At 36.3% G+C, this 72,089-nt stretch overlaps 3 protein-coding genes across 3 annotated transcripts; 1 reads left to right on the top strand and 2 right to left on the bottom strand.

The window, feature by feature from the left end:
* Positions 1-11,604: 11,604 nt before the first annotated feature.
* Positions 11,605-12,672, bottom strand: LOC130962793 (uncharacterized). Its single transcript, XM_057888959.1, has 4 exons — positions 12,413-12,672; positions 11,979-12,304; positions 11,837-11,892; positions 11,605-11,778 (listed from the first exon to the last, which is right to left on the bottom strand). Exons 1-4 carry the CDS (start codon positions 12,670-12,672, stop codon positions 11,605-11,607), a joined length of 816 nt encoding a protein of 271 aa, XP_057744942.1.
* Positions 12,673-52,339: 39,667 nt separating this feature from the next.
* On the top strand, positions 52,340-57,542 carry LOC130960357 (uncharacterized). The gene is made up of 3 exons (XM_057885738.1): positions 52,340-52,658; positions 54,091-54,303; positions 54,747-57,542. The coding sequence occupies exons 2-3, from the start codon at positions 54,192-54,194 to the stop codon at positions 57,185-57,187; spliced, it is 2,553 nt and encodes an 850-aa protein (XP_057741721.1). The 5' UTR covers positions 52,340-52,658; positions 54,091-54,191; the 3' UTR covers positions 57,188-57,542.
* Positions 57,543-57,617: 75 nt separating this feature from the next.
* LOC130961485 (uncharacterized) lies at positions 57,618-65,443 on the bottom strand. Its single transcript, XM_057887416.1, has 5 exons — positions 65,061-65,443; positions 59,327-59,551; positions 59,065-59,140; positions 58,299-58,425; positions 57,618-58,130 (listed from the first exon to the last, which is right to left on the bottom strand). Exons 2-5 carry the CDS (start codon positions 59,438-59,440, stop codon positions 57,899-57,901), a joined length of 549 nt encoding a protein of 182 aa, XP_057743399.1. The 5' UTR covers positions 59,441-59,551; positions 65,061-65,443; the 3' UTR covers positions 57,618-57,898.
* Between the last annotated feature and the right edge of the window lie 6,646 nt (positions 65,444-72,089).

Genomic DNA, 72,089 nt, shown 5'->3' with positions numbered 1-72,089 from the left:
AAAGCAGAGAGACGGAAGGGACAAAGCATCTCCATACGCTTATCTGAAATTCTTACCAATGAATTACATAAGTATCTCTATCCTTATTTTATGTTTTATTCATAAATCATCTATAACCATTTGAATCCGCCTGACTGAGATTTACAAGATGACCATAGCTTGCTTCATACCAACAATCTCCGTGGGATCGACCCTTACTCGCGTAAGGTTTATTACTTGGACGACCCAGTGCACTTGCTGGTTAGTTGTGCGAAGTTGTGATAAAGAGTTGAGATTGTAATTGAGCGTACTATGTTGATGGCGCCATTGATGATCACAATTTCGTGCACCAATGCATAAACATTAATGCATGATAATAAGGCCCAGGCTTCATGGTCATGGGCCACGCTTTTAAAAGCGTGGTCTAAAGCTCCAAAGTGTGCTCAATCTTCAAAGTGTGCCCAAAATTCCTCTTTTCTTCTTTTTAGCTTATTTTGTGCTATTTTGCTTCTTTTTCTACTTATTTCCTACAAAATTTATAAAATCAAAAGATCAAGAAAATATACAATTTAAGCATAAAAGAATGCAATATTTAAGCACTAATTTTCAATTACTTGTATGAAAAAGCATAGAAAAATATGACATGGTGACATGTCATCACAACACCAAACTTAAACCTTGCTTGTCCCCAAGCAAGAAAAGAATCATGCAATAAAGATTGACAAACCAAGGTGAGAAGAATAGCAACTCAATGTTCATGGTAAGCTAGTTTTCTAAGCAAGCTACAATCACAAAAGAAATGTAAATGATTGATGCTTCAATCTAGCTCAATTTATGAAATCTTTTTCTTATATTTCTTCCTTGAAGCAAGCTTTTAATTTTCTTATTAGCTTCTCCTTTTGGGTGCTTTGCCCCATGAGTTGATAACAAAGCTACGATTCTAAATGCTTTGTTTTCAAGTATTACCACTTGATACATAAGCACCACAAGCATTTGAATTAGAGGACTTCATTAAGCTCATTTTTTCTTTTCTTGACTCTCTAATCATTGATGCTCAGAACCTTGAGCTTTGAGGGAGTGCTTTTGCACTTGAGGCCTAGCCTTGACTTCTAGGTGTTTTGTTTTCAAGCATTTGGCTTGATACGTAAACACCACAAGTACTTAACAATAGAATTATCATTGGTACTCAGAGCCTTCAGCTTTCTCATTCTTTCCCTTTTTCTTTTCTTGCCCTTTTTTGCTTTTTTTCAAGGTTTTCATGATTTCAAAAGATTTCACAAAATGTCCTAGATGAAAACTTCAATTAAATAAAATCTAATGCAATTGAGCAATAATCAATCATACTAGCTTTCCAATACTTGTATGCACATGCTAAATCCTTCTTAAATTCCTTGTTTGTTTATGATCATGATAATTTACTGCTTTGAACTTTACAAAATTCAAGTTGGTAGTCATAATGTCACAGCAACATGTTGCAAATCAAAATTTAGACTATGCTTATTCATACTACACATGCATACAAAGAAGATAATAAGACAATCATACAATTTAAAGTGCTAGAAACAAATGAGAGGAAAATGAACTTTACAACCTTGTAGTTCATCTTCTCTATTGTTGTCATTTTCCTCCCATTCCTCTCCTTCCCATACCAACTCAGAATGCTTGCTTATCCTCAAGCAACTATTAGAACCGTGGTTATGGGGCTAAGATGGATCATGAATGTCTTACACAATAAAATGTTAGTGATACATGTGTTCTAAGCAAGCAAAATTAAAGATATGAAGGCACAGAGAAACAGAGACATTGTGATTGCAAATATAAGTTAGTGTGCATGATACATTGCATAAAAATATAAGTGGCATACCAAACTTAGTGTGACACTTTCTCTTAGAATTGATGCAAGTATCCAGTAAAGATTGGAAGCAAATTTTTGTTGCATAGCAACACCAAACTTAGAATGCAATCATATGTCAATTTATTTGAACTAGAACTAGATGAAACTGTTATATGTTAAATACAATCGCCAAGCAAAAAATCTGTCATGAATAAGGATCTCTTGGTGATGTATTAAAAATAATAGTTAATAAAAGAAAGCATTAAAAACAAGAAAATGACATCAAACAAAAAGAAAACTAAAATTGTCTAACTAAATGAAAGATAACACTGCAAGGCATTATGATTATACAGACAAGTGGTGTTGCTGGATGAATTGCATAGAAAAATAAGTGGCACACCAAACTTAGAATCTTAGTGTGTCACTTCCATGTAAAATTGATGCAATCATCTAAAGGGATTGAATACAAATTGTTGCAGGGCAACACCAAACTTAGAATGTAACCATATGCCAATTTATTAAAATTTAAACAAAGCAGTTAGAGAAAATAAACAGCAAAGGAATGAAATGTTACCTAAGGTTGGGTTGCCTCCTAACAAGCGATCTTTTAGTGTCATTAGCTTGACATGTTGTTATTCACTTTCTTCCTCTTCTTCCAGTTTGTTAAGAGGAATGACCTCAAGGGGGGAGAAGATTCAGCTACTGTCCCTTGTCTTAGCCTTTCCTCAGCAAGCTTCCTTTTGCAAATGGCTTGATTGTTCTTGCTTGCTGGATCAGGGACAGGATTGGTGCTCTTGTTAGTTACCTTCACTTCTTTGGATTCAAGACTTGGTTGCTGTGTGATTATTGGAGTTTTGTCTTAATCAAGAATTCCTTGCAATGGTGGTTCAATAGGCTCTTCCTTCATGTGCTTCTCTGCTTCACTTGAGTGTGGATTCTCTTGATTGTCCTCCTCACTTTCTTGCTCTTCCACTTCCTCCTCTGTACTCAACATTTGACTTAATAATACTTTCATGGAGGATGTTTGTTGTTCTTCCCAATATTTCTTCATCTCTTCTTCATATTTTTCGATCACAGATTCAAGGAAAGTTTATGAGGGTTGTGAATATTCATGTTCCTTTGTCTCCTCAAGTGCAGTTTCATTTTCAAATACCTTCACCACCTCATTCTCCATTGGAGTTTCACTTGATACAATAGCCTCCTCATCTTGCTCTTCCACTTTCTCCTTCACATCCACTAAGTGATCTTCATTCTTCTTGCTTAGTGGTTCTGAGTATTTCCTTCTGTTCTCCAAATCCTCATCCATCTTCTAAAGAAGGATTTCTTTTTCTCTCCAGGATTTTTGTTGTTCCTCCATGAGTTGTTCTTGTCTTTCTAACAATTCTTTGGATTTTTGAAGGGGATCCTCAGCTACTAGCTCAAAAGATGAAGGTGGAGAGAAATTTTATGGATATGGATGTGTTGTGGTGAGGTTGTTTAGAGTGGCCTGGAATGAATTGTGTGGATTATGAAATAAGTTTTGTGGTTGGTGGAATGAATTGTATGGATCTTGGAGGAGACTTTTTGTTGAGGCATAATCAAGTGATGAACAATCTTCAAATGAGGAACTGGGAGGTGAGGTTGGGCAATTTTGTATGAGTGAATTGAAGGTTTGCTAAAGTGATGATGGCTCTTGATAAGTGGGGTATGAACTATCAAATGCTTTCTGGTTTTGATCCTCCCATCCACAATGTGAATCATTGTAGAATTCGTCACAGTATGGTTCATTTTGTGGCATTGGGGAACGATTTTGCATGAACTTATCGAAAGCATACTCCAATGATTATTTCTCTTGATGAACAAAGTATGGATCATCAAGATCTCTTTGATTTTGACCCTCCCAGTCACAATCTGAGTGGTTGTTATAGCAGTTTAAATTATCTTGTGGCTCTAGGAGGTGCTCATACTTGTTTATTCCTTGTTGATACTCCCATCCACCATTAACATAATAACAAGAATTATTTTGTGGTGTTGGGTAGTATTCCATGGAATTATCTTGATTAGCATATCCCCACTGATTGGATTGCTCAAAATCTGTAGTTTCTTGGTGATATTCCCAACCACCATTAGAATAATAACTTGAATCATTTTGTGGTGGAGGGAAATATCCCATATGATTCTCTTGCTCATCTTGTGTCTCTGAAGCAAATCTCCATGGATTGGAGTACTCAGAATCTGTATTTTCTTGGTGATATTCCCAACCATCACTAGAGATTGGTGATGGTGGGTAATATCCCATAAAATTTGTTTGATCATAAGATGAGTTGAACTCTATTTTGATTTTGTAAAACACAACACCAAGGAAAATTGAAATTCATGTCACAGAGAGAGAATTTCTTAGTGAGGCAAAAACACAAACACCTTAGTTTCAACATAGAACAGAGAATAAAAACAAAAAATGCTTGATCTAGACTTCTCACCCACTTAATCATTGTTGATCTAATCAATCCCCGGAAACGGCGCCAAAAACTTGATGGGTGTTTTTGTGGAAAAACGAATTTCCAACACACAAATCTAACCGGCAAGTATACCGGGTCGCAGCAAGTAGTAATAACTCACTTAGAGTGAGGTCGATCTCACAGGGATTGATGGATCAAGCAACTTTAGTGGGTGATTGGTGCACGAAATTGTGATCATCAATGGCGCCACCAACATGGTACGCTCAATTGCAATCTCAACTCTTTATCACAACTTCGTACAACTAACCAGCAAGTGCACTGGGTCGTCCAAGTAATAAACCTTACGCGAGTAAGGGTCGATCCCATGGAGATTGTTGGTATGAAGCAAGCTATGGTCACCTTGTAAATCTCAGTCAGGCGGATTCAAATGGTTATGGATGATTTATGAATAAAACATAAAATAAGGATAGAGATACTTATGTAATTCATTGGTGAGAATTTCAGATAACCGTATGGAGATGCTTTGTCCCTTCCGTCTCTCTGCTTTCCTACTGTCTTCATCCAATCCTTCTTACTCCTTTCCATGGCAAGCTGTATGTTGGGCATCACCGTTGTCAGTGGCTACAATCCCGTTCTCTCAGTGAAAATGTTCAACGCACCCTGTCACGGCACGGCTAATCATCTGTCGGTTCTCAATCAGGTTGGAATAGAATCCATTGATTCTTTTGCGTCTGTCACTAACGCCCAGCCTTCAGGAGTTTGAAGCTCGTCACAGTCATTCAATCCTTGAATCCTACTCAGAATACCACAGACAAGGTTTAGACCTTCCGGATTCTCTTGAATGCCGCCATCAATTCTAGCTTATACCACGAAGATTCCGATTAAGGGATCCAAGAGATATCCACTCAATCTAAGGTAGAACGGAGGTGGTTGTCAGGCACACGTTCATAGGTGAGAATGGTGATGAGTGTCACGGATCATCACATTCATCAAGTTGAGGAACAAGTGATATCTTAGAACAAGAATAAGCTGAATTGAATAGAAGAACAATAGTAATTGCATTAATACTCGAGGTACAGCAGAGCTCCACACCTTAATCTATGGTGTGTAGAAACTCCACCATTTAAAATACATAAGTGATAATGGTGATCATTGGCTTCGGCCACAGAGAGGGAACCAGAAGAACCAAGATGAAAATACAATAGTAAAAGGTCCTATTTGTAGAGAACTAGTAGCCTAGGGTTTACAGAAATGAGTAAATGACATAAAAATCCACTTCCGGGCCCACTTGGTGTGTGCTTGGGTTGAGCATTGAAGCTTTCATGTGTAGAGACTTTTCTTGGAGTTAAACGCCAGCTTTTGTGCCAGTTTGGGCGTTTAACTCCCATTCTTGTGCCAGTTCCGGCGTTTAACGCCGGGCAGTTTTGAGCTGATTTGGAACGCCGGTTTGGGCCATCAAATCTTGGGCAAAGTATGGACTATTATACATTGCTGGAAAGCCCAGGATGTCTACTTTCCAACGCAGTTAAGAGCTTGCCGATTGGGCTTCTGTAGCTGCAGAAAATCCACTTCGAGTGTAGGAAGGTCAGAATCTAACAGCATCTGCAGTCCTTTTCAGCCTCTGAATCAGATTTTTGCTCAGGTCCCTCAATTTCAGCCAGAAAATATCTGAAATCACAGAAAAACACACAAACTCATAGTAAAGTCCAGAAAAGTGAATTTTAACTAAAAACTAATAAAAATATAATAAAAACTAACTAAAACATACTAAAAACAATGCCAAAAAGCGTATAAATTATCTGCTCATCAGTGATTAGTTTAGTCAAGCTAGCATTGAGTGATTTGTGTGAAGTGGAGCAACAGAAATAAAAAATTGCAGGGAAATTAAAGTTGCAGAATGTAAATGGGCAGAAACTTAAAGAGCAAGAAATGTAAATTACAGAAACTTAAATAGCAAGAGATGTAAATTGCAGTGAATGTAAAGGGACTGGGTGCTGAAAAGTTAAATGAAAGCAGTAAATTAGAACTCAGATCAATTGCAGAAAATTAAACTTGCAGGAAAGTAAATTTAGAGCAGATGGAACAGAAGATCAAAATTCAAGCTCAATGTAAACTGGAGTGTATAATTGCAAAAAGAAAATTGTAACAGAAGAAGAAATTGTAGCAGAAGAGGAATGTATAAAACTGAATTGATTTTTTTTGAAATGTAAAAGTGCAGAAAAATTAAAAGTGCTTCAAAGAAGGCTTTCTATTCCACCCTACTCCTAATGCTCTAGCAGAGCCAGCCTTCTTAGTGAAATGAAACCAATGCCTTAATATAGGCTTTTACAAAATGAAAATGAAAAATCAAAACAATATTTACAAAATGAAATTCCTAATCTAGCTTCTCTGTGTGCCTTTGAGTCATGTGGGCTTTGCTTGCTTTGGAGTGAAATTGGGTTGAAGATGGATCCGGATGGGTTTGGTCTTGAGAAGAAATCCGCTTACAATTTGGACTCTGGAGCATTCACGTTTGAGTCAACGTTTGAGGCAAACGTTGACTCAAACATCTTCGTGTGTGGCATTATGCAGAAGGCCATTTTCTGTCACTCACGTTTGGGTTCACGTTTGAGGTCAAATGTGAGCTCAAACGTGATCTCCTCCAAGGCATTCTTTGGCCAACGTTTGACCTCACGTTTGAGACAAACGTTGGCGCAAACGTTGAGTCCTCCAGGCATCAATTCATCAGCCAACGTTTGACCTCACGTTTGAGGCAAACGTTGGCACAAATGCTAGCTCTCTCTCCAGGGTGTTCCTCTGCCAACGTTTGACCTCATGTTTGAGACAAACGTTGGCGCAAACGTGAGGCTCCTCCAGCTTCAATCCTGGCTCAATGTACCGCTGATGCCAATTGCATGCTTTAATAATGCCAATGCATTCATTCATTCTTTTACTTGGCCTTGGCATTAATTAAATGATTATGCATGCAAGCTTTATTAATTAATTAATAATGTCGTTTTCAATCATAATTGGCATTTGATTAATTAACGTTTCATGCATGTATAAGCATTAATAATCATATGCATGCATGCTTTAGCTATTGATTCATGATAATGCATGCATAAACATTAATGCATGATAATAAGGCCCAGGCTTCATGGTCATGGGCCACACTTTTAAAAGCGTGGTCTAAAGCTCCAAAGTGTGCCCAATCTTCAAAGTGTTCCCAAAATTCTTCTTTTCTTCTTTTTAGTTTATTTTGTGCTATTTTACTTCTTTTTCCACTTATTTCCTACAAAATTTATAAAATCAAAAGATCAAGGAAATATACAATTTAAGCATAAAAGAATGCAATATTTAAGCACTAATTATCAATTACTTGTATGAAAAAACATAGAAAAACATGACATGGTGACATGTCATCAATAGTATGGAATGAGAACCGGAGGTTCTCAGTATGGTAAAGGTGCCACACACATAATATATAAGGTATTGGGAATGTCAGAGGCAATCCTAGAATGCCGATACTCAAATTATAAGGCTTAAAGTATTAAATAGAAGCCATAAAAGGTGGTTTTCTAAGAGTATCTAAAATTGACTTAACTTAACCTTAAATCCAATGAAATTAAAATCAAATTATCGTATCCTTACCATACCCAAGCTTCACATAAGCAAGAGTGAATGTTTTTCTCAAGCTAATTGGATCCTAAAACATCAGAAATCAAAGAAATTCAACCTTCCCATTAAAAATTCGAAAATTAGGGGAAAAGAGGTCTGAGAGTGATTAAACAAGTTACCAGTGAAATTATTCCGATAAAAATATAGAGCTCGACACAGTGAATGCGTAGCCACAAACGGTGCGGCGATTGGAGTTCAGACGGAGAAGTTACGGGGATCGAAAATTTACTGTAAGTTACGGAAGCTTTCTCCCCTCCTTGGAAGTGTTTCACGCTGCTGCAGCAAAATGAGGGAGAAGGCACTGTTGGGTTCACTTAAAAGGGCTGATCCGGTTGGACCGATAGCCCGATTCGGGTCTAGTTCAATCGGTTCGGTCTATTCGGTCTAATTTTGGACCGTTTTCTTCGAAATTAGTGTAAAAATTCTCGTTTTGATGAGCTCTATCCTAATTTGATATAATATTCACATTTCTAATCCTCCTTATTAAAAACTAATTTATTGACTAATTATTTACTAATCTAATCGATGTTTACATTCTACCCACCTAACAAAGAATTTTGCCCTCGAAATTCAAATCTAGTTACCTGAAAAGAGATGTGGATAGTCCTTTCACATATCTGATTCGAGCTCCTATGAAACACGTCGTGCAAATTCGAAAGATATGGCGGTAAGGCAATTTTATAAGCCACTGGCCCAATCCTCTTCAGAATATCAAAGGGTCCAATATAACGGGGATTCAGTTTCTTAGTCTTAATAACTCTTCCTACCCCAGTGGTTGGTGTAACTTTCAGAAAGACATGTTCTCCTTCTTCGAATTCCAAAGGCTTTCGCCTCTGGTCAGCGTAGCTCTTTTGGCGGCTTTGGGCTATAAGCATTCGACTACAAATCTTCTTTATCTACTCAGTCATTTCAACTATCATCTCAGGCCCTAATAAACTCCTTTCTCCAGTTTCATACCAACACAACGGAGATTAACATTTCCTGCCATACAGAGCTTCATATGGAGCCATTCCAATGCTCGCATGATAGCTATTATTGTAAGCAAATTCTATTAATGGCATATACCGATCCCAGCTCGCTGGCTGGTCTAATACACAAGCCCTTAGCATATCTTCCAAGGTCTGAATAGTTCTCTTTGACTGACTATCTGTCTGAGGGTGATACGCAGTACTCAAGCTTAACTGAGTCCCAAATGCACGCTAAAAAGCTCCTCAGAACCTTGATATAAAATGGGGATCTCTGTCAGATATAATAGTAGAAGGCACGCCATGTAACCTAACAACCTCTTTGATATACATTCGAGCAAATTCCTCCACTGTGAAACTTATTCGGATAGGAAGAAAATTAGCTGATTTCGTCAATCGGTCCACAACTACCCAAATAGTGTCACAACCTGATCGGGTTCTAGGCAAACCTATCACAAAATCCATTGCGATACTCTCCCATTTCCATTGTGGAATCTCCAAAGGCTGAAGGGTCCCTGATGGTCTCTGATGCTCAATCTTAACCTTCTGACACGTTAAACATTTAGATACATGCAATGCCACATCATTCTTCATATCTGGCCACCAGAATATCGCTTTCAGATCCTAATACATTTTAGTACTCTCCGGGTGAATTGAGAATCAACTCTTATGAGCTTCCTTCAAAATACTCTATCGCAGGTCTCCGATATTTGGCACAATAATCCGGTTCTTGAACCTCCATAAACCATCTTGTCCTTCTGACACTCTCCACTGTTTTCCTTGTTCAACTGCTGGTAATACTTTACGTAATGTTTCACTGTCTCGATGAGCCTTCAGAAGTTCTGATTTAAAATCACTTGAAATCTACAACTGACTCAAACACAAAATTCCAGATTCTTCTCTAATTCCCAGATTCAAACCTTGAAATGCGCTTAGTAATTCTTCTTCCTGTAGCATCATCCAAGCTGCATATAAAGATTTCTGACTCAAGGCGTCCGCCACAACGTTCGCTTTTCCTGGATGATAATTCAATTCAAAATCATAATCTTTCAGAAGCTCCATCCACCTCATCTGACGCATATTCAACTCTTTCTGCTAAAAAAGATACTTCAAACTCTTATGATCTGAGAAAACATGAAACCTAACGCCATAGAGGTAGTGCCTCCAAATCTTTAAAGCAAACACAACAGCAGCAAGTTCTAAATCATGTGTCGGGTAGTTCATATCATGCGGCCTTAACTACCGTGAGGCGTATGCTACAACATTCTGGTGCTGCATCAGAACGCACCCTAAACCCTTCAAAGATGCATCACAGTACACTTCAAACGGTTCACTTGGTTCATGTAATACCAATACAGGTGTAGTAGTCAACTTGTGCTTCAATGCTTGGAAACTCTCTTCACACTTTGGAGTCTAGACAAAAAAGGGTATCCTTCCTAATCAATTTAGTTAAAGGTAAGGCGAGTTGTGAAAATCCCTTAATGAATCTACGATAATACCCCGCCAAACCTAGGAAACTCCTTATCTCTGTCACTGAAGTTGGTCGCTCCCAATTCATCACTACTTCCACCTTAGCAGGATCCACAGCTATTCCTTGTTTACTCACCACGTGACCGAGAAACTTTACCTCACTCTTCCAGAATTCGCATTTAGATAACTTAGCATATAACTTCCTGTCTCTCAAAATTTGCAGCACAATTCGCAAGTGATCAGCATGCTCTTCTTTAGTCTTAGAATAAACAAGAATGTCATCAATGAAGACAATAACAAACTTGTCCAAATATGGTCGAAAAATCCTGTTCATATAATCCATAAATACTACTGGGGCATTAGTTAACCCGAAAGACATCACTGTATACTCATAATGACCATAACGGGTTCTGAAAGCAATTTTCGGAATATTCTCGTCTCTAACCCTTATCTGATGATATCCAGATCACAGGTCAATCTTAGAAAACACACCGGCACCCTGTAACTGATCCATTAGATCATCGATTCTAGGCAACGGATATTTATTCTTTACAGTGATCTTATTCAATTGCCGATAATCGACACACAGCTGTATACTCCCATCCTTCTTCTTTACAAGTAATACTAGCGCTCCCCATGGAGAAACACTTGGTCGGATAAAATGCTTACCCAACAGATCTTCCAGCTGAGCCTTCAGTTCAGCCATTTCTAAAGGTGACATCTTATAAGGAGTAATTGAAATTGGACCGAATCCAGGTACCAACTCAATTGCAAATTCAACCTCTCGGTTAGGTGGGAATTCATTAATATCATCCGGAAACACATCTGGAAATTCACATACAACCAGAATCTGCTCTAAACTCTGATAATCACCTGATACTCCCGTAGTTAATAACATAATACCCTGACATTCAGTTCCTGAATAGTTTACTATCATAGAATTCAAATAGTAACTATTCACCACAACCGGTGCTTCTGACCCTTCCGGCATAAACTTTACTGACTTCTCAGAACAATCAAGCAAAACATGATTCTTGGATAACCAATCCAATTCCAAAATGAGATCAAGACCAGTCATAGGCAAACAAATCAAATCATGCTCAAATTCACGCTGTTGTACTCGAAAGGGAACTTATGGAAATCCTATCCTAGTCACCATAGCTTCATGAGTAGCATTATATACTTTCAAATCATAACCTAAAACAACCATTCTCAATCCTAATTCATGGGCCTTTTCAAATGCAATAAATGAATGACTTGCTCATGAATCAAATAAAGCATTTAAGATTTTACCAGCCATTTCACAATTACCTCTAATCAGTGTCTTAGATCCATCAGCACCTATGGTAGAAGTGATGTATACTCTCCCTGGCTGCTGCACCCTACCAGTCTCATACTTCTTCTTCTCCGGGCAATTAGTGGCCATATGTCCGGGCTGTCCACAGGAATAGCATACTCTAAGTCCTACTCTGCACGGAACTCCAGGATGATACCTTCCGCACCTCTGACAATTCAAATCCTGCTGTGGTTGCTTCCCAAACTTTCTTCCCTGATTAACATTGGTATTTAACCTTCTATAACTACCTTGACCCTAAGTCTACTGCGGAACAGAGCCTCCATGCTTGAAATTCCTACCTCTCGGAGCAAAGTTTCTTCCTGAAGGTCCCTGAAAAGGCACCCTCAAACTCCCTTTCTCTACTGCCGCCTTTCTCACACAATCTTCAGCTACTCTACTCTTATTCACCAGTTTAGAAAATACCCTGATCTCCATTGGGGAAACAAAGCTCAGAATATCACTCCGAAGACCTCCCTCATACTTAATACACTTCCATTCGGCAAAATCTTCTGGTGCCCCTTGACAGATACAAGAAAAGCGACACAACTCCTCAAACTTACTAGTATACTCAGCAACAGTCATCTGTCCCTGTTTTAACTGCATTAATTCAAGTTCCTTGGCATTTCTGGTTGAATTAGAAAAATATTTCTTATAGAATTCTGTTCAAAAAACCTCCCAAGGAATCGCAGCACCATCAGGCTGCAGGATACGTCATGTTCCCTGCCACCAATACTGAGCTTCATCTTGCAATTGATAAGTTCCAAATTCAACCCATTGCTCCTCAGGAACCTGTTGGGCCTGCAACGCCCTTTCCATAGTCTGAATCCAATTATCTACATCAGTGGGATTTGAGGTTCCCCTAAAGGTCGGTGGGCGAACTTTCAGAAATGTAGCAAGTGTCATTGGACCGTCCTCATCATTATTGTTTTCATGATTACCCTGGTTTATCTGATTACCCAGTGCCTCAACTGTTGCCTGCATAGCTGCGGCCATATTTCCCAGGGCAGCCATAAAGTCTACTAGATTAGTCCCTATAGGGGCAGGAGTAACGGTGCCTGTCCTACCTCTATCTCGCCCGCGACCGCGTCCGCGAGTCAACATCTGGTCCCTATACACACCAAACAAGTAATATTAAGTTGATCAGTCTCAATATCGCAGGTCTAATGCTTTAAGTTCCAAATGCATGCTCACAAACGTTTATGCCATACATATCAATTAAATATCCTAATAGCACATAAACACATGCACAGAGAATGCACAAAGGCACAATCAGTCCGTTTTTCAGGCTCTATAGGAACGAACTGCTTTGATACCATAATGTAACACCCTACCACATTAAGCTTTACGCTTAAGTCGTAAAACAAAGGTGGTGTGGTATTACGACCTCTAAAATAAAATGAGTACACATAATAGCAGAAGAATTATAATATTCCAGGAGCCTTGAAGAATAGAGGAAATAAAAATCGCAAAATAAAAGCGCAACGCTCAAGGAACGAGTTAACTTGCGTGCTAAGAAAACCATAACTATTAAACATAAGATAACAGAAGTAGGAATAGAGTGCCAAAGATACAAAATAACAAGCTCCTGACTCAGCCTGCGAAATCAAGACTGGCCGGAGAATATACACACATATATACATATATATACATATTCAAAACCCAGATGTATATAAACAAAATCCTGCCTCTCCAAACACGTCTAGGAGGATAAAAAAGAATAAGTTATGTGGAGAGAAAGCTAAGTACATATATATACATCATAGCATAACAAAATAACCCAGTAACTACTCCGCTTCAAGAGTCCAGACGCCTAACGAGATGCCTCTCGGCCTACATCTGAAAAATAACAACATAGTATGGAATGAGAACCGGAGGTTCTCAGTATGGTAAAAGTGCCACACACATAATATATAAGGTCTTGGGAATGCCAGAGGCAATCCTAGAATGCCGACACTCAGATTAAAGAGCTTAAAGTATTAAACAGAAGGCATAAAAGGTGGTTTTCTAAGAGTATCTAAAATTGACTTAACTTAACCTTAAGTCTAAACCCCATATTGCCGTTCCTCCATACCTCCACTTCCTTCAATATTTCACAAACAGTTAAACAGATATAAGCAAGCACAAGAAAGTTATAAATACAACAAGTAACAATTACACATTTAACATGGCAAATACAGTTAGGCACACCCAACTAATGCACAAGCAAGTAATTCGAATAATATGCAAATGATGAGTGCCTGTCCTACGGATGATGAGGCTCATCTATCGGTTATCCAGCCAACCCGACAAGTCTGAATTGTACTTAGACTATCCCCCGACGTGCATCCCCATGAGTCTATGCATAACTTTATCTAAAATAATCAAAATTACTCAATGGGGGTAACATTCCCAGGAATTTATATAGTGCCCGATCACACTTACGTCGTAGGGTCAACAGAGTATCGAGTTTTCTACCTGGTACACGTGGTGGCAAGCCACGACACTTTATCCAGGGAATCTCGTATCTCATATCATTCAAATTCATAAGCCATATAAATAATTCAATTATAATTCATCAACATCCACATCATTCTCAATTGCATCTCATTCATCATCATACATTAAACATATTCAATCCTTATCCTTCATTATCACACCTCCCATTCCGTCCATCAATAGTTCCAATTCAAAACATAATTCTTTCTTTGCTAAGAATCAAACTTCAAACTTAAAACATACTCATTTTCTTAATAACTCAAAATCAAACCATATAACCTTTAAATCTAAATCTCTTTTAAATAATCATCTAAACAAAATCTCTAATTTTTATAAAATTTTGACAGCATCTCCTCTAAAACTCGGACTTTGCCACCCTTTTCGGGTCCAAACCTGCATTCTTTTCAATTCAACATACCCGTCCTCATCATCATAACAATCACCACAATAAATCTACCTTAGATCAACAATTATACTTACACAGTATTCAAATCCAACAACCAAAATTTAACTAAGAATCATAGTTCACAAATCCTAGGCTCTTAACACAAAGTACCTCATTATCACAACAACCTCCACAATAATTATACCTCAAATCAGTAATTCACTAAATCACCAGTTAATCAACAAGCACCAAACCAACCATGTACATCAACAGGATACTAAGTATTAAATATACACATGCAATCCAACTTATCCTATGGTCTTCTAGCATAAGTTTTCACAGAACATTATGTATTAAATGCAAGAAATCTAAATCATACCTTAGCCGATTCCCAAGTATTATTCCAAGACAATTTTTCTAAAAGAACACAGCCCTCAAAACCTCAACTAATCCACTTCCTCTAAGTTCCAGTATTCACAATTTCAAGCTCTAATTATTTATTCACAACCTAATACACATTTATAACACATATATATCCAATTTAATACTCAAAGCTCAAATCCAATGAAATTAAAATAAAATTATCATATCCTCACATTACCCAAGCTTCACATAAGCAAGAGTGAATATTTTTCTCAAGCTAATTGGATCCTAAAACATCAGAAATCAAAGAAATTCAACCTTCCCATTGAAAATTCAAAAATTGGGGAAAAAGAGGGTTGAGAGTGATTAAACAAGTTACCAGTAAAATTGTTCCGGTAGAAATGTAGAGTTCGACGCGGTGAACGCGTGGCCGCAAACAGTGCGGCGATTGGAGCTCGGACGAAGAAGTTACGTGAGTCGAAAATTTACCGTAAGTTACGGAAGCTTTCTCCCCTCCCTGGAAGCGTGAAACGCTGCTGCAGCAAAATGAGGGAGAAGGCACTGTTGGGTTCACTTAAAAGGGCTGGTCCGGTTGGACCGATAGTCCAATTCGGGTCCGGTTCAACCGGTTCGGTTCATTCGGTTTAATTTTGGACCGTTTTTTTTAAATTAGTGTCAAAATTCTAGTTTCGATTAGCTCTATCCTAATTTGATATAATATTCACATTTCTAATCCTCCTTACTAAAAACTAATTTATTGACTAATTATTTACTAATCTAATCGAGGTTTACAAATGCTAGGTTTATCTTGTTTGATTTGTGTGCTGTGAATGGAACTCGAGCAATGGTAGGTTTAGCTTATTATTTTCGACGGAAAATTTTAAATTACAGATAGATTTTTCGTCTGTAATAATTTAATAAAATGCAGCAATTTTTGTCCTTTTGATTACAGATGGATTTTTCATCTGTAACTATTTCTCACGGAAATAAAAATTAATTTTTCCGACAGAATTATCGACAGATTCTCTTTTCCGTCTGTAATTTATGCTAATTCATTTCTTTTGTTTTCCGATAAAAAATTTCTCTAAAATTTTGTCTGTATTTCCGTGGGATAAAATCCGTCGGAAATATTCGTCTGTAATAACTAATTTTTTAGTAGTGTCAATTTTAATTATGGCTTTAAAAACGTCACCTGAAATAAAATATTAATACTTACATTTAGTTGCTTGATATTTGTTCAAAATTAAATCTTCACGGCTAATCAACTAATTTGGTTGAAATTTAGATAATATCTCCACCGTCTTCAGCAATATTTCTTGAAGCATTTGGATAATCTCTTTTTTTAGCATAGTAAAATCTCTTTTTTAATGACCTTCTTATTGATAATATCTACACCTTTCATCACGAGGTTTAAACCCAAATCTAGTTAGCGACTTTCCAGTTACTTCTACTAATCGAATCAATTACAGAATCATGATAATCACTCCTATATCATGTTCTATCTTTTCATGAATCAGAAGAGAAGATTTAATCTCATCAATATTTTGATGCTCAAGTTCATAGATGAGCATTTTATGAAAATGCTTGTATAAATGAGATAATGAACAAAGCAACATTATAGCTTGTTGCTCTCTAAAAAAAGCCTCACCCTATTATCTAACTTTGTTACCAAAGATGTGAATTCAATTTTCTATGATACAAAACATATAAAGACATTGTAAAGCATCAATACGATTGGTTATCATCTTAGTCATGTATAATATCTCTAACATGATCCACAGTGTAACAGCTATTTTCTTTGAAAGAACTTCCGTAATGCATTAATGAATAGTGGAAAGAGTTTTCCGATAAAGATTTTTTCATTATGTATAATATTTTTTAGTACTAGGTTTATTTTCTTTACCATCAATTGCTGCTCTGACACCTTGTTACGTAAGTATTGCATGATATGAACTTTTCACATTCCAAAGTTAATGCGGTCATTGAATAATTATTGGATCTCAAACTTTATGGACAGTAACTTTAAAATAAGTTTAACTCTAAACTCAATTTAGAACTTTGATACCACTATTAGAAGACGAAAAATATGAGTGAGAACGTAAAATATACACAATCACCTTATCTTCTTTACTAGATTACTAGATTGTTATTATTTATATTTATTTAAAAAATTCTAATTTTACCCCCTGGTTGATGTTTTTATGGACCACGATGCATTCAATTATTCATTGAATAAAGCACTTCTTAGAGATAAAAAAAAATAATAATACATATTAAACATGTTTTCTCTTATTTTATTATAATATTTAATTGTGTAGGAGAAACATCAAATATTTTAGAAATGTTATGTGCTTTGTATTTAAAAATAAGAAAAATTATCATTTTGATTAAAATAATAATTTAATGGTGGATTATTTATTTTAAAATAATTTTCTTATGGAGCATAAGCATATGTACTTTATTTCGTTCATATTTTCTTTTGATTTTTCTTTATAAACAAGTAGAAACTATGGGTTGGATTGGACATCAAAATAAATTTTTTGGTTTTTAGTTTTTCTTAAATTTTTTTTAAGAGTGTCCCAAAAAATTTAGACTCAAGGTTTTGAAAATATATTTATGTATAAAAAAATTTAAAGGCTTAATCGAGATTTAATTGATATTGAACATAACAAAATATAATAAAAGAATATATTTATGTGTTAAATATATATTTAAAAAATATTTTTTTATATTTTATTATTTTAAATTGATTTATCATTAATCCGAATCAATGGAGTAATTAGTTCCTAATTAATCCAGCTGAATTTGCTTGTTTGATTTTGTTCTCAAAATTATATTTACACTAATTTTTTAAATATTCAGCTTTGACATTACCTGCAGGTATTAAAGGGCTAAAAATTGTGGATATGAATATTTTTTGGTATTATTCTCAGACATACAAATGTGTGATGTTGTATTTTAGGATGGTGGGTAGTGGGTTCTACACTTCTACCTTCTCGCAGCGGACGAGAACCTTTTTTATTTTAAATTAAATGAAAAAGCTTCTCATTACGTGCGAGAAGTATTGTTAGTAAATTTTAAAAATTTTAAATCTTTCATCGTGCGCAGTGTGCTAGTTTTTTTATTTTTTAAATAAGAAAACTATTTATGTATATGGTATATTTTATTTAACAATATATTTAGCATAAATATATTAGTACAAATACATTTTATTAACATGAATATATAAAACATGAATGATAAACGGTCATTAGAATATTATTTTCGATAACCAATTAATTATTAATGTTTAAAAGTATAAGATAAAATATAATATTAATACGATAAATTCTTATAGTCTCTAGCATTTTTTTATATAAAATACTTTAATATTAATACACATAATACCTTTCATATTTGGTAATAATTTACTCTAATTTGAATATGAATATTAATATATAATTTTTACATTATTACACATGGTATAGATAACCATTAATAATGGAAAAAATTAACAAATTCTATTTACATGCTTTAAAGAAAAGAAAAATTTTTGAATTATGTATTCTACCTTCTAATATTAATATTTTTTATAGTAACATACAATTCTGATAAGCGTTAACAAATTTTGTTTAATAATTACCATATTATTAACATATTATTAATATTATATTTTACTATAATAATATAACATAACAATACTATATAACTCTATTAACATGCAAAACGAATAACACTACAAGAAAAGAGATCTATTTTAATACTTTATTTTTTAATACCATAATTAAATGTAAAAATTAATATATATTTTTGACAAATATCACAAATGTCAAATTTTCTATATTTTTTATGAATAATTTGACCGTAGAAAATTACTTCTCAATTTTGACACTCATTCGTTTTCAATTTACTCCACTATTTTTCTTCTTCTCTGGACTCAATTTTGACATCACACTGCTTTCATTTTGAGATCATACTACTCATTCGTTATCTTCAAAATCTCAATTTATTCTTCAGTTTCAAGATCTCATCTCATTCTTTGTTAAACAATTTTGTTGAGAATATTGTATGGTCAATAAATATCAAAATAAATAGTATTTTTGACGGTTAATAAGTATCACATAAAATATATTCTCAAATTTTTCTAACAAATATATTTTTGACAGCCAATATTTATCAAAATAAGATTTAAACTTTTTTCACAATTACTTATATGTTAAAAATAATATTTTTGACAACTTTTATTAACATATTTTCATAGTTAAAATAGTGTCAAAATTTATTTTTTTGATAAATTTTAATTCTTTTTTTACACATATAACCCTAAAAAATAATCTATATTTTTGTAGTGTAATAAAATATAGCCAATGAATTATAGCTCAAATGACATAGTCTCCTCATACTCATCTAAGAGGTCACAAGTTCAAATCTCTCTATCTTTGGTAAAAAAAAATAATAATAAAATATAAACTTATGTAACAGACAAATAAATATTAAAATTTATATAGACACTCTTATCAACTCACGAGACGTACTCTCGTCAGCGTCGCGGGACATAGGTACAGGGTCCCAACATGTGGTAATTCACTAGTATCTCGCTATAAGCAGAAAGACAGTGTTAGGAACCCCGGTGATGTCACAGGTTGCGGGTGCATCAGAATAGTTGTTCATCATGGTGTCTAACTCCAATTACATCCCTGCGTCTACGACGACGCCGCCGCCTCCAGCGACGGACACTGTGGCGCCGAAATCCTCTCACGGAAGCCAACCAGCTAATGCCTCTCCACCACCTCCCATCGTACAAATGACGATTTAGCCTGATGGTGAAATGATGTAAGTACTACTTTAAGTCTTTTATATGCTGAAAGTGTTTGATAATTCGTGATTAGTGATTCTTGATTATTGATTCTAGTTTTAGTGGATTTAAGGTTGTATATTTGAACTACTAAAAGTGTTTGATATATCATGATTAGTGATTTTTGAGATTTGATTCTAGTTTTAGTGAATTCAGGATTGTAGGTTTGAATTGCTTAAAGTGTTTGATATATCGTGATTATTGATTCTTGGTTATTGATTCTAGTATAGTGAATTTAGTTGATATATGGATGTTGTTTCTTTATTATTGACGGTTATTCATTGACAATTAGTGTTTTTAAGTTAATTGTTGATGGATATACTTTGTGGCGCAATCTAGTTATAGATGAAATTTTGTCAAAATTTCTAAAAAAATCTCTATATATTATGGTTATTTGTTTCTGAAGTTTTAATTTATATTGCCATATTGGTTTGTTTGTGAATTGTTGATAGGTTTGCGCCAAACAACAATGCATGTACTCGAGAGATGCTCAACGTCATCAAGATGATGTAAGACCATCAATGGCCAAGCTACAAGAAGATCTCCTATGAGACTAGAGAGCGATGGTTTTAGATGTGGATGGAAAAAACTTAATATAGTCAAATCTTATTAGCTAGTTTATATCTTCTATTTGTTTAATATGATAAATTTTGATTAACTAATTTTAAAGTTTCTTTGTGCAGGTGAACTTTATATGGGACAACGAGCACGATACCCTCATCAAGAAGATATACGATCATCGAATGAGTAGGCAGCTGTAACAGATGCTGGAGGATGTACGTGAAAGGCGCGACCTGTAACGACCCAATTTTCAGTATGGCATGCTCATACCGAAAAATCGAGTGTTACCAACTTGAAACTACACTGACATTGTTATTAATAATATCAAGCATGTAATCGGGTTAACAGAACTCAATTTTTATGAAAAACCTTTCTTAAAGAAAATAAAATCGCAACTAAGGAGAAATACGAGATTACGCAAACCAAAATGATAAAGAGATACATACACAAATAGGATAATAAACTGTACCACAAAGGAAGAAAAGTTAGCTACTCCCTCACAGTCATGAACATATATACAACTCAAAATATATCTAAGGTCTAGCCCGTATAAGAAGCTCCTAATCTAACACCTAAACTAGCATAGTCTTCTAACCTTGTCTCTCGAAAAACAAAAGTGACAGTCTAAAACAAAAGAAACACTAAATCGGAGAGATGCCAAAAGAAGATGCTGATGTCGCTACCTAATTGCTATCAGAAGTGAAGTCCACGATCTCTATATCCATCTCAGGATCCTCATCGTCCTCAGAAGTTAGATCCATAATCTCTATCTCCTTGATATCCTCATTATCAGAAATAATGATGACCTCTGATGCACTCTAGGGACTACTATCACTGCTGTCATCTGCAGAAGCTGTACCACTAGGAAAAATCTGCTCAACTGTTGAGGGTTGACCAGAAGCTGGGGCGGAAGCCCCGATAGGCTCTATGGTGAAAGGGTCAAAGGAATGAGTAGAAAGAGACTCTATCGACATATCCAAACCTACTGGAGAAAACTCAGGAATGTAGTCGTCGACGACAGGGCTAGGCTTAGGCACCGCCTGACCATCTTGCTATGCTGGAAAAGGATCTCCATGCACATGATCAAAAGAATGATGAATAGAATCGGGATGTAACCAAGATAGCGAAAAAGCATACGGTGCATCAGGATCAAAGAGGAGTGAAGCTAGCGAGTGCTGAAAAGGATGATCTTTAACTACGTACTTACGGACTCGAGGCTCCGCATACACCACATAAAAGCTGTCAAGGTCAGGATCTTCGTACGCATAAAGCTTCTCGAGCTCATAGAAAATAACACCCGTCTCTATCTGAAGGGGGTAGGAAGATAGGGGGTAAGAATTGGGGAGTTCTTAGTAGGGTCGGGGTGAAACAAGTTAAGTTTCTTTTTACATATCAGCCACGTGTCCCAGATCAATCAAACCACAACAAAGGAGCATAGAGAAAACAACAAACAAGAGCAAAAAGCAACATAGTATACAACCACAAGAACAAATTCAAATCACACAAGAGACATGCCTAAAGAAGTATGATGCATATCTAGCCCTAGTGCATGTAATAAGCTCATTCGTCGGTTTTTGATCCGTGCCCAACATTACATCCTTATGGACGTTGTCTCTCGTTGCCATCGCTTTGGGGTATAGTGCCCGGTACACTCTTGGGTTATAGCTCCTGCACGCTCTTGGACTATAGCATTCGTATCACTCCCACGATTAAAGTGACGGGTCACACTCTTGGGCTATAGCGCCCGTACCGCTCTTTGCCAATCCGCCGGATAAATCGATGACAAGAAGAGTCATTGATGTAGCACTTCCATCCACAATCATCTCATCAAATAATCAAATACCTTTCAAGATATAATAATTCTTTATCCAGAATATCACAATTTCTCTAAAATAATAAACTAAAACAGAGCGGGTCATGAGATTTAAATTTAGAATCACTTTTCTAAATTTCTCAGAATTATCTTAAATTCTATCAATACTTTTAAAAATATGCGTAAATATTCCCACAGGAATAAAATACATAAATATACTTAAACTTTTAAAAGTGGCATATTTTGCAAGTTATTTTAATTAAATTAACGTATTTTAAAATTACTCTAAATAACTCTGAACTTCTATAAAAGAGACCAGTTTTCGCTGGTTACTTTATAAATTATTCAAAATATTATATAAAATTTCAAACACCCGAAATTTCACTAAATAAGTAAATTGGGCACAGTTCTTCCATTTTAAAAATAAAATCTTTTTCGTTCAATTAGAGTCATATTTTTTCCCAAATCATCTTCCACTTTAAACCCTTTTATTTTAAACCAATTATTTTTCTTCAAAAACCAAACTCAACTGATTTCAATAAAATCCATATATTTATAAACAAATAATTTTATTCATTAAATCTTTCTCAAAAGCCAAGCCTCTTCTCCTTTTTATTCAAAACCTCCATTCAAAATATTCAATCAGTTATAATTAATTCCAAATCAAAATTCGACCGTCAGAACTCAGCTACATACTATTATATAACTCAGATCTCACTCAATTATTCAACAACAATATCTCAATGCCTTATTCCTTAATATGGCCAAAACACAACAATAATTCCAGTAGTAATTCAGCTAAAATTTCAACAACTAACATTCACAGATTTGAGCAACAGATATTAACAGACAATAATTCAACCACATATATCAATTAATTCATAATTTTAACTGATTAAAGAGTCAAACCCTACCTCTATTAAGCGCATAACATACACAAGATATCAGAGGAGGTGTCTAATCGGTCAAACGGAGCAAAAACATTGAAAACTTGGTTGTTTTTCTCCTCCCTTGGTTTAGTCAAACTGGTTCCTGGCAAGGGCAGCTCCATTTCATGATTCCACCAAACAAAATGCACGTCACCATGTAGAGGATAAAGATACAGTCATTTTTATCAGATTAAAATTTTTGTGGGGGTCACGGATCTCAAGAAATCAGGCTCGAAAAGTCTGAAAATCAACAAAAATCTTCTATTTCTCCCATGCATGGCTTCGGCTATTCTTGAAGGAGAGAGAAAAAATTTTGTGCTTTTATAACACTTGATTAGTGACTAAGTGTCATTTAATCAAAAGGGAGGAGACTTGCATCGCGACACGTGGCACATTAAGTGCTGCGTGTCGTGATTTTAAACCGCTGAGTCAGCAAGGTTAATTTTTAAATATCTTGGAAGGTAATTAAGATAATTGGGCATGGTTAAAAAAACTCAAATAATTATCTCAAGTGGTGTTATTAATTAGAATAGAGATTGCGTAAGTTACTAATGTAAATGACATTAGTAAAGCCGAGCTTTTTAAATCTTTCGGGCTTAATATCAAGTGATTGTCCATCGTCAGATAAAATTAAATGATAAAATAATTTTAATATTCTATTATTATTCATTTTATTTAAAGATCGCAGAAAAATTATCATAGACGTTACGCGAACAAAACGTAAAACTCACATACACGACTCTAACGCAAAAATCGGGATGTTACACGACCACCTCACTTCCTAGCTTTGCCCAGAAATAAAAAAAGCTATGTACGTTCATTGAAAAACTGATGAGGGATTCAGCCATCGACGTCTCACAAATAGAGCTAACAGGGGGCATCGGCCAGGTCGTCCAAATAAACCGACAGCTAAGCGACCTTCATGAAGTTTAAGGCCATGCTGGTATGTAGCTTCTTTAATTTTGTTATTAACTTAGTTATATTCTTTGACATATCATTAGTAGGCATGCTAACATATTGTTTCAATACAACATGTGTAGTCAAATTCGTTGGATCATGATGCAACATTGGCGGATACCTTCAAGTACACCCACACTTTGAAGGAAAACAAAGAGAGATTTGCTGATCAGAGGTCTGCGGATCATTATGTGAGTAAACTTCTGATCTTATGATATAAAATTTTCAATTAACTATACAGCTGTTGTACAAAAAATAATAACATGTGTTACAATCATCGATCCCAATGGAGAGACCGCAACTCAGCAATCTCAGCAAGGGAGGATGCTAGTGGCTTTGCTGCTTCAGTCATCGATCCCAATGCGGTTTGGCGCAAGGCGCCGCACAAGAACCACGTATACAGGCTGTGGTCGTTCTTTGCCAGTAGCCTCCACACGTCCACATTGAGGCTATCATCTGCCTCTGCCACCTGCCGAGCTTTCGATCTTGAGAAAGGCATTAATTTGAGGTTGCAGGTGCATGAGCTCACCTGGAGCCTTCACGAACAGGCTCAGAAGTTGAATGAGACTTGAGAGAGGTATCAGGAGATCTTCACACGCATTGTAACATCCTTAGTATCAGGATGTCACACTTTCGGCTGTGCCACTCTGATAACGTGTATATTACTACGACTTTCATATATTTAGTAATAAGATAGGAGCCTTTAACTCGAAATCATATCAACTTTTCTTTTGAAAAACCGGAAATATTTTTTCTTGAAAACATATATACATACATACAAACCAATCTCGATACTTTTATATGTATATACATAATAATAAAAGTCCTTTAAACAAACAACTTACAACCATTACAATGTCAATTCCTGTCCTTCTATATAAAAATATAATATTAAAGGCGAGAAAAAAATAACTAAGCTAATACAACAATATCGTATAAGCAAAAACGAGATAAACTCTTCTTGAGATTCTTCATCCGTTTCTTGAAAAGATAAGGCTGTAGGGGGTGAGAACATCGTCCTCGCAGGTTCTCAATATATGATTTAAGAATTGACATAAAAGGATACGTATAAAAAAGAAGAATGAATTTCAAAAATAGTGATCTTCATTTGTCTTATAAATATTTTTAAATGTCATACATTTTGCTTATCCAAAATTAACATTCTCGTCATATTTATAAGAATTCCAAATCAATTACCTTTCCATAACATTCCAATACACATCACATGATCAAGCCAACCAAACTTACCAATCACAACCTCCGGCCCAATTATAATCAAATCCTGGCCTCTGGCCCAACATATAATCAGATCTCGACTTCCAGCCCATCACATAATCAAATCTCAGCCTCTGGCCAACATATAATCAAATCTTGGCCTCCACCCCAAACATAATCAACCACACTATCATCAAAAGCATCAATTCATTCACCAATACTCAGTTTCAAGACAGAGCCAATCATAGGCACAAACAATACAAGGCAAATATAATCCAAAAATAGTTACAATAAGTACCACAGTTAAAAGTTAGACAGAATTCATCAGATAGGAAACCATAACACTTAAGCAGACCCAAACAATAGCAAACAAATGCAGTATGATACATACCGATCCTACTGGCCATCAGCTTACGTGTCGGTTAAACTGCCAGAACCTGACACACCCGGTAGCTAACCCAGATATCATCTCTCTACATGAAAGGAATCCTCAACCTTCTAAGAGAGAATCCTCAATCTCAACTTGTCTATCACGGTAAGAGAGAGCATCCTCAATCTCAACTTGCCTTTACGTAAGTAGGACAAAGCAACTGTCCTTACAACGTCAATCATAATCTCATCATTAACATAATCATGATCAAGCATAAGCCAATCAGAATCAAAACTGATTTCGACTCCATTCTCGAATTTCAGGCCTTTCCAAAGTCTCAGAAATCATTCCATTTCGCCAATCGAATCTAAATGTTTTAAATTCACTAAAACCTTTCAAAATGTAAGCTCTTTAATTAAACTTAATCGAATAAAACTCATTTTATTTAACCAATTTTCCTAAAGCTACCTTTAAGTTTAAAAACTCTTCCCAAAAATATTCAAAACCATTCTTACTTCCTAATCGAAATCTCAATTGAAACAAAAATCACTTATTTTGGAACAATTACTTCAAATCTCATTAAAAACACCCCAAAACACAATCATTTCCTTAGTTAATCAAAATCAATTAAAATAATTCTTAAATCTTAATTAAAAATCCCAAAAGCACTCATCCTTAAACCCATTACTTTAATTACTCTAAAATCTTTAAAAGTACTCAAGACATATCTCTTTTGATGAAATAATCAAACGAAACTCATTTTTCTTTAAATTCATTAAAATCCTTAAATCATAACACTTTTCTTTAGTTAAATCAAAATCAAATAAAACAATTCTTCAATCAAATTAACCAAAATAGAACTTCCAAAATTCTCATAAAAATTTTGGCCTCCCCTAAAGTTCGGACTTTATCACCCATCTCGGGCCCCAACGAAACCATTTCTCAAACTTTTCTCAAACCATTTTCAATAAAACAAACTAATTCTAATATCAAAATCATTTCCAAATCTTAAATCATTTCCAATATCAAATTATTTACAATATCCAATCAACTCCAAAAACCAAGAAAACCAATTCAACAAAGTCAACCAACAAACCAGAATACCCAACCTTCTCAAATAGTCAATAAATCAACCAAGCAAACAATTACATTCATCCAGAGCAACTCAGTTGAATCCATAAAACTCCCGTAATCATAAAAATATATTTTTCATGACAATATCGACTTGTAACACTTCTTGATAATAAAATAATTTTAAGAAAAAATTCCTACCTCGAATAGTCGAAACCCGAAAGCAATAAAACCCATCAAAATCCCTTTTTACCGGCCCGCAACAGCGGCAGTCATAACCACAGCTCCCTACTACTTCTGCAACAACAACAACAACTTCAAATGTAACATGCAAGAACCAAAATTCAACCCTATGGTAATAAAGCCACAAAACCTCAGCAACATATATCAGAAAATAGCAATAAAAGGGATTTTTTAAGCAAAACAACTTACTGTATCAAGAGAAAAATAAAAGATGGAGTAGCTACAAATCTGACGGCCCTCACCGGCAAGAGCAGAACCTGACAGAAATGATGAAAAGTGAATGCAAGGAAGAATAGCTATGGTGGTTGCTCCGGTCAACACCGACGGCGGCCAACTGCTCGGAGATGGTGCAGCATCCCAGCGGTGAACTCCAACCTACAAAAATGGCGGCAGCGGTAGCCCTTAACGGTGACGAAGGCAGCTCCCTCCTCGCGATTCTCTCCTCTCTCTGGCCATCGCACTTCTTTCTCCTCTGCGAGCTCCACACCCACAGCCGCGACAGTGACGACGAAGCTACGACAATGACAGTGACAACCGAGGCTCCAACGACGAGCCCAACAACAATTGTGGCGGCAGCTTCCTTTCCTCGTCATAGTGCTTCCTCCCTCTCTGAACAACATCGACGGCGACCCTCCAGTGGTGGCGATGAGACACAAACGGCGAGCTCCAGGCTGGCGACAGTGATGGCGGGACAACCCCCTTCCTCTCTTCCCTTCTTCTTCCTTCCTGGTCTCTCCTTTTTTTCAGCATTTGTGTGTGTAAGAAAATAGGGGGTGGCAGCAGTTGTGAGGAAGTGGGTGAGTGTGTGGGTGTGTTAGGGTTAGGGTTAAGGTTTTTATTTGAGAAAAAGGGATAAGAATAGGTTGATAATTTTAAATAAAAATAGGGATAATATAATAATTGAAAACCAATTTTAATCCAACAATAATTATATATAAAAATATTATTTATTCATAAATTTATAAATGATTTTCAAATAAATACTCTAATCCAAGAATTAGAGATAATCAAATTAATTTTCTTTTATTCATAAAACAAGGTTCAAAATCTAAATATTCATATTAATGCATATAAAATTCTCATTATTTTTCAATTACTAGAACTTTACCTTATAATAAAGAAATTGCCCAATTTAATATAAAAATCTCTGAAAATACACTTTTTAATAAACATAAAAAATCATAAATAACTTATTATTTAATTTTTTTAAAAAATATGGGGCCTTACACGCGTGATGAATACGAATGAGCTCGGGTTAGAGTAGAGGGAGCAGCTAGAGTGGCTTCAGCGGATGGAGCAGCAGATGGCAGTGTACTAGCTCAGATGCGCACCAGTGGCAGCGACACTACTGGTAGGACACAGAAATCACCGCATTTTTTGCCGCCTCAGCAGGACCACAGAATGACGACTACGACGATTACCAGAATCTTTAGTAACTAAGGCTTTGCTTTACAGTTTCATTATATTTGATTTATTTGACTTTTAATTTATTTGAACATTTGATATTTAATATAACATAATTGGTTTTTATTATTTATAATTTGACCACTAACTGTGTGAAAAATAAACTCAAATGAAAAATTAAAAATAAAAAAATAAAAAAATTGCGTTACAATATTTAAAATAAAAATTACATTACTGTCGAATTTACTGAGGGCATAATCTGACGGTAATAGTGCGGAAAACAGGATATTGTGGCACCAAGGTTACCGTCGGAAAAATTTGCTAGTAACCAAATGATTTTTCGAGCAGGTAATCTATCATAGAATCCGATGGTAATTACCGTCGAACGAAAAAATCTAACAGTAACTTGTTATTAGCGAAGTTTATACCGTCAGATTCCTTTCGATGATAAATTCGTCGGTAATTAACTTACCGTTAGATTTTATTCATTTTTCCGACAACAATTCCGATAGTACTCAATATTTTTTTGTAGTGTATGAGAAGACAGTATCAACAATTCGTAGAGTGCGAGAAACACAACTCATCATAACCATATTCAATTTTCTACTGCGCCGCTGATATGCCTATTGGTGCACGAAATTGTGATCATCAATGGCGTCATCAACATGGTACGCTCAATTGCAATCTCAACACTTTATCACAACTTCGCACAACTAACCAGCAAGTGCACTGGGTCGTCCAAGTAATAAACCTTACGCGAGTAAGGGTCGATCCCACGGAGATTGTTGGTATGAAGCAAGCTATGGTCACCTTGTAAATCTCAGTCAGGCAGATTCAAATGGTTATGGATGATATATGAATAAAACATAAAGTAAAGATAGAAATACTTATGTAATTCATTGGTGAGAACTTCAGATAAGCGAATGGAGGTGCTTTGTCCCTTCCGTTTCTCTGCCTTCCTACGGTCTTCATCCAATCCTTCTTACTCCTTTCCATGGCAAGCTGTATGTTGGGCATCACCGTTGTCAGTGGCTACAGTCCCGTCCTCTCAGTGAAAATGTTCAACGCACCCTGTCACGGCACGGCTAATCATCTATCGGTTCTCAATCAGGTTGGAATAGAATCCATTGATTCTTTTGCGTCTGTCACTAACGCCCAGCCTTCAGGAGTTTGAAGCTCGTCACAGTCATTCAATCAATCATTCTAAGTTTGGTATCAATTGCATATTTTATATTTTTCTTTTAATTTTTCGAATTTGTGTTCTTCATTCTTCCTTGATCTTCAAGTTGTTCTTGTTTATTTTTCTTGTTTGATCCTTAGTTTTTCTTGTTTTGTGTCTTTTCTTGTTTTTCTTGTGCTTTTCCAAAGCATTAGTCTTCCAAAAAAAATATACCTCTTCAAAACAAGTGTTACATTTACAGCTCAATTGGCTAGAGCATTGGTTTATGTTCTTGGTAATTGAGTATCTTCTTTTTAAAATCTTTTTCAAAAATAATTTTTCTTTGATTGAATCTTGTGCCAAACTTTAAGTTTGGTGTGTTTATTGTTAATCTTTTTATAATTTTCGAAAACTTTATTGAAGTTTTCTAAAAATTTTACGTTTGGTGTTCTTTCTTTTGTTCTTGTTGTTCTTGTGAATCTTCAAAGTGTTCTTGAGTCTTCTTTGTGTTTTGATCTTAAAATTTTAAGTTTGGTGTTCCTTGGTGTTTTCCCTCCAAAATTTTCGAAAACAAGGAACATTAGATCTAAAAATTTTAAGTCTTGTGCCTTTTGTGTGTTTTTCTCTTTCATCATAAAATTTAAAATTAAAAAAAAATTATCTTTTCTAACTATTTTTAAGCTACTTTTTCGAATTTTTTTTATAAAAATTCAGATTTCAATTTCAAAATTTTTCAAATCTTATCCTTTTAAGATTTAAAAAAAATACATATATATTTTTATCTTTTTCGAAAATATCCTAACCACTTTCTCTCTCCTCACTTTTTCGAAAATCTTCATAAAATATTTTCTAATTTTTATTATTTTTAATTTTTAATTTTCTTGTTTTATTTATTTTATTTTATTTTTATTTCGGTTTTTATTTTATTTTATTTTATTCTTTCGAAAATCAATTTTTTATAATAAATTAAATAAAATAAATCTAAGTCATCTCCCTTTCTCCATCATGGACTTAAGTGGAAATGAACAGTCCAGAAGGACTCTGGGGTCATATGCTAACCCCACTACTGCTTCATATGGGAGTAGTATATGTATACCCTCCATTGGAGTTAGTAATTTTGAGTTGAATCCTCAGCTCATTATCATGGTGCAGCAAAGTTGTCAGTATTCTGGTCTTTCATAGGAAGAACCTACAGAGTTTCTGGCACAGTTTTTACAAATCACTGACACAGTACATGATAAGGAAGTAGATCAGGATGTCTACAGATTGTCACTGTTTTCATTTGCTGTAAAAGACCAAGCTAAGAGGTGGTTAAATAACCAACCTAAGGACAGCACAAAGACATGGAAACAGCTGTCAGAAAAATTTCTGAATCACTATTTTTCTCCAAAACGGATGACACAGCTAAGGTAGAGCATCCAAGGCTTCAAACAAGGAGATAATGAATCTCTTTATGATGCTTGGGAGAGATACAGAGAGATGCTAAGAAAATGCACCTCTGAAATGTTTTCAGAGTGGATGCAGTTAGACATCTTCTACTATGGGCTTACAGAAAGAGCTTAGATTTCTCTAGACCATTCAGCTGGTGGATCTATACACATGAGAAAGACAATAGAAGAAGCTCAAGAGCTCATTGATACAGTTGCCAGAAATCAGCATCTGTACCTAAGTAGTGAATCTTCCATGAAAGAAGAGGCTGAAACAGTAACTGCTGAACTCAGTCCTGCAGATCAAGCTACTGAATTTAATCATCAATTAGACTTTCTAACAAAACAGTTAGCCGAATTCAAGGAGATATTACAAGAAACAAGAATGGCTAATATGAATATGGAAGTACAGTTGAAGCAAACAGAACAACAACTATCAAAACAAATAACAGAAGAGTGCCAAGCAGTTCAATTAAGAAGTGGAAAAACATTAAATACCTCACTTCAAGATAGCAGGAAGCCAAGAAATGAGCAAACCACCCAAAATCCATTCGAGGACAGTAAGAGCCCAGAAAGGAATAATTCTGGCGCTCAAACACCAGAAAATGGGTGGGAAGCTGGCGTTGAACGCCCAACCCATGCTCAGTCCTGGAGTTCAACGCCAGAAACAAGCAAGGAGTTGGAGTTGAACGCCCAAAAGAAGCACAGTTCTGGCGTTCAAACGCCAGAAACAGGTAAGGAGTTGGCGTCTAACGCCACTCCAGCTTCCACCCCTGGCATTCAAATGCCAGTGGGGGATCAGACACATACAAGTGCTGATAATAACCCTTCTAAAAAGGCGTCCCAACCAACATCTGTAGGCAATAAACCTGCAGCAACTAAGGTTGAGGAATACAAAGTCAAAATGCCTTATCCTCAGAAACTCCGCCAAGCGGAACAGGATAAGCAATTTGCCCACTTTACAGACTATCTCAGGACTCTTGAAATAAAGATTCCGTTTGCAGAGGCACTTGAGCAAATACCCTCTTATGCTAAGTTCATGAAGAGATCTTAAGTCATAAGAAGGATTGCAGGGAAACTGAAAAAGTTTACCTCTCTGAAGAATGCAGTGCAGTCATGCTGAAAAGCTTACCTGAGAAGCTTAAAGATCCCGGAAGCTTTATGATACCATGCACATTAGAGGGTACTTATACCAAGCAAGCTCTATGTGATCTCAGGGCAAGTATCAACCCAATACCTGCATCTACTATCAAAAAGCTTGGGTTGACTGAAGATGTCAAACCAACCCGGATATGTCTCCAACTTGCTGATGGCTCCATTAAATACCCATCAGGCGTGATTGAAGACATGATTGTCATGGTTGGGCCATTTGCCTTTCCTACTGACTTTGTGGTGCTGGAAATGGAGGAGCACAAGAGTGCAACTCTCATTCCAGGAAGACCTTTCCTAGCAACTGGCCGAACCCTTATTGACGTCCAAAAAGGGGAAGTAACCCTGAGAGTCAATGAGGATGAGTTCAAGTTGAATGTTGTCAAAGCTATGCAACATCCAGACACCCCAAATGACTGTATGAGCATTGATATTATTGACTCTCTGGTAAAAGAGGTCAATATGACTAAGAGTCTCGAATCAGAGCTAGATGACATTTTTAAAGATGTTCAACCTAATCTAGAGGAATCAGAGAGAATAATAGAACCTCTGAAAATACCTCAAGAAGAGGAGAAACCTCCTAAACCCGAGCTCAAACTATTACCACCATTCTTGAAATATGCATTTCTTGGAGAAGGTGATACCTTTCCTGTGATCATAAGCTCTACCTTAGAGCCACAAGAAGAGAAACTACTAATTCAAGTGCTAAGGACACACAAGACAGCTCTTGGGTGGTTCATCAGTGATCTTAAGGGCATTAGCCCAGCCAGATGCATGCACAAGATCCTATTGGAGGGTGACGCCAAGCCAGTGGTTCAACCACAAAGGCGGCTAAATCCAGCCATGAAGGAGGTGGTGCAGAATGAGGTCACTAAATTACTAGAGGCTGGGATTATTTATCCTATTTCTGATAGCCCCTGGGTAAGCCCTGTCCAAGTCGTCCCTAAGAAGGGTGGCATGACAGTGGTCCATAATGAAAAAAATGAATTGGTTCCTACAAGAACAGTTACAGGGTGGCGTATGTGTATTGATTACAGAAGGCTCAATACAGCTACTAGAAAGGATCATTTTCCTTTACCATTCATAGACCAGATGCTAGAAAGACTAGCAGGTCATGAATACTACTGCTTCCTGGATGGATATTCAGGTTATAATCAAATTGCAGTAGATCCCCAAGATCAAGAGAAAACAGCATTCACATGTCCATCCAGAGTATTTGCATACAAAAGGATGCCATTTGGCCTGTGCAATGCACCTGCAACTTTTCAAAGGTGCATGCTCTCTATTTTCTCTGATATGGTGGAAAATTTTTAGGAAGTCTTCATGGATGACTTTTCAGTATTTGGAGACTCATTCAGCCCCTGTCTTGATGACCATCTAGCACTTGTTCTAAAGAGGTGTCAAGAGACTAACTTGGTTTTAAATTGGGAGAAATGTCACTTTATGGTGACTGAAGGAATTGTCCTTGGGCACAAAATTTCAAACAAGGGAATAGAGGTGGATCAAGCTAAGGTAGAGGTAATTGAAAAATTGCCACCACCTGCCAATGTTAAGGCAATCAGAAGCTTTATGGGGCATGCAGGATTCTATAGGAGATTTATAAAAGATTTTTCAAAAATTACCAAATCTCTGAGTAATCTGCTAGCTGCTGACACGCCATTTATCTTTGATAAGGAATGTCTGCAGGCGTTTGAGACTCTGAAAGCTAAGCTGGTCACAGCACCAGTCATCTCTGCACCAGACTAGACATTACCATTTGAACTTATGTGTGATGCCAGTGACCATGCCATTGGTGTAGTGTTGGTACAAAGGCATGACAAGCTTCTGCACGTCATTTACTATGCCAGTCGTATTTTAAATGACGCACAGAAGAACTACACAACCATAGAAAAAGAGTTACTTATAGTGGTTTATGCCATTGACAAGTTTAGATCTTATTTAGTAGGATCAAAAGTGATTGTATACACTGACCATGCTGCTCTTAAATATCTACTCACAAAGCAGGATTCAAAATCCAGACTCATCAGATGGGTGTTGCTTCTGCAAGAGTTTGATATAGAAATAAGAGATAGAAAAGGGATAGAAAACCAAGTAGCATATCACCTGTCCCGAATAGAACCAGTAGAAGGGGGGCGTCCCTCCCTCTTACTGAGATCTCTAAAAACTTTTCGGATGAGCAACTCTTTGCCATCCAGGAAGTGCCATGGTTTGCAGACATTGCAAACTACAAGGCAGTGAGGTTCATACCCAAAGAGTACAGTAGGCAGCAATCAAAGAAATTAATCACAGATGCAAAGTACTATCTTTGGGATAAACCATATCTCTTCAAGAGATGTGCAGACGGAGTAATTCGTAGATGTGTGCCTAAAGAAGAAGCACAAAAGATCCTCTGGCACTGCCATGGATCACAGTATGGAGGACATTTTGGAAGTGAGCAAACAGCCACAAGAGTCCTCCAATGCAGCTTCTACTGGCCTACTCTCTATAAAGACTCCCGAGTGTTTGTACTTAACTGTGACAGTTGCCAAAGATCTGGCAATCTGCCTCACAGTTATGCCATGCCTCAACAAGGGATCTTGGAGATTGAGTTATTTGATGTATGGGGTATTGACTTCATGGGGCATTTCCCACCATCATACTCAAACACTTATATTCTGGTGGCAGTGGATTATGTATCCAAATGGGTGGAAGCTATTGCAACACCCACTAATGACACTAAGATAGTGCTAAAATTCCTCCAGAAACACATCTTCAGCAGATTTGGTACCCCTAGAGTATTAATCAGTGATGGGGGCACTCATTTCTGCAATAACCAGCTTTACTCTGCTTTGGTTCGTTATGGAGTTAGCCACAAGGTAGCCACTCCATATCATCCACAGATAAATGGGCAAGCTGAAGTCTCTAACAGAGAACTTAAAAGAATCCTGGAATGGACTGTAATTAACCGTAGAAGGGATTGGGCAAGAAGCTTGGATGATGCTCTGTGGGCATACAGAACAGCATTCAAGACTCCCATAGGAACTTCTCCATACCAGCTTGTGTATAGAAAAGCCTGTCACTTGCCAGTGGAACTGGAACATAAGGCCTCTTGGGCAACCAGGTTCCTAAACCTTGATGCCAAGTTAGCTGGAGAAAAATGTTTGCTCCAGTTAAATGAGCTAGAGGAATTCAGACTCAATGCTTTCGAAAATGCAAAAATTTACAAGGAGAAAGCAAAAAGATGGCATGATAAGAAACTGTCATCTAGAGTCTTTGAGCTAGGGCAAAAAGTTTTGCTATTTAATTCTAGGCTCAGATTATTCCCCGGAAAATTGACATCCCGGTGGAGAGGACCATATGTGATTACAAGTGTGTCACCATATGGATACGTAGAGCTTCAGGATAATGATTCCAACAAAAAGTTCATTGTTAATGGACAGAGAGTCAAACATTATCTTGAAAGCAATTTTGAGCAAGAATGCTCAAAACTAAGACTTGATTAAAGCTCAATAATAGTCCAGCTAAAGACAATAAAGAAGCGCTTGCTGGGAGGCAACCCAGCCATTTACAAAGTTTATTTGTTAATTAATTTATTTTTACAGGTATATGTCAATTATCTTCAAGGTAAAATAGCAATTGCTTGAGTTCACAGAATTATAGAAGGATTCAAAGGATAAAAAACAGCAAAAAGAAGTTTACTGGTGCGAAAACACCAGTAAGAGCTGTTTTGGGCGTTGAACGCCAGAAAGAAGCATCTTCTGGGCGTTGAACGCCAGAAAGAAGCACCTTCTGGGCGTTGAATGCCAGAAAGAAGCATCTTCTGGGCGTTCAACGCCAGATTTACAGCATCCTAGGCGTTCAGAAAAACGCCCAGTGACAAAGGAGTTCCTGGCGTTCAACGCCAGCTAGAAGCAACAGTTGGGCATTGAACGCCCAGGAGAAGCTGCACATGGGCGTTAAACGCCCAAAACATGCAGCGTTTGGTTGTTTAATGCCAGGATTGTGGGGAGGAGGTAATTTCGTTTTCAATTCAAACTTTTTCCAATTTTCATGTTTCAATTCATGATTTCTTGCACAAACATGAACAAACTCTCATCTTTCAACTTCAATTTCAAAAAATTTTTTCCTAAACATATTTCTTGATTTTTCTTTAATTTCTTTTTAAATCTTTTTCAAAACTCATCTATCTTTTTGAATCCTTTTCAAATCTTTTTAATTTCTTCTCATATCTTTTTCAACTCATCATATCTTTTGAATTTCGAAATTGCCTCTCCTTCTATTCCTCTTATTTCCTTTCTTTTGCTTGAGGACAAGCAAACCTCTAAGTTTGGTGTGATTTGCCATGATCACTGAGCTAAAACTCATCAAGATCATGGCACCTAAGGGAACAAGAAGAGTAAGGATGTGACTTGAAGGAACTGAAGCGTCAGAAAATATCTCTTGAAGGATCAAGCACCCCACAGACTAGAGGAACACCCACTTCCCAAAATAAAGGTTGTTCAGTCCTAATTTTTGCCTTAACTCTGTGATAACTATTTTTATTATGAATTTACCTTAGAAGTTATATATTAGTAGTAGTAATTAGTATCTCTATTTTGATTTTATCTCCAATTAAGCTATAATTTATTTTTCTCACCATCATCAAACATGAATAAAATAGTAGATTTTTAGAATAAAGAGGCAATATTTTTTCGAGTTCTTAATAAGAAAAATTCTAATTATTTATATGTGGTAGCAATACTTTTTGTCTTTTGAATGAATGCCTGAACAGTGCATATTTTTTATATTGAATTTTATGAATGTTAAAATTGTTGGCTCCTGAAAGAATGATGAACAAGAGAAATGTTATTGATGATCTGAAAAATCATGAAATTGATTCTTGAAGCAAAAAAAAGCAGTGAAAAACAAGCTTGCGAAAGAAAAAAAATAAAAAAATTATTTTGCGAAAAAAAAAGCAAAAAAGGTAGAAAAAAGCCAATAGCCCTTTAAACCAAAAGGCAAGGGTGAAAAGGATCCAAGACTTTGAGCATCAATGGATAGGAGGGCCCAAGGAAATAAATCCAGTCCTAAGCGGCTAAATCAAGCTGTCCCTTACCATGTGCTTGTGGCATGCAGGTCCAAGTGAAAAGCTTGAGACTGAGTGGTTAAAGTCGTGATCCAAAGCAAAAGAGTGTGCTTAAGAACTCTGGATACCTCTAATTGGGGACTCTAGCAAAGCTAAGTCACAATCTGAAAAGGTTCACCCAGTTATGTGTCTGTGGCATTTATGTATCCGGTGGTAATACTGGAAAACAAAGTGCTTAGGGCCACGACCAAGACTCATAAAGTAACTGTGTTCAAGAATCAACATACTAAACTAGGAGAATCAATAATACTATCTGAATTCTGAGTTTCTATGGATGCCAATCATTCTGAACTTCAAAGGATAAAGTGAGATGCCAAAACTGTTCAGAAGCAAAAAGCTACTAAGCTTTGCTCCATCTAATTAGAATCTGAGCTTCACTTGAAACTCGGAGATATTATTGTTTCTTAATTTCTTTTTATCCTATTTTATTTATCTAGTTGCTTGAGGACAAGTAATAGTTTAAGTTTGGTGTTGTGATGAGCGAATATTTTATACGCTTTTTGGGGGTAATTTCATGTAGATTTTAGTGTGTTTTAGTTAGTTTTTAATATATTTTTATTAGTTTTTGAGCAAAATTCATATTTCTGGAGTTTACTATGAGTTTGTGTATTTTTCTGTAATTTCAGATATTTTCTGGCTAAAAAAGGAGCTGAGTTAAAATATGATTCAGGCTGAAAAAGGACTGCTGATCTGTTGGATTCTGACATCCCTGCACTCAAAATAGATTTTTTGGAGCTACAGAAGTCCAATTGGCGCGCTCTCAATTGGGTTGGAAAGTAGACATCCAGGGCTTTCCAGCAATATATAATAGTTTATACTTTGCGCGAAGATAGATAACGTAAACTGGCATTAAACGCCAGTTCCATGTTGCAGTCTGGCGTTCAGCGCCAGAAACAGGTTGCAAGTGGGAGTTCAACGCCAGAAACAGGTTACAACCTGGCGTTCAACTCCAGAAACAGCCCAAGCACGTGAGAAGCTTAAGTCTCAGCCCCAGCACACACCAAGTGGGCCCCAGAAGTAGATTTCTGCACCAATTATCTTAGTTTACTCATTTTCTGTAAACCTAGGTTACTAGTTTAGTATTTAAACAACTTTTAGAGACTTATTTTGTATCTCATGACATTTTTAGATCTGAAATTTGTACCTTTTGGCAACATGAGTCTCTAAATCCCATTGTTGGGGGTGAGGAGCTCTGCAGTGTCTCGATGAATTAATGCAATTATTTCTGTTTTCCATTCAAACACGCTTGTTCCTATCAAAGATGTTCATTCGTGCTTCACTATGAAGAAGGTGATGATCCGTGACACTCATCACCTTCCTCAATCTATGAACGTGTGCCTGACAACCACCTCCATTCTACATCAGATTGAATGAGTATCTCTTAGATTTCTTAATCAGAATCTTCGTGGTATAAGCTAGAATTGATGGCGGCATTCATGAGAATCCGGAAAGTCTAAACCATGTCTGTGGTATTCCAAGTAGGGTTCAAGGATTGAATAACTGTGACGAGCTTTAAACTCGCGATTGTTGGGCGTGATGACAAACGCAAAAGAATCAATGGACTCTATTTCGACATGATCGAGAACCAACAGATGATTAGTGGTGCACGAAATTGTGATCATCAATGGCGCCATCAACATGGTACGCTCATTGCAATCTCAACTCTTTTTATCACAACTTCGCACAACTAACCAGCAAGTGCACTGGGTCGTCCAAGTAATAAACCTTACGCCAGTAAGGGTCGATCCCACGGAGATTGTTGGTATGAAGCAAGCTATGGTCACCTTGTAAATCTCAGTCAGGCAGATTCAAATGGTTATGGATGATATATGAATAAAGCATAAAGATAGAGATACTTATGTATTTCATTGGTGAGAATTTCAGATAAGCGAATGGAGATGCTTTGTCACTTCCGTCTCTCTGCTTTCCTACTGTCTTCATCCAATCCTTCTTACTCCTTTCCATGGCAAGCTGTATGTTGGGCATCATCGTTGTCAGTGGCTACAGTCCCGTCCTCTTAGTGAAAATGTTCAACGCACCCTCTCACGGCACGGCTAATCATCTGTCGGTTCTCAATCAGGTTGGAATAGAATCCATTGATTCTTTTGCGTCTGTCACTAACGCCTAGCCTTCAGGAGTTTGAAGCTCGTCAAAGTCATTCAATCATTGAATCCTACTCAGAATACCACAGACAAGGTTTAGACCTACCGGATTCTCTTGAATGCCGCCATCAATTCTAGCTTATACCACGAAGATTCCGATTAAGAATCCAAGAGATAAACATTCAAGCCTTGTTTGCTTGTAGAACGGAGGTGGTTGTCAGGCATTCGTTCATAAGTGAAAATGATGATGAGTGTCACATAATCATCACATTCATCAAGTTCTTGAGTGCGAATGAATATCTTGGAATAAGAACAAGCTGAATTGAATAGAAGAACAATAGTAATTGCATTAATACTCGAGGTACAGCAGAGCTCCACACCTTAATCTATGGTGTGTAGAAACTCCACCGTTGAAAATACATAAGTGATAGTAGTGATCATTGGTTTCGGCCCCAGAGAGGGAACCAGAAGAACCAAGATGAAAATACAACAGTGAAAGGTCCTATTTGTATAGAACTAGTAGCCTAGGGTTTACAGAAATGAGTAAATGACATAAAAATCCACTTCCGGGCCCACTTGGTGTGTGCTTGGGCTGAGCATTGAAGCATTTTCGTGTAGAGACTTCTCTTGGAGTTAAACGCCAGCTTTTGTGCCAGTTTGGGCGTTTAACTCCCATTCTTGTGCCAGTTCCGGCGTTTAACGCCGGGCAGTTTTGAGCTAATTTGAAACGCCGGTTTGGGCTATCAAATCTTAGGCAAAGTATAGACTATTATATATTGCTGGAAAGCCCAGGATGTCTACTTTCCAACGCCGTTGAGAGCGCGCTAATTGGGCTTCTGTAGCTCTAGAAAATCCACTTCGAGATCAGGGAGGTCAGAATCCAACAGCATCTGCAGTCCTTTTCAGCCTCTGAATTAGATTTTTGCTCAAGTCCCTCAATTTCAGCCAGAAAATACCTGAAATCACAGAAAAACACACAAACTCATAGTAAAGTCTAGAAAAGTGAATTTTAACTAAAAACTAATAAAAATATAATAAAAACTAACTAAAACATACTAAAAACATACTAAAAACAATGCCAAAAACCGTACAAATTATCCGCTCATTACAACACCAAACTTAAATTGTTGCTTGTCCCCAAGCAACTGAAAATCAAATAAGATAAAGAGAAGAGAATATGCAATGAATTCCAAAAACATCTATGAAGATCAGTATTAATTAGATGAGCAGGGCTTTTAGCTTTTTGCCTCTGAACAGTTTTGGCATCTCACTCTATCCTTTGAAATTCAGAATGATTGGCTTCTATAGGAACTCAGAATCCAGATAGTGTTATTGATTCTCCTAGTTAAGTATGATGATTCTTGAACACAGCTACTTTATGAGTCTTGGCCGTGGCCCAAAGCACTTTGTCTTCCAGTATTACCACCGGATACATACATGCCACAGACACATAATTAGGTAAACCTTTTCAGATTGTGAGTCAGCTTTGCTAGAGTCCCCAATTAGAGGTGTCCAGGGTTCTTAAGCACACTCTTTTTGCCTTGGATCACAACTTTATTTCTTTCTTTTTCTTTCTTTTTCTCTTTCTCCTTTTTTTTCGTTTTTTTTTTTTTTTTGCTTCTTTTTTTTTGTATTCACTGCTTTTTCTTGCTTCAAGAATCATTTTTATGATTTTTCAGATCCTCAGTAACATGTCTCCTTTTTCATCATTCTTTCAAGAGCCAACCATTCATGAACAACAAATTCAAAAGACATATGCACTGTTCAAGCATACATTCAGAAAACAAAAGTATTGCCACCACATCAAAATAATTAATCTGTTATAAAATTCAAAATTCATGCAATTCTTCTCTTTTTTCAATTAAGAACATTTTTCATTTAAGAAAGGTGATGGATTCATAGGACATTCATAACTTTAAGGCATAGACACTAAGACACTAATGATCACAAGACACAAACATAGATAAACATAAGCATGATTTTCGAAAAACAAGAAAATAAGGAACAAGGAAATTAAAGAACGGGTCCACCTTAGTGATGGCGGCTTGTTCTTCCTCTTGAAGATCTTATGGAGTGCTTGAGCTCCTCAATGTCTCTTCCTTGCCTTTGTTGCTCCTCTCTCATGATTCTTTGATCTTCTCTAATTTCATGGAGGAGGATGGAATGTTCTTGGTGCCCCACCCTTTTCTTAGTGATGGGCTTGTCCTCATCAATGGGGATGTCTCCCTCTATGTCAACTCCAACTGAATAACAGAGGTGACAAATGAGATGAAGAAAGGCTAACCTTGCCAAGGTAGAGGACTTGTCCGCCACCTTATAAAGTTCTTGGGCTATAACCTCATGAACTTTTACTTCTTCTCCAATCATGATGCTATGAATCATGATGGCCCGGTCTAGAGTAACTTCAGACCGGTTGCTAGTGAGAATGATTGAGCGTTGGATAAACTCCAACCATCCCCTAGCCACGGGCTTGAGGTCATGCCTTCTCAGTTGAACCGGCTTCCCTCTTGAATCTCTCTTCCATTGAGCGCCCTCTTCACAAATGACTGTGAGGACTTGGTCCAACCTTTGATCAAAGTTGACCCTTCTAGTGTAAGGGTGTTCATCTCCTTGCATCTTGGGCAAGTTGACTGCCAACCTTACATTTTACGGACAAAAATCTAAGTATTTCCCCCGAACCATTGTAAGCCAATTCTTTGGGTCCGGGTTCACACTTTGATCATGGTTTTTGGTGATCCATGCATTGGCATAGAACTCTTGAACCATTAAGATTCCGACTTGTTGAATAGGGTTGGTAAGAACTTCCCAACCTCTTCTTCGAATCTCATGTCGGATCTCCGGATATTCACTCTTTTTGAGTTTGAAAGGGACCTCAGGGATCACCTTTTTCAAGGCCACAACTTCATAGAAGTGGTTTTGATGCACCCTTGAGATGAATCTCTCCATCTCCCATGACTCGGAGGTGGAAGCTTTTGCCTTCCCTTTCCTCTTTCTAGAGGTTTCTCCGGCCTTGGATGCCATAAATGATTATGGAAAAACAAAAAGCAATGCTTTTACCACACCAAACTTAAAAGGTTTGCTCGTCCTCGAGCAAAAGAAGAAAGAAGAGAGTAGAAGAAGAAGAAATAGAGGAGATGGAGATGGCTTTGTGGTTCGGCCAAAGGGGGAGAAGTAGTGTTTAGGTTGTGTGAAAATGAAGTAGTGAAGATGGGTTTATATAGGGGTGGAGAGAGGGGTAGGGTTCGGGTATGAATGGGTGGGTTTGGGAGGGAAAGTGGTTTGAATTTGAATGGTGAGGTAGGTGAGGTTTTATGAAGGATGGATGTGAGTGGTGAAGAGAAAGATGGGATTTGATAGGTGAGGGGTTTTTGGGGAAGAGGTGTTGAGGTGATTGGTGAATGGGTGAAGAAGAGAGAGAGTGGTGGGGTAGGTGGGGATCCTGTGGGGTCCACAGATCCTGAGGTGTCAAGAAAAAGTCATCCCTGCACCAAGTGGCGAGCAAAATTGCTCTCTGTGCCAACTCTGGCGTTAAACGCCGGGCTGGTGCCCATTTTTGGCGTTTAACGCCAACTTCTTGCCCTTTCCTGGCGTTTAACGCCAGTCTGGTGCCCCTTTCTGGCGTTAAACGCTCAGAATGGTGCCAGACTGGGCGTTAAACGCCCATTTGCTACCCTTACTGGCGTTTAAACGCCAGCAAGGTCTTCCTCCAGGGTGTGCTATTTTTCTTTCTGTTTTTCATTCTGTTTTTGCTTTTTCAATTGTTTTTGTGACTTCTCATGATCATCAACCTACAGAAAACATAAAATAACAAAGGAAAATAGATAAAATATAACATTGGGTTGCCTCCCAACAAGCGCTTCTTTAATGTCAGTAGCTTGACAGAGGGCTCTCATGGAGCCTCACAGATACTCAGAGCAATGTTGGAACCTTCCAACACCAAACTTAGAGTTTGAATGTGGGGGTTCAACACCAAACTTAGAATTTGGTTGTGGCCTCCCAACACCAAACTTAGAGTTTGACTTTGGGGGCTCTGTTTGACTCTGTTTTGAGAGAAGCTCTTCATGCTTCCTCTCCATGGTGACAGAGGGGTATCCTTGAGCCTTAAACACAAGGGATTCTTCATTCACTTGAATGATCAATTCTCCTCTGTCCACATCAATCACAGCCTTTGCTGTGGCTAGGAAGGGTCTGCCAAGGATGATGGATTCATCCTTGCACTTCCCAGTCTCTAGGACTATAAAATCAGCAGGGATGTAATGGTCTTCAATCTTTACCAGAACATCCTCTACAAGTCCATAGGCTTGTTTTCTTGAATTGTCTGCCATCTGTAATGAGATTCTTGCAGCTTGTACCTCAAAGATCCCTAGCTTCTCCATTACAGAGAGAGGCATGAGGTTTACACTTGACCCTAGGTCACACAGAGCCTTCTTAAAGGTCATGGTGCCTATGGTACAAGGTATTGAAAACTTCCCAGGATCTTGTCTCTTTTGAGGTAATTTCTGCCTAGTCAAGTCATCCAGTTCTTTAGTGAGCAAAGGGGGTTCATCCTCCCAAGTCTCATTACCAAATAACTTGTTATTGAGCTTCATGATTGCTCCAAGGTATTTAGCAACTTGCTCTTCAGTGACATACTCATCCTCTTCAGAGGAAGAATACTCATCAGAGCTCATGAATGGTAGAAGTAAATCCATTGGAATCTCTATGGTCTCAGTGTGAGCCTCAGATTCCCATGGTTCCTCATTAGGGAACTCATTGGAGGCTAGTGGACGTCCATTGAGGTCTTCCTCAGTGGCGTTCACTGCCTCTCCCTCCTCTCCAAATTCGGCCATGTTGATGGCCTTGCATTCTCCTTTAGGATTCTCTTCTGTATTGCTTGGAAGAGTACTAGGAGGGAGTTCAGTAATTTTCTTGCTCAGCTGTCCCACTTGTTTCCTAATGGAGGACCTTGTTTCAGTCATGAAACTTTGAGTGGTTTTGATTAGATCAGAGACCATGGTTGCTAAGTCAGAGTGGTTCTGCTTAGAATTCTCTGTCTGTTGCTGAGAAGATGGTGGAAAAGGCTTGCCATTGCTAAACCTGTTTCTTCCACCATTATTATTGTTGAAACCTTGTTGAAGTCTCTGTTGATCCTTCCATGAGAAATTTGGATGATTTCTCCATGAAGAATTATAGGTGTTTCCATAGGGTTCTCCCATGTAATTCACCTCTTCCATTGAAGGGTTCTCAGGATCATAAGCTTCTTCTTCAGATGAAGCATCCTTAGTACTGCCTGTTGCAGCTTGCATTCCAGACAAACTTTGAGAAATCAAATTGACTTGCTGAGTCAATATTTTATTCTGAGCCAATATGGCATTCAGAGTATCAATCTCAAGAACTCCTTTCTTCTGATTCGTCCCATTGTTCACAGGATTCCTTTCAGAAGTGTACATGAATTGGTTATTTGCAACCATTTCAATGAGCTCTTGAGCTTCTGCAGGCGTCTTCTTCAGATGAAGAGATCTTCCAACAGAGCTATCCAATGACATCTTGGACAGTTCAGACAAACCATCATAGAAGATACCTATGATGCTCCATTCAGAAAGCATGTCAGAGGGACACTTTCTGATCAATTGTTTGTATCTTTTCCAAGTTTCATAGAGGGATTCACCTTCCTTCTGTCTGAAGGTTTGGACTTCCACTCTAAGCTTACTCAATTTTTGAGGTGGAAAGAACTTTGCCAAGAAGGCATTGACTAGCTTTTTCCAAGAGTTCAGGCTTTCTTTAGGTTGTGAGTCCAACCATATCCTAGCTCTGTCTCTTACAGCAAAAGGAAATAGCATAAGTCTGTAGACCTCAGGGTCAACCCCATTAGTCTTGACAGTGTCACAGATTTGCAAGAATTCAGCTAAAAACCGATGAGGATCTTCCAATGGAAGTCCATGGAACTTGCAATTCTGTTGCATTAGAGAAACTAATTGAGGCTTAAGCTCAAAGTTGTTTGCTCCAATGGCAGGGATAGAGATGCTTCTCCCATAGAAGTCGGGAGTAGGTGCAGTAAAGTCACCCAGCACCTTCCTTGCATTGTTGGCATTGTTGTTGTTTTCGGCTGCCATGGGTTCTTCTTCTTTGAAGGTTTCTGTTAGGTCCTCTACAGAGAATTGTGCCTTAGCTTCTCTTAGCTTTCGCTTCAAGGTCCTTTCAGGTTCAGGGTCAGCCTCAACAAGAATGCTTTTGTCTTTGCTCCTGCTCATATGAAAGAGAAAAGAACAAGAAAGTATAGAATCCTCTATGTCACAGTATAGAGATTCCTTGAGGTGTCAGAGGAAAAGAAAAATAGAAGGAAGAAGTAGAAGAATTCGAACTTATCAAGAGAGATGGAGTTCGAATTGTTCATTGAGGAATAGTGTTAGTCCATAAATAGAAGGATGTGAGAAGAGGGGAAGAAATTTTCGAAAATTAAGTAAAAGATTTTAAAACATATTGAAAAATACTAATTGATTTTCGAAAACTAAGAGTGGAAAAGAAATCAAGTGATTTTTGAAAAAGATTTTGAAATTAGAAATCAAAAAGATATGATTGAAAACTATTTTGAAAATGATGTGATTAAAAAGATATGATTGAAAAGTTATGGTTTTTAAAAAGATGTGATTGAGAAGATATGATTTGAAAAGCAATTTAAAAAGATTTGATTTTAAAAATTAATGACTTGGCTAACAAGAAAAGATATGATTCAGACATTAAACCTTTCTCAACAGAAAAGGCAACATACTTGAAATGTTGAATCAAATCATTAATTGATAGCAAGTATTTTTGAAAAAGAAAGAAATTGATTTTGAAAACATATGATTGAAAATATATGATTTGAAAAAGATTTGATTTTGAAAAATTTTGAAAACCTGAAAAAAAAAATTGAATTAAAAACAAAATCTTCCCTCTTGTGCCATCCTGGCATTAAACGCCCAGAATGGTGCACATTCTGGCGTTTAACGCCCAAAGCACTACCCTTTTGGGCATTAAACGCCCAACCAGGCACCCTGGCTGGCATTTAAACACCAGTTTGCCTTCTTCACTGGGCGTTTTGAACGCCCAGCTTTTTCTGTGTAATTCCTCTACTGTATGTTCTGAATCTTCAATTCTCTATATTATTGACTTGAAAAGACACAAATTAAAAATTTTTTTGGATTTTTAATAATGAGGAATAATCAAAATGCAACTAAAATCAAATAACAATGCATGCAAGACACCAAACTTAGCAGTTTGTATACTACTAACACTAACAAGATGAGAATGCATATGACAAAACACTCAAGTCAAGAGAATTCAAAGATCAGAGCAAGGAAATCATCAAGAATATCTTGAAGATCACTTAAGACACATGAATGAATGCAAGAAGAACAGAAACATGCAATTGACACTAAACTTAAAATGAGATACTAGACTCAAACAAGAAACATAAAATATTTTTGGTTTTTATGATTTTGTAATTTTTTTTGGTTTTTTCGAAAATTAAGTGGAAAAAGAAAATAAAGATATCAAAATTCTTAATGAGAATTCCAGGAATCATGCAATGTTAGTCTAAAGCTTCAGTCTAAAGAAATTAGACATGGCTAGCCAAGCTTTAGCAGGACATTGCATTCAAGAGCTAAATTGATGATAATCAATCAGCTTTGGTGATGATAAGAACATCACCTTGAAACACTAGAATTCATTCTTAAGAACTCTGAAGAAAAATACCTAATCTAAGCAACAAGATGAACCGTCAGTTGTCCATACTCGAAACAATCCCCAGCAACAGCGCCAAAAACTTGGTGCACGAAATTGTGATCATCAATGGCGCCATCACCATGGTACGCTCATTGCAATCTCAACTCTTTTTATCACAACTTCGCACAACTAACCAGCAAGTGCACTGGGTCGTCCAAGTAATAAACCTTACGCGAGTAAGGGTCAATCCCACGGAGATTGTTGGTATGAAGCAAGCTATGGTCACCTTGTAAATCTCAGTCAGGCAGATTCAAATGGTTATGGATGATATATGAATAAAGCATAAAGATAGAGATACTTATGTATTTCATTGGTGAGAATTTCAGATAAGCGAATGGAGATGCTTTGTCCCTTCCGTCTCTCTGCTTTCCTACTGTCTTCATCCAATCCTTCTTACTCCTTTCCATGGAAAGCTGTATGTTGGGCATCACCGTTGTCAGTGGCTACAGTCCCATCCTCTCAGTGAAAATGTTCAACGCACCCTGTCACGGCACGGCTAATCATCTGTCGGTTCTCAATCAATCAGGTTGGAATAGAATCCATTGATTCTTTTGCGTCTGTCACTAACGCCCAGCCTTCAGGAGTTTGAAGCTCGTCACAGTCATTCAATCATTGAATCCTACTCAGAATACCACAGACAAGGTTTAGACCTTCCGGATTCTCTTGAATGCCGCCATCAATTCTAGCTTATACCACGAAGATTCCGATTAAGGAATCCAAGAGATAAACATTCAAGCCTTGTTTGCTTGTAGAACGGAGGTGGTTGTCAGGCACTCGTTCATAAGTAAGAATGATGATGAGTGTCACATAATCATCACATTCATCAAGTTCTTGAGTGCGAATGAATATCTTGGAATAAGAACAAGCTGAATTGAATAGAAGAACAATAGTAATTGCATTAATACTCGAAGTACAGCAGAGCTCCACACCTTAATCTATGGTGTGTAGAAACTCCACCGTTGAAAATACATAAGTGATAGTAGTGATCATTGGTTTCGGCCCCAGAGAGGGAACCAGAAGAACCAAGATGAAAATACAATAGTGAAAGGTCCTATTTGTAGAGAACTAGTAGCCTAGGGTTTACAGAAATGAGTAAATGACATAAAAATCCACTTCCGGGCCCACTTGGTGTGTGCTTGGGCTGAGCATTGAAGCATTTTCGTGTAGAGACTTCTCTTGGAGTTAAACGCCAGCTTTTGTGCCAGTTTGAGCATTTAACTCCCATTCTTGTGCCAGTTCCGGCGTTTAACGCCGGGCAGTTTTGAGCTGATTTGGAACGCCAGTTTGGGCCATCAAATATCGAGCAAAGTATGGACTATTATACATTGCTGGAAAGCCCAGGATGTCTACTTTCCAATGCCGTTGAGAGCTCGCCAATTGGGCTTCTGTAGCTCCAGAAAATTCACTTCGAGTGCAGGGAGGTCAGAATCCAACAGCATCTGCAGTCCTTTTCAGCCTCTGAATCAGATTTTTGCTCAAGTCCCTCAATTTCAGCCAGAAAATACCTGAAATCACAGAAAAACACACAAACTCATAGTAAAGTCCAGAAAAGTGAATTTTAACTAAAAACTAATAAAAATATTATAAAAACTAACTAAAACATACTAAAAACATACTAAAAACAATGCCAAAAAGCGTACAAATTATCCGCTCATCAATTAGCCGAGCTGTGACAGAGCATTTGGACCATTTTCACTGAGGGGATGGGAAGTAGCCATTGACAACGGTGACACCCTACATACAGCTTGTCATGGAAGGAACTTTGCACTTTTGCATGTAAGAAAGTATTATGTTGCAGGAATTCAGAGGACACAGCATCTCCAAAACTCCAACATGTTCTCCATAATCACGTACAATTATTTATTTTGTGCCCTTTTATTTTTTGTAATTCAAACTGATAATTATAATTGATATCCTGACTAAGAATTACAAGATAACCATAGCCTGCTTCAAGCTAACAATCTCCGTGGGATTCGACCCTTACTCACGTAAGGTATTACTTGGACGATCAAATGCACTTGCTGGTTAGTTGTGCGGATTGCAAAAGTGTGATTGCAATTTCGTGCATCAGTATCCCACTGATACTTCAAAAAAAATTGTTCTTGAAAAATATCTAACAGAAATGAGTTGATCTGGCTACTAAAATTTGATTAAATATAATCGTATCACTTACTGAATCATTGTAGATTGCATCAATTTAGGCTTTGTTTAGTAAATATTTTACTTTTTAAAAGTAGTTATAAAAGATAACTTTCTAAATGTTGTAGCATCTATATTTGTTAAATCAAACTAAATATAATTTTCAATAAACACAAATAATAATAATTGTATTTAGTAAAATAATTTTTAAATTTTAAAAATACTATAATAAACATAAATATAAGAGTTAAATTTAAAAATTAATTAATGTTAGTATTATTAATTTATCAAAATATAAAATGAAAAGTTTGTATTTTTAAAAATTAAAACACCATCTTAAAAAATTTTATTAAACCAAACCTTAGTGCTTTGTTGTATTCACTTACTAAATCATTATAGGATAATATGATTTACATGTAATTAATGAGTTATAATTCAAATGACATAATTTTTGTATATTTATTTAGAAATTTCAAATTTAAGTCTAATTCCTAATTTAAAAAAAAAATATGATTTATATGTAAATGATAAGTCACTACATCCTGCAATAATTTACATTAAAAATGTCACTAAAAGCAATTTAAAACAATCACCTAACCTTAATTTTCACAAAATTTACTTATATAAAAATCTTAGGACGCGTATAGTTTGCGATTTTATTTTTTATTTTTATTTTTAATATTTTCTATTTTTTAAATTTTGTAAAAAAAGTAAAAATAAAAAAAAATTTAAAAGATAGAATTTTATTATTTTTGTTATTTTTTTAATAAAATCTAAAAAATAAAAAATACTAAAAATAAAAATATAAAAATACAAAAAATAAAAATAAAAAATAAAAACACAAAACTAACGCATCGTTAACTTCTTTAGATCGGCCCTTACCTTCTACATCTTTTGACATCCTCTTTCTCTTGAGCTATTAAACTCCAACAATTCCTTTGATGTAGAAAAGATGTAGGACCGTAAAGCTAAAGAGAATTGCAACAATTATGGCATTGTCAACAAGAAGGGACCCATAATTGAAAGCAGCTCATAAATTGATTCGCCGACTTCCCCTTCAAGTTCCAACGCATTTTGCGCGCCATGACACGTCCCTCTTCCCACCAGCGTAAAAGGAAAAACATGTAAACTAAGAATAATGAAAAAACAAAACAAAAGAAAAACACAAACACGAACACGCGGCAGCACAAAGAAACCTACCATGAAATTCTCCACCCGAATTCCCAATATGAACCACACGATTTTATAAAATTTTTTAAATTACTTTACATAAAGAAATAATTAACCTTCTTTAAAAGTTTAAACTGTTCTCCTTGCACGAATAAAAAATAAATAAATGTTCCAAAACAAAAGTATGACGCACACTTTTCATTTTGATCATAAACCAACATTTAGTTTGATTAAATGAAAAAAAATACTATTATTAATAGTAGTACGACGTGTTTATTGAATATATTTCTATAAGTTAAATATGTATAACAACTATAACCGTAAAAATAGTTAAAATAATAAATATAAATAAATGGTCAAATTTATTTTTAAATATTATTTTTTTAAATAGATCATTAAAAAATATTTTTAATTAAATTTGTATTTTAAAAACTTTTAGTTAATTACATTAATTTAGTCCTTTTTTATTTTCATTGTTAATAATATCAGAATCTGTTAATATAATTAAGTGACATTATAATATATTTTTAGTAATTTTAATTAGTTGCTAATATAATAAACTTAAGAAATTAGATTAAATCAACAACTTTAAATTGAAAAATTTTAATATCTCAAGGTTAATTTGGTATTAATTTGATTTAATTTTATAAGCTTATTATGTTATCAGCTAATTAAGACTGATAGATGTATATTGTTGTGATAGTGTTGTGTCATTTAATATGCCAATTGGTAAATTTTGACACCGTCATAATAAAGGTGACAAAACGACTAATTCGACTAACTTAAAATATTTAAAAGATAAATTTAAATAAAAAATTTTTTGAAAACTAATTTAAAAAATAGATTCAAAAATGGATTTAACCATTTACTCTAATAAATATTTACATTTTAAATAAAATATTTTTCATTTGAGTTTGAAAAATAAAAAAATATTTTTTTATAAATTATATATGATTAAAAATATTTAAAAAATTATACGCTATATATTTCATATTTCTATTGTATATTGTATAAATCTAGACATTATAAACTGTATTATAAGATTATTTTACCAAATTTTTTAATGTTAGTATTCATTAAAATATTTCTATTTACAAAATTATTTTAATAATGAACATAAAAAATCAATAATATTAGCTTATACAATAGTCAGAAGAACAACAATGTCATATATGGGAATTTTTATAATAAAATTATATAGACGAATTATTCAAATCTTACTGTAATCTAATAATGCTTATGTAATCAGTTAAGAAATAATATAATATAGAAAAATAATAATGTCACTCATTCACTATTATTTTGATAATATATATATTAAATTTATGCAAATATACAATAAAAGAAATTAAGTGAGAAGTGGCATTATAAAAAAAATTGAGAGTGGAATTATTATTTTTCAATAATATAATGTTAAATATAATTTTATATTTAAAGTGATGTACGCAACTTTTTTTTTTTTTACGGTATAATCAAGTTAGATTTTGTGAATTTGAAAACTGAATCGTTTAAATTTGATTGATTTAAATTGGATTGAATTAATGTGTTTTTGATGATTGAGTTCGAACTGATCAAATTTAAATTAGATCGATTCAGGTAATTAGATATCTAATAGACTTAAATTTTGTATGAAAAATTGGAAAATAAATTGAAAAAAGGGCAAAAATTATGTGACACCGAAGAAAAAAATTATGTTAAGGAAGGAAAAGAAAAAGAGTGGCTAATTCAAGTGAAGTCGACTACATCTGAGTTTTTACCAAGAATAAAATATACATCTTTTTCAAAAGTTTCTTACAAAATAAAATGTCGTTTTTAATAAAACAAAAAAAAAACTGTAAAAAAAGTTTATGTTTATATTGCTAATAAGTATTTTTAGAATACCTATTAGAAAAAGGAAATATATAGTAAAGCTTAAGGAAAATTTCAAAGGAAAGTGGTATGATTTTGGTCAAAGTTGACTACACCATGTAGATCCCTTCTAAACACGAAATGGAAGACTCCCCTCTCACCATTTTACACAACAACAAACAACGGCTAATATCATCACATCAACACAACACAACTCTACAACACCTCTCTCTCTCTCTCTCTCTCTCTCTTTCTCTCTCTCGTTTTCACACTCTTTTCTCCATTCAGTTTCTCTTAGTTTTATATCTTTCCTTCCATTTTTCTGAACAATTTCTTAGAAGATCGAGAATAAACATCTTTTCTTCCCTACTATGCCTTTTAATTTTCCTCATCCTTCCTTCTCTTCTCTTCTTCCGCTTCGTGGCGTTCAACAATTTTAGTTAACTCATCAGAGCTTCTTCTCTAAGCTGCAACCATATCCATGAAATCGCATCCAATAATCTAACCGGAAAATTCAGGTTCTCTTCTTTAACTAAACCTTCGCTCTACGTATCAATGCGTCCTCCTCCTCCTAGATACGAAAATTACATATTATTTCATAGAAATGTGTTTTATTATGGAAACGGAAGCACAAAACAGAACCTTTTCTCGTAAAGATAGAAAATACCGATCTTCGTTTCTGTCTTTTCTGAAATCTTTCTATTTTTGTATTTTTTGTTTCACAGAAAGAATTCAAATACAATCTCATGTCACTTGTGCTTTTTTATTTGTTGTGGCATGCATTGTGAAATATTACTTTTTACGGTTTATTTAATTTTCACTGAATACCGAATAGTATCTCTTAAATCGTATATATCTTCTGTTTGGTTGAATATGTCAACACTCTCTACATTTTTTATGCGAAATTGTTTATATATATATCCGGTGCTGTTTATTACTTTATTTTACTATGAACTCAGCATACTTAATTGATGGAATTGTATTAAATTATTTGAGATTAACTGCTTGAAGGCATAATAATTTCCTCTGTGTTTCTGCGTGGCATTATTAAAGTTAAACATGATGTGGTGTACCAAAAATAAATTAAGGAGCAGTTGAACTTGTTACCTTTTTAGCTTGTAGCACTTTTTGTTTGTCGTTTAATACAACAAATTAAAGGACCACGGGGTACGGAACTTCGATAGTGCATAAAGAAAAGGAATTGAAGTGTTTTAGCATTTTTGTCTGTATATAAAAACTGGAGTTTGTTCTTTTAAAGTAGAATTTCTCACTTAGGGAAACCCATAACAGAGGAATTTCATGTGATTAAGTGGTATCAGGTACTTCTTAATTTTATCATACATTTTTTTTTCTCAAGGAAAAAAGTTCGTGTCATATTTTATATAAGAGAATAAATTTAAATCTCGTAACATATTAGTGTGTGCTTTTACAAATAAACAAATGTAATATGTGATATCAATCTTCAGGAGTCCAATGCAATTTATCATGTCAGTAATTTAGTACTAATGTTTGGAAGATATACTACGTTATAAATAGGGAAAAGAAAAATAATACATACTAATAAGTTTTGAACAGGTTGGATCACGATGCCATATTCTTTTGCTTTTTCATCACTATGACTTGAATTCAACTACTAAATTCTTGTTTTAGTAGGTAATCTATAAGTACCTTAATAAGCAGTTAATAAGTTGAAATGCATTTTCTAAAATCATCATTAAGGTTGAACTAAGTTTGAGTTGTAGGATTAGCTGATGTAGAGTCACAATCATTATCATCTTTGTCTCAACTTATAAAATATGTTTTAAAATTTGTATTCTAAATCGTTATGTTCATTTCCTATTACATTTCATTTGTTTGAATAACATACTTTATTAGTTCTTCTAAAAGAACAGTAGTTTTGCACTTTTGAAGTAATCCTAGCTGAACTCTTTTATTTTTCTTTTAATGCAGAAACTCAGTGGAACTTAGTTTTTGTAATTTGTTGATATTGGCTTTGACAATCACTTCTGTTCAAAATTTGTGGTCAAGAAATTTGGACTCTTTGGAGTAAGATGTCTGGTGAGGTGGTTCGTGTGGTTAAATGTCCGAAATGCCGGAAACTTCTTCAAGAGCCTACAGAATATGATATCTACAAGTGCGGTGGATGTGGCACAACTCTTAAAGGTGAAAGCTCTAATAATTTTTATACCACTGTACTCCTTTAAAGTTTTATTCTGTTTGGAAAACCTTGGATGGAGAATAATTTATATGCACTTCTAAGGTAACTTGTATTGTCGTGTGAGAAAAATTCAGAAATTTGTCAAATCTCTTGACAATTTCCTGAATTTCTTTGAGAGAAATTATTCTACAAAAAATTTTCAGAAGTGAAGTTTATGGCTGCTGCACTTACATAATGTACTTGGTTTGACCATAACATTCAAAATTGTTATATACTTCTCTGTTCTTGATTGACTTAAATGTTTTGGACTCTGAATCAAATACTACTTGCTTGATTGTCAAGTCTATTTTGATTATATTTAATTTTTACCAAGTTATAAAAATGACTCTGCGGATTCTATATACTTCTTGTTATAAACTATTGAAATCCTTTGCTTCCATCTATACAGCTAAGAAGCGAAGAAGTGTCAATGTGATCGAAGGATCAAGTACACAAAAAACTGATGCAGCTCCTAGAACATCGTATCTTTTTTCTGAAGATAAACAATGTGGCAATAGGAAGCAGGTGGCTCCTCAAGAAAATGGTCCGAAAGCGAAAGCTACTTCATTTTCCTCAGGAGAATATTATATGGATAAAAATGTTGGAAGGGATCAGCTTCAACCATTCAATTTATCCAATGAAGAACTAGAAAGTGAGCTGGATAGCTATAAGTTGACACTCAGAAGGCGTAGAGTGCCCAATAAAACCACTTGCTGTGAGATCGAGGAGACAGAGAGTGGAAACTTAGCATCAGAAGGATCAAAAGAGTTTTTCTATTCTCCGGATAAAAATGACAATAGTAAGAAATCAGCTTCAACAGGAGAAATGTCTGAAATGAAAGTTACAAGTGATTCAGAAGTAGATGAAGAGTTCAACACTGGAAACTCGTCACCGGAGATAACTTCTGGAAGTGATCGAGAACAAGCCAATAACAACAATTCAACTCTGATAGGTTCAAACACTGAAATGGAAGTTAATGGAAGTGATTCAGGGAGATTAGAAGAGTTAAATAATGGGAGTTTGCTACTAGGAGGCGAAGAGGATGATAACAAAAACAAGTCAACTACAAAAGATTTAAAGCCTCAAGTGGAAATTAAAGGAATTGGTTCAGAAGAAGAAAAAGAGTCAAGTACTGAAAACTTGTTAGTGAAGGAAGCAGAAGATATTTCTGGATCAGATGGTGAAGATGGCAATAATGACAAGTCGGCTCCAGCAGCAGCAAGCGCTGAAGTGGCAATGATTAAAAGCAACTTAGAAGAAGCGGAAGAGATAAATAATGGGAACCTGTTAAGAAAAGAGGAGTTTAGTTTATGTGTTCCAAGTGGAGATCCGAACAACGAACGAAAGGCTCTAGTTGGTGCAAAATCTGAAGTGGCCACTGCGGAAAGTATTTCTACCACCAAAAGCTCAAGAACTGAGAACGTTGTATCTGAAAAGGAAACCATTTTTCATGGTACTCCTGATAAAGTTGATGAAGGTATGTCTGGTAATCATGTATCTTCTAGTGAACTGCAGAAGCAAGCTCAGAAAGGTATTCACCATAGCTTTGATCGCGTGAGGTCTGTGGATACATTAGATACCAAAAAGCTGGTTAATCCAAGTCCAACGCTTCACAGTATGGTGGGAGCCGGATTTTCTAAATCCGCTACCACTAGAAACACTTATGTATATGATGGCATTGAGAACACAAACACTTCTCCTAATAGTGTTTCTGAGGAAACGACCAGAAAGGGAAAAGGTCTTGTTAACCCCATGTCATATAGAGATCTTGGAACACAACACCAATCACATTTGTTCAATGAAAAGCAACATGACATGAAAGGCAGCAGAGCAAATCAAGAAAACAAAGAAATGGGGACTACTACAAGACATGGTCATCAACATTGGATGAGAACAAAGAGAGATGAGCTTCCATCAAGAATGACTTTCCATCGAAGCAGTTCCCAATCTCACTATGAAAGAAACAGAATGTCAAATCAATTGCACGATGACCTCTATCGCAATTCAAGGTTTCTTTCGCCTGACTCGTATGAGGACACTAACCAGGAAAAGATGAAACTGTTAAGAATGATCCACAACTTACAGGATCAGCTCAACAGAACTCACCATGTGAGTAGGGAAACAAAAAATGGAAGACTATCCACAGGAGTCTGTTATAAGGAAAAGCATATTCCTTCACATCATAACCATGACCTTCATGACAGACGATTTTCTCGTGGTGTGGATTATCTTAGATGCAACGAAAGATGTAATCATCAAGTTCGCTGTCACCAAAGGCATAAACTTTCTCAGGTACCTTATTCAGATGAGGTAACAAGCAGTGTGCACCACATTTATCATTCTTGTCCAGAATGCTATCCTACAAAGTGGCATTTCCCAGCAAATTTGCCTCCGCGTGCTCTTCACCATCATGAAGAGTTATTCAGGTCTTATCCAGGCCTAGATAGCTACTCTCCTTGGCACTCTTATTCTTCCAGTATGCAGTGGTCCACTACCTCTAGACTCCCAGTGTATGGAAGTGAAACAAAATCTGACACTCACAAGCATAGGGCTGACAAGTTAAGGAGATATTTAAGGGAGAAAGAACACATGACCAAGTGGAAATATCGGCCGGTAGCTGGTGGAGCTCCTTTTGTTACTTGTCGTAAATGCTTGAACCTTCTGCGGTTGCCTGAAGATTTTCTCCATTCTAAAAGAGGACATTGCCAACTAAAATGCGGTGAATGTTCAGAGGTATTCAAGTTTTCGCCGCAGAACAGAAAACTAGCTTCTCATTCATCAAATGTTTTAGGCCCTCCATCAAGTGACCTCAGTGGAAGACCTACAAAATGTTCACAACTTCATCTATGATAAAACTATCGAACTCAAGAAAGAGACCCATAGTCTCAACAGAATATAGATGTTTAGTGAATCTGAATTGAAAAGCTGGGGAGGACCAAGAATGTAAAGTTTCCTTGTCTAGTGTATGTATCCAACTACCCATAGCTTCATCATTGTATAAATGATTTGTTGTGCATAGAAGTGGTTAATGTGGGTATTTTAAAGTCCTCATATAATTCTGAATTCAATTTTCAGATATGTAGTTAGCGTATTTATACCCTGATAATATGATTAGATATTAAGGGTGGATATCATATCCATGCCATGTAATCACTAAAACAAATGTGATCACATTGATGTAACATTATACTAAAAATAGTCATGTTAAGTAATTTTTTTTTTCTGTTTCTCTTTTCCTTGTTTTTTTTTTTTTTTTTTTTTTGGTCAGTAAGTGGTTGGATTATAGATAGCATGGATTAAACAAAGTTGGAATCCATTCTATTCTGCTAGGTTTAACTTGAAGAACCAAAGACGAAAAATAGAGGGCAACACCGCGTGCTCTTCAAGAAGCATTCTACAATGGGTAGACCCCAAGTTATCAGGATGTTTTTTGAGTTCCGCATCATGAAAATTTAAATAAAAGAGAAGGTAAAAAAGATTTCCTAATCTATTTTGATTGGTTTTTCCAGGGACCATCACTTGTATCATGGTTGGTTGGACTATGTAAGTTGGAACCACTGTTCAAGCATCTGTATCTGAACTGGATTCCGAGTCTTCTTCAATTTGACCCTCAAAAGGTCTCATCCGGTTCGTATTGGCTTCCAATGGGGTTAGTCCATCATCATCATCATCGTTGTCGTCATCATCTTCCTCATTGTTGTCATTGTCATCATTCTTCTCCATCTTGTTTTCTTGTTGGGAGCTGCTCCTTTCATTTGAATCATCAACCATCTCAGATTTAAAAGTTTCAGGCCTACATGGAAACAATGAAGTATAAGATGTGCCTTTGATATGGTTACCAATGAAAACTGCCATATAAAATTCTAATTGGATAGTAAAACCCTGTTATCAAATGATTATTCAACAGGGAAACTCAATGCAAGTAGAACTCTAGAAATCAAAGCTGGAAATGAGAGCACACCATTCTGGAGATTTCTGAAGTGCTCGAACTTGCTCGTAGAAAAGAACCTGGGAAACAAGACAAGCCACCTTGCTACCAGATTCAAGAGCCTTTTCCTTTCCACTTTCATCAACTACAACAAAGCTCCCTGCACATTGAGAAATCAACTTGTAATGGTTAACAGATGAAGTGGAGGCCAAAGAAATTAATTCAAAAGAAACAGCCCAATTTCTATATATGCTGAACCGAAATTCATTCGCTGAGGGGTCAAAGTTACATAAAACACAGCAAGTTCCCTAAATAGATTATTCAAATAGCCATAATCAATGTTTCAACTACAAGTGTAGCAGTAGAGATAAAGGAATTAATCATTTCAATTCTGATGGTAACAAGAGTTGACACTGCTTTAAAACAGATCATATAACATATTAGCATTAAAGTTGTCCCAATACCCAGATGGATATAGAGAACCATCGTCCACTGGTTTACTATGATAAAGAAACAATATTACTAGAGAACAAAAGCAAAATGCTAAATTTTTCGTGTTAATGCTCAAATTAATCCTTGAAAGCTCAATTTAGTCCTGCAAAATACCAACATAATGTGAGATCAAATTGAGGCATTGAATCTTTCCGGAACTAAATTCACTCATATATGATCTTTCAAGGATAATTTTGAGCATTAGTCCTTTTTTTTTTCAACTTTTAGAAGACAAAAGGAGATGGCATGTTCAATAGCCTCTAAATTAGAACAGTGGGTATTGCTTTGCTGCTTATATAGAACAAACCTCGTCTTATCCACATGCTCTTCTGAAATTTAGCAGGAAATAGCGCTAATGATTTCTCACCGCGTGCATCCATGACCTTCGATGCAAGAAAATAATCATAGTAGAACACCAATAAGAACAATATGAACTATGAAGTGAGCTATCAAAAAATAACTATCCATTTAAATGATTTGAATGGATAAGAATGTTACGAGGTTCATGGATCAAAACAAAAGTGATATGAAAAGATGATTTCGAAGATGTAGAAGTTGTGAAGAAGTACCTCAATTAGATTGGAGCCACGGAGAGAGACAACCTGCATGATGGATTGACCATCTTGAAGGGTAATGTACCGTTCCTCCGTTGCTCTCTTCAAATTCTTCCTTCCTCCTCTCATGGCGAAAATTCACTTCCCCTAAATCAACGTAAACCTAATTTCACCACAGCAGAGCTAACAATGGTGCATTCGCTCTGGCAGTGGTATATTTCACTGTGGAGCTCTAAGCTCCTGGAATTGGTTTCCCCACGGAAATAAGAGTCATCATTGTTAGACATAACTAATGCAAAAAAGATAATAAACTACCAAGATTAGCATTTCCTTTTGTTTGATACAATAATAAAATAAAAATAACATTTTATATACTTTTTTTATATACTTAAAAGGAAAAAATTGTTGTTGTTTCACTCAATCCTCACACACTCTCACTCACTGTTCTGCAATGTATTGCAGATCTCACACTCGAACTGTTGTATGTTCAGAGAAAAAGAGAGAGAGAGTTGAACACTAGAGAACTGAAGAAGCAAAAAAAACTACACTCTACCACTATTCAATAAACTGTTAAATACAATAACAGAAAGAAAAGGAAACTAACCACTCACTCCACTATCTTAAGAATAGGACTCCACTTCCTTAAAACTAGAAACTAGCTGAATAAAAAAAACTAACTTACCTCTGAGGCCACTAATAACTTTGACCCTATTAACTGAATCATACACATAAGCATAAAACAGAAATAAATAAATATCAGGTCCTAATACATTATCTAACATTTCTCCTCCTTGGATTAGAGACCTGGACACATTCCAACTTCATGAATCAATTGACTAAATCGACTAACAGCAAGAGGCTTGGTGAAGACATCAGCTATCTGATTATCTGTCTTGCAATACTTCAGCTCCACCTCTTCCTCCTGTTGTGCTTCACGCAGATAATAGAATCTCAGCTTGAAGTGTTTAGTCTTGCCATGAAAGACTGGATTCTGAGCAATTGCAATTGCAGCTTGATTGTCCACATACAACACAGTTGATCTTTTCTCTTGCAGCCCCAAATCACAGAGTAACTTCCTGAGCCATACTGCATGCTTTGCAGCTGCAGTTGCAGCCACAAATTCAGCTTCAGCTGTAGACTGTGCTACAACTTCCTGCTTCTTTGAGCTCCAGGAAAAACAACCTGATCCAAGTGAAAAACAGAAACCCGTTGTGCTTTTCATGTCTTCCACCGAACCACCCCAGTCACTATCTACAAAACCAACCAGCTTCATCTCAGGAACTGCTTTGAATTTCACACCATAACTTTGAGTCCCCTTTAGATATCTCAACACCCTTTTTGCTGCAGTAAGATGTTCCTTAGCTGCACAATGAAGGAACCTCGATAGAATACTCACTGCATACTGAATGTCAGGCCTAGTAGCTGTTAAATACATTAGACAGCCTACTAGACTTCTGTACTCATTCTCATGCTCAGAATTCTGCACATTACTCTTGCTTAACTTCTCTTTCTGATTAACAGGAGTAGTGACTGTCTTGCATTCTCCCATTTCAAACCTCTTTAGGACCTCTCTGATGTACTTTTTCTGACAGATGAATATCTCACCTTCTTTTGCTGAATCTCCATGCCAAGAAAGTAAGACATTCTCCCCAAATCTGTCATCTCAAACTGCTTCATCAGTCCTACCTTCAGCTTCACTATCTCACTCTCCTCCTCTCCTGTAACAAGCAGATCATCGACATAGATAGACACCACCACAAGGCCTCTCTCACTCTGTTTGTAGTACAGAGTGACTTCACTTAGACTCTTTTGGAACCCAAGCTGATGTAGATAACAATCAATTTTGCTATACCAAGCCCTGGGAGCTTGTTTCAGCCCATACAAGGCTTTCCTCAGCTTATACACTTTGTCTTCATGGCCTTTAACAACAAATCCTTCTGGTTGGTCTACATAGATGTCCTCAGATAGGTCACCATTTAGGAAAGCTGATTTCACATCCAGCTGATAGATGGTCCACCTTTTCTGTGCAGCAACAGCTAGTAGCAATCTGATGGTATCCATGCGAGCAACCGGAGCAAAAGTTTCAGAGTAGTCCACCCCACTCACTTGAGCATATCCCTTCACAACCAACCTGGCTTTATACTTGTTCACAGTGCCATTTGGGTTCAATTTTGTCTTAAAAACCCATTTGACACCTATAGTCTTCTTGTGATCAGGCTTAGATACAAGTTGCCATGTGTTGTTCTTGTTGATCATGCTCAGTTCTTCTTTCATAGCTGAGGCCCACTCCACACTTCCTTTTGCTTCCTCAACTGTTCCTGGTTCTAGGAGAGCCACATTACATCTGGCATAGACCTCTGCCAGTGGTCTTGTACCTCGCATAGGCAAATGATCAATCAATTCATCTTCAATCAGCTCACACTCATTCTGTAGATCTGCTTCCTCATTTAACTCATCCTCATTCTGCACATTAGCTTCAACTACAATATTGTCAGCCATTTTCTTTTCAAATACTGCCCTCTCCCAATTTTTATCTTCACAAAAAATCACATCTCTACTCACAGTAATCTTTTGTGCATCAGGACAATACACTCTATAGGCTTTAGACTGAGAACTATACCCTACAAAGATACCAGCCTCACCTCTATGATCAAGCTTGTCTCTACTGATTGAAGGAGTTAAGTAATAGCATAGACAACCAAATGTTCTTAGTCCACTAACCTTTGGTTTGTACCCGTGCCATGCCTCGAATGATGTCTGCTTGTTGAGAGCTTTGGTTGGTAACCTATTCAACAAGAAGACAGCAGTATTTACTGCTTCTGCCCAGAAGCTCTTGGGTAGTTGTTTGCCTTGTAGCATACATCTTCCCATCTCCACAATGCTTCTATTTTTCCTTTCACTCACCCCATTTTGTTGGGGAGTATAAGGAACTGTAAACTGCTGCTTTATGCCAGAATCCTCACAGATGGCTTTGAACCTTTTTGAGGTATACTCACCACCATTATCACTCCTCACTGTCTTTATTTTACAATTTGCTTCATTCTCCACCTCTTGTTTGAACCTCAGAAATACTTCATCAACTTCTGACTTTTGTTTGAGAAAGTAGACCCAGCAAAATCTTGTGCAGTCATCAATGAAGGTCACAAAGTACTTGCTTTTGTTCAGTGACTCCTCAGGCATAGGCCCACAAACATCTGAGTGAACCAGTTGAAGCTTCTTCTTGGCCCTCCATCTTGTTTTCTGGAATGGCTTCCTTACTAGCTTCCCTTGCAGACATACTTCACAATCAGACACTTCACTTCCCAACTGAGGCAAGTCTTCAACTAAACCATGCCTCTGCATAAACTGCAATCCCTTATAGTGAAAGTGACCCAACCTTCTATGCCACAACTCCTCCTGACCCTGCACACATGCCATAGCTTTGCTCTCTTTGCTTGCAGGATCGAATGCAAATGTTTTGTTCTGCATAGGGATCCTAAACAAGAGTTTGCCCTCCTCATCTGCAATAGCACATTCATTCTTATCAAACACAATCTTCATGCCCTTCTCAACTAACTGTCCCACACTCAGAAGATTCTGATCTATCTTGGGAACATAGTAGACATCAGACATCAGCTTGATTCCTCCAGGGCCTTCAAGTAACACATTGCCTCTTCCTTCAACCTCTAGATGATCACCATTCCCAATTCTCACTCTAGTATTGACTGATCTGTCAATATTAGTGAAAATTGCCTCATTTCCTGACATGTGATTGGAACAGCCACTGTCCACCAGCCATCCATCACGTGAGACTTGAGACACAAAGCCTGAAGCAGCAAACAATTGCTCCACTTCACCTGCAGCTGCTTGAGCCTCTCCTTGTTGAGAGCTCTTTTCTTTGCAGATTCTCTCTATGTGCCCCATCTTCCCACACTTCCTGCAGACTACATTTGGTCTTCTCCAACACCTAAAGAAAGGATGACCTTTCTTTCCACAGTGTTTGCAGGCTTCATCACTCCTTTTCCTCACTTGTGCATCACTTGAACTAAAACTGGTCTGTTGAGCACCAAACTGCTTGCCTTGCTTCTTCTTCTCACCACTTCCATGCTTCACCCTAGCCTGCATTGCACCTTCAACTGGCTCATCTCCTCTCCTCAGTACCCTCCTTTGTTCTTGTGCTTGAAGAGCACTAACTGCTTCAGCAAATGGCATCTCTGAGATTTCTCTTGTGTTCTCAAGAGATGCTATAGTAGCTTCAAATCTTTCAGGTACAGAACACAGGAGTTTCTCGACAAGTCTTTCCTCTCCAAGATCAGTACCCAACAGTGCCAATTTATTGGTTAAGTCTAGGAGTTTATTAGCAAATTCTTGAACTGATTCATTTTCCCTCATCTGCACTCTTTCTAGCTCCCTTTTAAGGTTCATTGCTTTCATTCCTTTAATCTTCTTATTGCCCTCATATTCTTTCTTCAAAAAATCCCAAATATCTTTTGCAGATTCTAGACTCATAATCCTATTAAAAATAATAGGAGTAACAGCAGCATAGAGACTAGATCTTGCTTTGGCTTTTCTAGTCACACGTTCTTTGTAGAGCTTTTGTTGATTTGCAGTTGGATTGACAACCAATGGAGGCACCACGTAGTCATCCTCCACTGCCTCCCACAGATCAGCTCCTTCAAGGAATGCTTTCATCCTCACTTGCCAGACATGATAATTGCTCCCATCAAGGATTGGAGGAGCAATGCCTGCTAGCCCAATAGTTGTTGATGAAGCTTCCATCACCACAGCCCTTAAGATACTTAAGGCTCTTGATACCAATTTGTTGTTGTTTCACTCAATCCTCACACACTCTCACTCACTGTTCTGCAATGTATTGCAGATCTCACACTCGAACTGTTGTATGTTCAGAGAAAAAGAGAGAGAGAGTTGAACACTAGAGAACTGAAGAAGCAAAAAAAACTACACTCTACCACTATTCAATAAACTGTTAAATACAATAACAGAAAGAAAAGGAAACTAACCACTCACTCCACTATCTTAAGAATAGGACTCCACTTCCTTAAAACTAGAAACTAGCTGAATAAAAAAAACTAACTTGCCTCTGAGGCCACTAATAACTTTGACCCTATTAACTGAATCATACACATAAGCATAAAACAGAAATAAATAAATATCAGGTCCTAATACATTATCTAACAAAAATATCTACAACAGTGGAGCCAGGATCCAAGAATAAACTTGGTCAGGACTCAGGAGCAGTACCTATGCAAAATAACCAAAATAACCAAAACAGAACAAAACCCAGCAACACCATAACCTATTTGCCTTTTTTTATGGTTAGCAGAAGCTCTAAGAGAGCACAGTAGCAGTCCAACGACCATGTCATACAAGTTCAAAGAAAGAGAAAAACGCAGCTCTACAACAAAAATAAATCAAACAACAAAAACCATCAATAGGATAACACTAGGCATATCAAATTAGGTATACAGTGTCTATTTTCGTAAAATTTCATAAGACATCTGAACTGATTCTGTTCACCAATTTCGTCTCTCCCTCCCTCACCTAACAGTGACATAATTCTATTTGCCACTTCCAGTTTTCACACCTTGAACCATAAGACAAATTATCATAACTCTAACTATTTGCCTATTACATCTGCTCTCACCTTCTAAACTATTAACACCAAAAACTCAAAACCATATATCTGCACAAACACATTATTAGAAAGCAACTAAATATACTAATTAGAGAAAATAGAAAAAGAACGAACCAGAAACAGGACAGCCGAGGAGAAGCAGACTCAGAAGCACGAGCGGAGCAGCCGAGCAGGACAAAAAGCAGCGGCGGAAACAGAAGGGGACGCAGGAGGCGAACGAAGCAGCCGCGGGCGGAGGAACCAGAGGCAGAGGCGGATTCAAAAGCACGAAGCGCGGACGCAGGAGGCAAACCAGTTCTCTCTTCTCTGATCTCTCTTGGAGGCTAGTGTGACTGCGTGAGTGTGAGAACGGAGACGCTAGAGTTGAACGGAGCAGGAGGAGACGTGGAAAACGGAGCTACAATTGCCGGAGGCGCTGACTCTGGCGGAGTAGGAAAACAGAAAGGGGGAAGGGGAGAAGAGGAAGGTAGTAGTAGCAGCAGCAAGAGCCAAGGGCAGTTGGGGCGGGTTCAGATCATATAGGGTTTCTTTTGATTTTTTTAAAGGGTAAAGAATTTTTTTTAAGTTACCCAAAAAATATATATTTTTTTAATTTTTATCAAAAATTTTTAAATTATTTTTAATGTTTAATTTTATTTTTAACGTTCGAATTAAATTTTAATTTTATTTTTATTTTTAATTTTTTTATTGTCATTAATTAATTAAATTTTTTATATAGAGTTAATAAAAGATGATCTTGATGATAGTTCTAGAAAGAAAGAGATGATGCGGGTATCCAATTCGGACCAATTTATTCGGGTAGGATTGTTTATTCGACTCGCTGTGAATAGGGTAGGATGCAGTACGAGTTTGTCTGTATATAGGGTAGGGTACGGGTTTAGGGTATACCCTACTCTATCTTGACCGTACTCCTAATATATATATATATATATATATATATATATATATATATATATATATATATATTATGTATGTAACGAAAAAAGTAAATGTTGAAGATACAATATTCTTATAAAAACTTGAAATAACCACTAAGTTAGTTGATGATCATATTATTTATAATTTTATATTGGATGTCTTTAAGATTTTATTATTTTTAATTTTAATTTGAATTTATTTTTTATTTTTTATTTTATTAATATGCATGAAATTTAGAATGGTTGAATTTTATATTTGTTTAAAAATTTTTTATTTTTTTGTAGGTAGGATCGAGTAAGATAGAGTTAAAAATTTTAGTGTGCGAGTAGAGTTAGGGTTGAGAGATTCTCAACTCACGGATAGAATAGGATTAAGTTTTAAAAAAAATTTTAACCCATGAATAAAATTATGTAGAGTCCAAATCTTATCCTATTCTATCCATTAACAGGGAATAAGAGATAAAAATAGATTTGATGCCTTCTGAATTCATTAGCGAGCTTCATGGCTTGAAAGAATAACTCTCTAGGAGTGTTCTTCTTATTCTCAAACACCTAAGAGTTTCAATCTAATCAAAATTTTTACATCAGGTATACTGTTTGGTCATTTGATTCTTATACTAGTGAATTATCTGGTGTAGAAGCATATATGATTTCTACACATGTAGAAATGCGATGTCATTGTAAAATCTTGACAGGTGTTTGTAGAAAAAATATCTTTGTTGTTGCAGTATTGTGCAGGACGTGTACAATGATTATCATGTGGAGGAGTGTGTTGGTTTTGGTTGGAGATGAAGTAGATTAACACTAATTAACAATTAATAATAACGGGCTGTAATGATGGGCTGAATGTTTTTTTGGTATAGTGAGTGTATTCAAGTAATTACAAAAAGCACTCTAATTAGCTGGTTAGGTGCATGTAAATTGAGCCAATATAATTATCTGTTTTGTCCTTTGAGTAGATGAAAAATGTTTAAAATAAACTAACGATACATTTAAAAGTGAACATTCATAACATGGGATGCAGATGAAAAAAAAAAAGAAACGAAAATGTTTGCTTTATAGAGTAGTGTATAAGGGAGTTTTAAATGAATTTTGTTAGTTAATCCTAGTACAAACATATAATAAGAAGTAATATGAATAATTATGCAATTATAGTGCTGTCAACCATAGTTATCAAAACTGAATTGGTGATCGAACCGATAAGATTATTGGATTACTGGGTTATTGGTTCAACCGGTGGTTATTGGTCGAACCGGTTAACCTGATATAATTAAATAATTATGTAAAATTTAATTATTTTTTATTTATTATAAGTATTTTTATTTGTTTTTATAAAAATAATTATTATTTTCAAATTTTAATATTTTATTAATTAAATTTATATTTATTGTATTATTATATTATTATAAATAAAAACTTACATACAGTTAATTTTTATGTGAAGTTGATATTTAAAAATAGTTAGATGATTTGACAAATTTAACTAAATATCATCTAATAATTTTCAACTATCAACTTCATATAAAGACAACTGCATGTGAGTCTTTACCTATTATTGTATATTACAAGTATTTATTGAAAAAATAATATTAATAGATATCATATAATCATGAAAAGAAAAAATAATTTGTGATTAATAATTTTTTTGTTTATCTTTTTAATATATATATATATATATATATATATATATATATATATTAATAAAATTGAGTGACTTTAAAATTAAAATTAATTGAATATAAGTATAATAAAAAGTTACTATATGTATTATAATTGGGATATATATTATTAAGAATGAATGTAGCTTGGTGGCATGAGTGTCCTTGCAACCTTGGTGTAAGCAGTTCGAACCCGTAGCCATTTTGGAAAAATTTTCCAAAAGACACAAAGCTTTGACACTTGGTTCCAAAAGACACAAAGCTCCAAAAGACACAAAGCTTTGACACTTGGCACGCTGGAGTATGGTGGACTTGCAGAACCTAGATGCGTGGTAGCTTCACCTTCGGTTGGCTGAGCGGTTTGGTCCGGACCGATTTTGGCCCGTTTGTTCCGGGTTCAACCGGTTCATTCTGGTTCTCAACAAAAGACACAAAGCTTTGACACTTGGTTCCAAAAGACACAAAGCTCCAAAAGACACAAAGCTTTGACACTTGGCACGCTGGAGCATGGTGGACTTGCAGAACCTAGATGCGTGGTAGCTTCACCTTCGGTTGGCTGAGCGGTTTGGTCCGGACCGATTTTGGCCCGTTTGTTCCGGGTTCAACCGGTTCATTCTGGTTCTCAACCTTGAACGGTCTTACTTTTGGACCGAACCGGTATAGGGTCCAATTTACCGGTTTTTCGGTCGAACTGGCCGATTCGGTCCAATTTTGACAACTATGCTGTGAACAAATGCATGAAGCAAGAGAAAACGGAAAAAACAAGCGTTTAAATTATTTTTTTATTCGTTACAATATATTTTTTATTTCTGTTATTATTGTCTTTATTCTTTTTTTCTATGAATATTTGAAAAATATGATAAATATAAACTTATTAATATAGGAATTTTTATTTTAATGAATAAATTAATTATAATAATTATTGAAATAAATATTTTAAAAAATTATTACCGAAATAAATATCACTTTCTTATCTCGTTTACATTGTAAACGAGATATAGCTGGGAGACGTCTTTAAATAGATGTTGTTCATAGCCTTTGACCGGGTCCCAGTTTAAACTTTTCAACGACTTTCTCGTCTCTTTTACCCCTTTCTAACCATATTATCAATACATACGACGATGACACGCGTAGTTGGTAACGATGGAGACATCAACAGGCTGAACGAGACTTCCCATTACGCCTGGGCAGTCGACTTTGGGGTTAGTTTTGCTGTGTTGAATTTTGTGCAATCCTCTATAAACATATTTTTGTATGTGGCCATGGTTAGGGTAGTCGCAAAGAACTAGAGTATAGTTTGTAGAGTTAGAAATAGGTCACTTGTAAAAATTTGAAACTCTATTTAATTGTGGTAGGTTATTACTACGACATAGTTATTAGTTTAGAACTCTATTTTACCTGTGGTAGGTTGTTACTACTTATTATAATATTCTAGTTAGGTTTTTTTTAGTATCAAATATATTAAAATTAACAGAATACTATTCTTCGATAAAACAAGTAATTAAAGATGTAAATATGTTCTTAATTAGAAATATCTTTAACTTAGAAAGAAATATTTATTTAACTTTAATATTTTTTATACTAAAAAGATCTTGTTACAAAAGCTTTAAAATACTTAAAAACAATGTAAGCAGCGTTTATAAGGTATCTCTTGCCCTCGGCTAACTTAAAATGAGTCATAAAGTTTGCCGCCATGTGTCTGATACAGTAAGCGTGAAACACTCTAGGGGATGCCAACCACTGTCATCGGCACTAAGGCCGGCCTTGATGGCCTACAATCTATCGGAGATAACCAGTAGGCCATCTTGTGGGGTGACATGGCGTCTCAGATTAGTAAGGAAGAACGACCATGACTTGGTACTCTTGGACTCGACATTGGCAAAAGCAATAGGCATGATGTTGCTGTTGCCGTCTTGTGCCACCGCTATAAGCAACACTCCACCGTATCTGCCATACAGATGCATGCCATCGACAGAAACAAACGGCTTACAATGGCGGTGGTGTGAATGAGTTACGTTGAGGATTCCCTATTGTTGCACAAAAATGTCTCTCAGATTGTGAAGTGTGGCGGGCACTATATCCCAAAAGTGTGACGGGTACTATATCCCAGATAGCGCTGCCTCTAGTGAGATGGTGGAAGGTTGAGGATTTCCTTCTTTATGTTCCTCCCGAGGAAGTGCGACAGAGAGAGGATATCCAAGTTAGCTACCAAATGTGCCGAGCCTGGCAGTTTAACTAATGCGTGAGCTCACGGCTAGTAGAATATGCATGCATCATACTACATTTATTTGAAATTGATTCAGTCTACATAATTGTTTTGGTTTACCTATTTGATATTCTGTTAACTGTTAATTGTGCTATATATTGTAATTGTAACACCCTACCATACTTAGTCTTATGCTTAAGTCATAATTCAGAGATGGTAAGGTATTACGACCTCTAAAATAAAAATTTAGTACGTATAGTAGTGTGAAAAATGATTATAACTAGGAGCCTTTGAACAAAAGGGATAAAACAAAATTGTAACTCGAAAGCGCAATACTCCGATAAAAAACGTAACAAATAAAGGATAAACTAACGTGAGATTATATATATACAAGGAATGTCAAAAACAAGAATATCAAAACTCAAAATCCGATTGCGAAGATAACTGGTCCGAGCATAGCAATATATATATATATATATATATATATATATATATATATATATATATACATGTAAATAAAATAAGAAACCCCAAAGGGACATAAATACAGAAAATCTATTCTCCAAAACCTCCTCTAAGAGGAGTCATCACAGTTTTTATTATTTAGTGGAGATAAAAGTATCTAAACAAAACATATAAACCAAAATAGAGTCCTGAGAACCAAGGATCTTCGCTAATCCAGAAGTCTCCAGCATGCTTCAGCGAGAAGCCTCACGTCCTGCATCTGAAATCCACAAAATCCGCATGGGTGAGAACTAGAGGTTTTCAGTATGGTAACAGTGCCCACGTATCTAACATGTAATGTCCTGGAAAAGCCAAAGGCAATCCTAGAACTTCCAACAGATAATTCAAAGCTTATAAACAGGCTAAACCATAAATGGCAACTGACTAAGGATTCTTTAGTCTAACTAATACTTCCCTTTCCAATTCCTTCAGACCTCCCAACCACCAGCAGAGTATAAAATGGCAAACACAGTTATATCAAACAAGAGATATACAAATAGGAACAGATAAGGCATTTAGACAATTAGCAAGTAATATGCAGTCAAATAGGCAATCTTAAATAATTCACATAGTATGCATATAATATATGCCTGTCCTAATGGCTGATGATATCATCTGTCAGTCATATAACCAACCGGACAAGTTCTGGTAGATAACCATTGGACTGTTCCTCTGTCGTGCATCCCCAACTCGAGTTACCCTTGATCATCATCATGATCATAATCATAATCCATATCCAACACCCTCAATGGTGTATATTCACGGGGACGAGCTCATCTGGAACTTTCATAGTGTCTGGCCACACTTACGACATAGGGTCAGCAGAGTTTTGAGTCTCCACCTGGAGCACGTGGTGGCTAGCCACTGCTTTCACCCAGGGAAACTCGTATCTCAGATAGTGGAAGTGCAACATTCACATTTCATTCAATACGCATATATAGAATCATATCCAACCATAAATCAATAATTGCTTTGCCGTAACTCGGCAATAACTCAGCCATCCAGCTCATGGTTCAATCTAGAACCAGCCAATTTATCAATAAATACAGCCCATCGGCTCATGGCACATAAAGCACTTCCACTGCCATCCTCCGTATCTCATATAATCATCTTTGACCATCATTGATCATAAGCTTTCCCATTTCTTCATTCACAAGTTATCACATTTCCTAGCTCCTTTCTCATTGCTAGGCATATCAAAATGATTTAAGACATAAGGGGTGAGATTGGAGGCTTAGAAGTATGAAATTTGGCTTTTAAAACTAAAAAATCAACTTGGGATGAAAACAGGGTCACGCGTACGCGTCCTCCTCGCGCACGCGTGGATGCCAAAAAGTTCATCGACGCGTATGCGTCGCCCACGCGCACGTGTGGATGGAAAAACAGCCAAGCAATGCCTACGCGTCAGCCACGCGTTCGCGTGGGTGCGTTTGTGTCCCACGCACAAAACTGGCACAGTTCTCACACAACTCTCGGGAAAATGGCTGGGCATTTGGTACAGCGCATCGACGTGCACGCGTGGGCCACGCGCACGCATGGATGGTGCGTTTTTGAAAAACGACGCGTACGCGTTAGGCACGCCTACGCATGGGGTGGCATTCTGCTAAAAATTTTTCTAAGTTAAAAATTGCAGAATTCACAGATTAAACCCCAAATCTTCCAACGGACATAACTTCTTCATTTTAAATCATTTTTTGCCCGTTCTTCAAACTACATGAACATCCTGGATCCAATTTCATTTCTAAACAAGTTTGACATAAAACGGGGATCCAGAGCCCAAGTAGTATACCCAAAGACCATATTTTCATACAAAACCACAATGTGCTATTTTCAAAACAAACCAATTTCATCCCTTTTC

This window comes from Arachis stenosperma, chromosome 2 (assembly GCF_014773155.1).
Source record: "Arachis stenosperma cultivar V10309 chromosome 2, arast.V10309.gnm1.PFL2, whole genome shotgun sequence".
NCBI lineage: Eukaryota > Viridiplantae > Streptophyta > Magnoliopsida > Fabales > Fabaceae > Arachis > Arachis stenosperma.
The sequence above is the reverse complement of the archived record's forward strand: the minus strand, read 5'-3'. Positions and strand labels throughout refer to the sequence as shown.

Excerpts from the sequence above, each read along its gene's own strand:
- LOC130962793 (XM_057888959.1), bottom strand. The coding sequence starts at position 12,672 with ATGGCCGCAGCTATGCAGGCAACAGTTGAGGCACTGGGTAATCAGATA. Across the intron at positions 11,893-11,978 it reads AAGAAACTTTGCTCCGAGAG|GGAAGAAAGTTTGGGAAGCA; the intron begins GTAGGAATTTCA and ends AATGTTAATCAG. Across the intron at positions 11,779-11,836 it reads AATTGTCAGAGGTGCGGAAG|CCCGGACATATGGCCACTAA; the intron begins GTATCATCCTGG and ends TCCTGTGGACAG.
- LOC130960357 (XM_057885738.1), top strand. The coding sequence starts at position 54,192 with ATGTCTGGTGAGGTGGTTCGTGTGGTTAAATGTCCGAAATGCCGGAAA. Across the intron at positions 54,304-54,746 it reads ATGTGGCACAACTCTTAAAG|CTAAGAAGCGAAGAAGTGTC; the intron begins GTGAAAGCTCTA and ends CCATCTATACAG.
- LOC130961485 (XM_057887416.1), bottom strand. The coding sequence starts at position 59,440 with ATGAGAGGAGGAAGGAAGAATTTGAAGAGAGCAACGGAGGAACGGTAC. Across the intron at positions 59,141-59,326 it reads GTGGCTCCAATCTAATTGAG|GTCATGGATGCACGCGGTGA; the intron begins GTACTTCTTCAC and ends CTTGCATCGAAG. Across the intron at positions 58,426-59,064 it reads GAGCATGTGGATAAGACGAG|GGAGCTTTGTTGTAGTTGAT; the intron begins GTTTGTTCTATA and ends CTCAATGTGCAG.